The 72089-nt window shown below is 33.8% G+C and overlaps 5 protein-coding genes across 8 annotated transcripts in view; 2 read left to right on the plus strand and 3 right to left on the minus strand.

Moving 5' to 3' along the window:
- The window catches only part of LOC110638612 (14-3-3 protein 7), a 3704-nt gene extending 1199 nt beyond the window's left edge, over positions 1-2505 (plus strand). The window contains exons 2-7 of the mRNA XM_021789222.2: positions 141-447; positions 939-1026; positions 1150-1259; positions 1453-1601; positions 1784-1818; positions 2223-2505. Coding sequence (XP_021644914.2) covers positions 141-447; positions 939-1026; positions 1150-1259; positions 1453-1601; positions 1784-1818; positions 2223-2228 — 695 coding nt within the window. The 3' untranslated portion in view covers positions 2229-2505. The remainder of the gene's footprint in view (positions 1-140; positions 448-938; positions 1027-1149; positions 1260-1452; positions 1602-1783; positions 1819-2222) is intronic.
- Positions 2506-3044: 539 nt separating this feature from the next.
- LOC110638611 (uncharacterized) lies at positions 3045-4989 on the minus strand. 2 transcript variants are annotated; one of them, XM_021789221.2, is made up of 4 exons: positions 4050-4972; positions 3780-3872; positions 3626-3693; positions 3045-3530 (listed from the first exon to the last, which is right to left on the minus strand). In XM_021789221.2, exons 1-4 carry the CDS (start codon positions 4683-4685, stop codon positions 3380-3382), a joined length of 948 nt encoding a protein of 315 aa, XP_021644913.2. In that variant the 5' UTR covers positions 4686-4972; the 3' UTR covers positions 3045-3379. The 2 variants fall into 2 exon arrangements, with proteins under 2 accessions (XP_021644913.2, XP_057987006.1); XM_058131023.1 differs by lacking the exon at positions 3780-3872 and having other exon boundaries at positions 4050-4989.
- Positions 4990-20623: 15634 nt separating this feature from the next.
- Positions 20624-24298, plus strand: LOC110638600 (probable protein phosphatase 2C 10). 2 transcript variants are annotated; one of them, XM_021789199.2, is made up of 6 exons: positions 20624-20854; positions 20999-21136; positions 21796-22035; positions 22203-22479; positions 23475-23629; positions 23822-24298. In XM_021789199.2, exons 2-6 carry the CDS (start codon positions 21101-21103, stop codon positions 23960-23962), a joined length of 849 nt encoding a protein of 282 aa, XP_021644891.2. In that variant the 5' UTR covers positions 20624-20854; positions 20999-21100; the 3' UTR covers positions 23963-24298. The 2 variants fall into 2 exon arrangements, with proteins under 2 accessions (XP_021644891.2, XP_021644893.2); XM_021789201.2 differs by lacking the exon at positions 20624-20854 and having other exon boundaries at positions 20998-21136; positions 21803-22035.
- Positions 24299-24844: 546 nt separating this feature from the next.
- On the minus strand, positions 24845-28946 carry LOC110638599 (probable protein phosphatase 2C 10). 2 transcript variants are annotated; one of them, XM_021789196.2, is made up of 6 exons: positions 28536-28946; positions 28258-28397; positions 27323-27562; positions 26933-27209; positions 25454-25608; positions 24845-25310 (listed from the first exon to the last, which is right to left on the minus strand). In XM_021789196.2, the coding sequence occupies exons 2-6, from the start codon at positions 28294-28296 to the stop codon at positions 25170-25172; spliced, it is 852 nt and encodes a 283-aa protein (XP_021644888.1). In that variant the 5' UTR covers positions 28297-28397; positions 28536-28946; the 3' UTR covers positions 24845-25169. The 2 variants fall into 2 exon arrangements, with proteins under 2 accessions (XP_021644888.1, XP_021644889.1); XM_021789197.2 differs by lacking the exon at positions 28536-28946 and having other exon boundaries at positions 27323-27555.
- A 2636-nt stretch (positions 28947-31582) lies between these two features.
- On the minus strand, positions 31583-36813 carry LOC110638598 (cryptochrome-1). Its single transcript, XM_058131024.1, has 5 exons — positions 36230-36813; positions 35266-35484; positions 34302-35008; positions 32259-33068; positions 31583-31944 (listed from the first exon to the last, which is right to left on the minus strand). The coding sequence occupies exons 1-4, from the start codon at positions 36537-36539 to the stop codon at positions 32262-32264; spliced, it is 2043 nt and encodes a 680-aa protein (XP_057987007.1). The 5' UTR covers positions 36540-36813; the 3' UTR covers positions 31583-31944; positions 32259-32261.
- Positions 36814-72089: the final 35276 nt, after the last annotated feature.

Genomic DNA, 72089 nt, shown 5'->3' on the forward strand with positions numbered 1-72089 from the left:
ATCTTGTGTTAGTACTTAGTTGAAAATTACTTTCTTTTTGTACGTGCTTCCCGTATTTATTTTCTTATGTAATATTATAAATATGAAAACATATAGCCATTGAGCTTGATGTTGTTCTTTTTCTTGCTTACTTATTGTAGAGATGGTTGAAGCAATGAAGAAAGTTGCTAGGTTGGATGTAGAATTGACAGTGGAGGAGAGGAATCTGGTTTCTGTTGGGTACAAAAATGTCATTGGAGCAAGAAGGGCATCTTGGCGGATATTGTCTTCCATTGAACAAAAGGAGGAGGCGAAGGGGAATGAACAAAATGTGAAGAGGATAAAGGAGTATCGGCAAAGGGTTGAAGATGAGCTTGCAAAGATCTGCAATGACATATTATCTGTGATTGATCAACATCTTCTTCCCTCCTCCACCTCAGGGGAATCAACTGTTTTTTACTATAAGATGTGAGATTTACGCTTTGTTGGTTGGACACTCAAGTTATTGTGAAATGATGAGAAATGCATCTTAAGATGGTGAAATGACTTTATAGGCTTATAAATTTTACAAGGATAAACTATAGAAGGTCAGAAAATGTAGCTTTAACTTAGATTGCTTGGTCTTTGCAATGTATCAATGGTGCCAAAGTCCAAAAATGTAGAATAAGCATCTGAAAGCAGTGGGAATTTTGTAATATAGATATTCATATGGATGTAAAAATCATGGACATGAAGGGGATTTTGGTCTAAAAATTATATTTGGGATCTTTTAATTCACACTGCTTTTTATTTGAGTTTGTTGTCATACATTTGGTTATGGACTGCATTTTATTCTTTCTAGTCTGTCTACTGGAACAGAATCTGCATGTAGATGTATATTTCTAATTTTGTAATTTTCAATATTACACTATTCCCTTCTGATGCATTTGTGAAATCCTTTTGTTTTCTTTTTGGGACAGGAAAGGAGACTATTATCGTTATTTGGCTGAGTTTAAAGCTGGTGACGATCGTAAAGACGCTGCGGATCAGTCCCTTAAGGCTTATGAGGTGTTTGCGATTCTTCTTCTGTTGATTTTCTCTTCCTCTATATCTTGCTGTCATTTTAAAACATCAAATATGAAGGTAATTGATCATTTAATAAGGTTACTGTGTCTATTCTTTATGCTGCAGGCTGCCACCTCTACTGCATCCTCGGACCTACCCCCTACACATCCAATCAGACTTGGCCTGGCTCTGAACTTTTCTGTTTTCTATTATGAGATTTTGAACTCCTCTGAAAGGTTAATATGGATCCCCTCTGGTCTTTCTCTCTCTCTCTCTCTCTCTCTCTCTCTCTCACACACACACACACACAACACGCACCAACTATTCTTTACATGTTTAGGCCTGTCCAGACATGGAACTCTCAATACAGTTATTGCTGTAGCAGATGTAATATTTGTAGCGCATTTTGAACTACCATGTGTTGTGCAGGGCCTGCCACCTGGCCAAACAAGCATTTGATGAAGCAATAGCGGAACTTGATAGCCTCAATGAAGAATCCTACAAGGACAGCACCCTTATCATGCAGCTTCTGAGGGATAATCTCACTTTGTGGACCTCAGATCTGCCAGAGGAGGGAGGTAAGCACTGTTCCTTTGTGTCTTTGAACTAAGGATTTGAAAATTATCTTTTTTGAAATTTGAAGCTTATAAATAAGGAAAATTGTACTTGCTGATCATACCTAAACTTTGCTATGCTTAGTTCGCAGTTTTCTTAAAAAAAGGCTAACTGATGCTTCTTTTTATGTAACATAATTTGGCAGGCGAGCAAGCTAAAGGTGATGAACCTCAAGCTGAGGTAAGCTAAAATTGAGCTTTGTGAATATTATATGCATTCAGACTATTGGAGAGACTAAGATGGGTGAGAGTTAAGAATCTGTTTGAATATACATGCCCTTTTCTGGCGTTGTTTAAACACAAGTTCACTACTTACCTTGCGATGTAATAATAATAATAATAATAATAATAATAATAATAATAACATGTATCTAGAATTTGAATATTGAATTACAAAATCCTAGGTTTTGATACAAAATGAAACCTAAACGTTTAGTCAAGTTAAAAGTTTTTATTGGTTGGTTGACTTGACTTTAGCATGTTGGGAGTTTTTCCAAGTGTCATTTAGTTTACTTTTGTGGGGGGTTGGGTAATATATTTCTTATTTTCTCCTTTATTGACAACTTATGAACATTGATCTTGCAGAAGTAGTTGGGATAGAAGATATTGATTTTTTCAGACTGGGTTCATTGGAGAGGAAAAGACGAGCTAGAGTGACCATTTGTCTCGTGTGTATTTGCTCTGAGCAGATGCTTCCAGACTATGGTTGTCTTCTTTGCTTTTAGAACATAATTGAACTTGCTACTTGCATATTTGTGGTATACTTTTTAAATCCATAGCTTTAACGACTTGTTAGGTCGGTCCCTTCCTGTATGCCTATCTACTTTCTGTTTTAAGTATGCCATTTTCACTTAAATTTTTTCTTTCATGTCTCTTGTTCCTTTCACTAAAAAAAGTTTTGGTCTCATACCTCCTGTTTGGAAACTAGAATTTTCTAATAATTCAATTCAATTGATTTTTTTTTTTTGGTTAATTCTCATGTTTAAAAATTTAATGGGTGAAAGAACTTAATTTTTTTCAACTTAAAAAAATAGAAATCGTATCAAAAATAATATGATTGTATGATAATCAGATCAAATCTTTTCTTGCAATTTTTTTTTTTAAAACGAAGCCTTGGGAGAGTTAAGAGCATTCGGTGTGTTGCTCTTTCCCTAATCTTGTGGTTGGGAATTCAGTTTGGCTAATATAATCGTGAACTTTCCCTGATCCTGTGGTTGGGAATTCATTTTGGCTAATACATTCATGGACGCTGATATAAGGGAAAGACGGTTGTGAGGGGGGCATTTTCCCGGAACCTTATGACGAGGCCAGGGTTCTCACCTATGCGCGGTATGGCCTCAGGTTTTCTGTTAATCGTCATTTGCTGTCGGCTTGGATCAATGATGAAACTATGAATGGCATGCTGGATTAGTAATGTCTGTATCATAGAAAACGACGGCACATGCGTGTATATCATGTTTTACATGGTACAGTGCTGCAGATTAATTGGAAATCAAGTACATAAACGATGCACTGTGAAAACGTGTCAACGTGTCATGGTAGGACCACGATAAGCTTGTAATCCGATTTACCAAGTCATTGGGAAATGCCTTTCTGGCGAAAGATGAACAATAATGGGGGCGCCAAATAAAAATGTGAAGTCCTTCTTTTTGGTTCTGACCCCTATTGGTCTACCATAGAAGTTAGACCGCTTTCAGGAAGCTCCACTTAACTTGTCTATCACCTGTAGAATAGTTGCCGTTTTAAAAAATTTGAAGCTGGGCTGTCTCTAGGGGAAGTTGCAAATCAATTAGGAATGATTTCAAGAGCTTGATATAATCCTTTGGCTTCTCTACATTGAAGGCGTGCCCTGCATTCTTGATAACTGCCAGATGGGCATTGTCCCCCAAATGCCTAATGTCGAGCAGTTAACACCCACCCAATTCAGAACTAATTCTGCAGGAAACAAAACGCATTTGTATGTTCATGTGTTCGAGACTAATACTAACCTTTTTAATCTGTGACCCAATTCCAGTGGAAAAATTCGATCATTTTCGCCCCAGACTATCAACGTTGGCTGCAGGACAAACGAAAGCAGTTGGTTAATTCATCTTAGCTATGCCCCCAGGTTCGGTAGAAAGAATTGAACAAAAAGGGTTGAACCTGGGTGATCTTGGGAATGTTCGAAAGCTTTCTGTCTTTAGGAATAGCTCGGATCAATTCTTTTTTCTCTTCCACATAATCTCTGCACATTGCCTGCCCATAATTTAGTTAAATTGAACGATTAGCTTGTTTGAACTTTGAAGAACCAAATACAAGAACCCTATCTTCATGTTTTGTAATTTTTTAAAGAGTAATAATCTTAAGATCCTCTTTAATCGAAAGAACTAAACGACGCGATTATAGAAGAATTTATTTACTTAAAGCACTTACGTCAATGAAATCGATGAAGAAGCAATCGGGGATCAATCCCACAGGAGGAGGCCTTAAAAACGTATAACCCACCAACTCTCTCAGCTTATCTGGTTTCAATGGCACCAAAATACTTGCAGCCTCCTCCAAATCCGAAACTCTAAAAACCCCTTCCCTCAAATCCTTCTCTTCCATACAAATACCAGAACAACACACCACCACCCTCTCCACAGCCTCCTTGTACTGCGCCGCTATACTGTATCCAATAAATCCACCATAGCTAAGCCCAACCAAGCTCAGCTTATGTACCGAATTGGCCTCCATAACCCGCATCACGCATTGTGCTTGGAACGACTCGGTCCGCTCCGGCCGAGTAGTGAACGACTCGCCGAAGAAAACTAAGTCGGGGACGTAGACGTTGAAATAAGGGGTGAAGTGACGGATAACGTCACCCCACTGCCACAATGCACTGGCGCCTAAGCCATGGATGAGTAGGAGATTGGGTTTGGTGTGAGATGGGGAGTTGGGAACCCAGAAGTGCATTACGGTGCCATCTTCGAGGTCCGTGATGGTGGATCGGAGACCCAGTTTGGTGAAAGTGGACCTATGGAACCAGTTAATCGCTTCTGTGAAGCTAAAAGTGAAACACCTTGACATTTTTCCAGAACAAACTAACCAGAAACTATTTAAAAAAAAAAAAATTTGGACAAGTATGTGTTGATGAACAATTGGTTAAGCATCGTTTCACTTCAGAAACTAAAATAGTAAATAAAAAAAAAGAATTTGTTAAGATAAATGACATCAGCTCTTTCCTCTATAGTTCATGCACGCGTCCAAATTAATAATTGGTAGCTGCTGCCTCCATCAAATAAAATACGGGAACAGTTGCAGGCTGAAGCTACTGAGCATGTAATTAGAGTAAATTGTATTTTAGATAAGGAAAAGGTAAATGGATACATAATAAATGGAGATAAACACAGAGCAGAAAATTTAAATGAAAAAGGTTTTTGGTAAAGCCAAAAAGGGAGCAGATAAAGAGCAGGAATTTGAATGATGATTGAGTGGACTTGGAAGTCAATCCGTCTGGGTCCATTATTCTTCACCAAAGTTAGGCTTTACTGGCCACGAGGCCTGGCAGCCATTATCGACATGTATGTCTTAAGCTGTATGGTCTCGTCGGCTTTTGTCCCATTACCCAAAAGAATCACCATGGGCCACTGCCAGCCATACACTAATTCTCCTTTTGGATTATGCTATATTACTTTACAATCCTTGTTCTTGATTTTGTTTGATTGAATTCTTAAGCTAATCAATGGGATTTGCAATTCTGTCAATCTTGCACTTTCTCCTAGCAATAACTTTGAAAACCCATCAGACAGGACTTCATGTACATTGGCTGTATGCTGCTTCAGCTACTTTTTCATGTTTTATTTTCAGTGTGAAAATTCTTTGTATGGATTACAAGAATCCAAAACCAACAAATTAACAAAGAAAATACAATAGATCAAGATCTACAAACATGGACAAGTTGCTGAACCAAGAAAGAGGCCTCACCTCAACTAATATATATATATATATATATATAACAGACAGATTTTCTCTTAGTGCTCACATAAAATTTCAAAATAATTATATTTATGTCACGTATCAATATTTAAAGTAGTCAAATTTTCTCATGTGCTAAGTGATAACATTAAATTGAATTTATTGCTAGCAATATTTTCTTCTTTCCACATATGTCAATTATATTAAATTAAATTTATTACTAGTAATTTTTTTCCTTACCTCATTTGTCAATTTTATTGATAGACATATATATATATATATATATATATATATATATATATATATATATATATATATATAAACAGACAGATTTTATCTTTGTGATCACATAAAATTCTAAAATAATTATATTTAAATAACATTAAATTGAATTTTAGCAATATTTTTTTTTCTTTCAACATATGTCAATTATATTAAATTGAATTTATTACTAATAATTTTTTTCCTTACCTCATTTGTCAATTTTATTGATAGTAATTTTTTTCCTTTTGTAACACCCCAAAATTTTAAATTTTATTATTTTATGAGCATTTTTGGTATTTTAATTTTATTTAAATTTTAGGATTTTTTTAGATTTCAAAAATATAAACTTTGATGATTTTTAAAAATTAATTTAATTTTGTATCTCAGCAGGCCAATCAAATCGAGGACGGGATGATCCGGTCGGGTCGGCCCTCCTCGACTTCCAACAAAAATCCGTGATCCGCCACCAAATTGATCGGGTCTTGTGTCTAAAATCATCTACTCGCGGAAATTCGAGATTGTGAAGGGTACATGAATAAATTATGATTCTTTTGCAATAGACTAGTAATATTCAAAGTTTTAGAATTTTTAGAGCTTGTTTGGGTAGTTTTTGCAAAAATGATCAATTATAAGGACTAAATTAAAATTTTACATATTGTGATGGATGATTGATTTGATGGGCCCGGAGGGCTGTGTGATGAGATTGAGTTGTGGATATATGGGTTGTGAATATGGTATTTTTGAATTGTATTGAGTCATTTGTATTAAATAATTGTAATGTAATTGAGTAAAATATTAATTTTAATTGTAATTTCACTATTATTATATGTTCGAGATATATATTATGATTGATAAATTACCTTTTGATGTTATGATGTGAAATTATATGTTGCATTTCACTCCACGGGTGCATTAGTTTTAGATAGTTATAGAGATTATGGTTAAAATCGATATTTTACTCTGTCGAGCGCTCCAATATTTTCCGGCCACAGGAGGATATTTTATTATTAATGTTTGTATAAACTTGTTAAATCTTAGAATTGAAATATTTATTTGATTTGGGTCTATTAACTAAATTATTAGCATGTTTGATCGATAGTATTTCTTGTGTTTCTGGTCGGGTGAGTCATAAGTCCATTTTGGCCTGACTGCCTAGTTGATTTCTGCGGCGCCAGATTCGAGATCGGTCTTTCATGCACGAGGTCCCCGCATGGACAAGCGAGAATGAGCAGTTTGACTGATAGAAGCATGGAGGGTTATGGGGAATGATGTTCCTGCGTCCCGGTGTTATCCCGGTGCTTCGGCATGGCGGCGATCGATTCACGAGGATCGAGCTTTCCAATGCGTTGTGTGGCGGTTAGTGACAACATAGATGTAGATATGGTTTTTCGTAGCCCAAAGAGTAGTGGATGGAAAGATCCTCCGGCAGACTTGGTTCCTTTACCAAGAATGGATTTTGATGTAATTTTGGGGATGGATTGATATCAATGCCACTTGAGAATCAAGAATGAGAGATATGGTCATTATGAGTTCTTGGTGATGTCTTTGTCATTGTATTCATAGATGACATTTACCCATGATTTGAAGATCATAAAAAGACAAGAAGGTGAAGGTGGTGAGTTACACTATACAACATGTTGTCCACCTGTGTTCCACCAAAATGTACCATGATGTGAAGAATAGCTATTGGTGGAATGGCTTCAAGACGAATTTTTACGTAAGGGGAAGAATGTAACACCCCAAAATTTTAAATTTTATTATTTTATGAGCATTTTTGGTATTTTAATTTTATTTAAATTTTAGGATTTTTAAAACTAAAAATATATTTGGAATCAAGTTTTAGCTCATTTTGATTTTCGTATAGATTTCTAAAAACCGTGAATTTCCGAAAAAAGCCGAGTACGTGAGCGCCTTGCGGGGATATAAATTTCAAAATTTTTCGCACTTTTTTGATGGGTCCCATCGACTTCGCAGGTGTATTTTACCCCCCGCCGTCGACCGTTCGCGCCCCCCGAGAAATCGGCAAAGGTAAACCGAACGCAAAAATGATCAATTATAATCCGCCGCGCCCACACAAAGGATTTGTCAAGTTTGTGAGTAAAATATTAATTTTAATTGTAATTTCACTATTATTATATGTACCGTCCTTCGGGGTAGACACGGCTTGAGTTCTTCATTGGACCCCGATTTGGTTATTAAGTGGAAGTCCATTCAGTTCTCTTGTTGTACAGTTGGAATTAAGAGAGTCAGATAGAGATCCTCCCATATATATTATGATTGATTCAATATTTTCTGTGCCACGGGAGGATATTTTATGTGTTAGAAATGTTTATTTGATTATTTATTTTATCTTTGATGAGTATGTGGAGGTGGCGAGCTCCCCAATTGGGCTTACTACGGGCCGGGGGGGCTTTAGGTCCAGTCCTAGTAGAGAGTCCCCCCCATAGGTTGGGTCGTGACACCTTTATTTAATTTTTAAGTTATAATCTAAATTTAACTTTTTACTGTTTAAATACATATAAAAAGAATCTTCAATATGCCTAAATACACATATTTTCTTTTTTATCAATATTAAAATTTAATTTATTTAGTACAATAAATTAAGGGAATAATATTCTATTATTTGTGGTCCAAATTTTATCATTTGTGGTCCAAATTTTATCATTTGTGAATTGTAATGATTCTTCAGACTTTAAGTGAGGTAAAAAAGTCACTCTAGACCATGTGTCTTCATTTGGAGGTTGTACCACAAACATATTATTAGATCAGAACTACAATATCAAATTTATAAATCAAATACTAGGAATATCCATCATAAGATTCACCTCAACAAATAAAACATATCTCTCATAGTATTAAAAATAAATAAAAAAGTAAATAAATATAGTTTTTGTTTAACTGGTATTAGAATCAAATGATAATGTTCTTGCAAAAGAACAAGCCCCAAAAAACAATTTTCTTAATAAGAAAGGTTTCCAAAAATAAAGTTGAAATATTTTTTTTTAGAGAAATTAAGTAGAAAATCAATAATTCCAACAAGAAACAGAGCACAAAATCGAGTGTAACCAAGTCAAATGAAAAAAAAAAATAGTAAAATTGCCTCAAATGATAATGTTCTTGCAAAAGAACAAGCCCCAAAAAACAATTTTCTTAATAAGGAAGGTTTGCACAAATAAAGTTGAAATATTTTTTTTTAGAAAAATTAAGTAGAAAATTAACAATCCCAACAAGAAACAGAGCACAAAACCGAGTGTAACAAAGTCAAATGAAAAAAAAAAAACATAGTAAAATTTCCATAAAGAGTAGCAGAATAAGTGAAAATCCAGAAAAAATCACAAAGGGGATTATCATTTTAAAGTAAAACACTAATAAAATGAAAGATAATAAGAAAAGAATAGTAACTACAAAAAATACTATGCCTTAAAGACCTAATATTTTCAGTATTTTTCTAAAGAGTTAAAATATATAATTATTATATAACTTATAAATTTAAATATCTTAAATTTAAAAATAAATAAATAAAGGTCAACATTAAATTTTATTTATATTTCTTAAATAGTTTTAATTAAATTTAATTTTTTTTAAAATATCTGTTCTAAAATAGAACTAAGAATCAAAGATATTTGAATATTTGTGAGAAATTAATAATTGAATTTTTTTTAAAAGGTGTCTAATTATTAAAGGTTATTTTAAAAAAAGATCAAAATTAAATTTTATCTATATTTTCTAAATAGTGGTAATATATAATTATTATATAATTTAATTTTCTAAGTACAATTCGTAATTAATATGATATTTCAAATTTAAATAATGAAAATTTATTAATTACTATATTTATTCGTAATTAATATGATATTCCAAATTTAAATAATAAAAATTTATTAATTACTATATTTAGGTTTAATTTCTTTTAAAATATCTGTTTAAAATTAAAATTAGAAGATATTTAATTTTTTTTTTAAATTAATGATAAAAATTTTCATTAAGTTTAATTTTTTTTAAAATATATACTTTAAATTAAAATCAAGAATCAGGAAATATTTGAATTTTTGTGAGAAATTAATGATTGAAATTTTAAAGGTAATTAATCTTTAATTTAAAAAAAAATGAAAGGTCAATATTAAATTTTATTTATATTTTCTAAATATTTTTAATTAAATATTAAATGATATATTTTTAATTATATATTAAATGATATATATATATATATATATTATGAAAAAAATAAAATGAAATAAAAATTTATTTTAATAGTTATGGCAAATAGAAAATTTATATCAATATTCAATTTTCATTTATTTTATATTTTTTATATTATATTAATAAATAATTAATATTATTACTTTGGTTAATATTAATTATTTTATATTGTTTTATTATCATTTATAAAAATTAATTAATGATATAATTTTTTAAAATTATGATAAAGTTATTAATTTCCTAATTATGTGTATATAAGTTACAAACTATTTACTTAGTTATTATTTTAATATTATAATAAGTAGCTATTTTTATTATTATATAGAAACCCCAATTTAATTAAATATAGGGAAAACTCTTTATTTTATATATATATATATATATATATATATATATATATATAAAGGTTATATTTAATAATTATATTAATTAATGTAATTAATTATTACCATTATTATTACTATTAATTATTTTTACTATTACCATTATTATCACAATTTTTATGGTTAACTAATTAAAAATATTAGATATATTAAATTTTTAATTATTTCAATTAATTATAAAAATTTATGAATTATATATATTTTAAAATTAAAAAAAATATATAAAATTATGCTATGAAAGTAGTTACATGGAGTTAAATACTTTACTTTATTTCTCTCTCTCTTTTATATATTTAATAATTTTTAATTTATTTTAATGTTATTTTATTTTTATTTATCTTATTTTAGTATTCATTTAATAAAGACATATTTTTAATTATATATTGAATGCTATATAAAATGAATTGTGGAAAAACGAAATGAAATAAAAATTTATTTTCATAGTTATGGTAAACAATAAATTTATATTAATATTCAATTTCATTATTTTTTTGATATTTTTTTATTCTATATTAATAAATAATTAATATTATTAATTTAATTAATATTAATCATGTTATGTTATATTATTCTATTATTATTTAAAAAAAATTAATTAATGATAAAATTTTTATAAATTATGATTAAGTTATTAATTTCATAATTATGTATATATAAGTTATAAATTATATAATTATTATATTTTAATAATTATAATAAGTAGTTATTATTATTATTATTATTGTTATTATTATTATTATCATCATCATTATAAATGTCTAGAAAAATTTAATTTAATTAGAGACAAGAAAAATTAAGAGTTAATTATATTAATTTATTAATTATATTTAATGAATACACATATACTAATTTATGTATATTCCATACTCACTTTCTTATAAAGAAGTCGTTCAGATTTTATAAAACAAATTCAAAAAAAGATAGAATTTTAAATTTGTCACATTTATAGTAAATAGTAATTTTTAATTAAATTTATTAATAATAATTTTTCTATATTTCTTCAACAACAGTTATAATATATAATTATTATATAATTTTATTTTTAAATACAATTCTTAATTATTTTGATATTCCAAATTTAAATAATAGAAAAAATATTGATTACTAAATATAATTATCATTCATTACAAGTTTAATACTTTTTAATTTAAAAAGTCAATGGCAATTATTTTAAAGAAAATTGAAATATTTTTGAACACATTTACTGTAATTAAATTTATTATTTAATTACTAATGATTTGACAACTCAAGATATTTAAATTTAAAATTCAATTAATATTATAATAATTATTCAATTATTACTACAACTAAAAGTTTAATTTTCTTAAAAATATATGCTTTAAATTAGAATCAAGCATATTTGAATTTTTATGAGAAATTAATGATTAATTTTTTTTAAATATGTCAAATTATTAAAGATAATGCTTATCCATTAATTTTTAATTTTTTAAAAGAAAAAAAGTTAACATTAAATATTTTCTTTATTTTTTAAACAGATATAATATAATTACTAAACATAATTTTCACATGTTATTATTATTATATTTCTAATTTTTAATTTAAAAAATTAATTACAGTAAAATTAAAATTCATATTTATTTTAAAAAAAAATTAATATTTAAAATTTTTTTTCTTCTTTTTATGCATTTAATAAATTTTAATTTACTTTAATTTTATTTTATTTATTTTTATTATTTTCAAATAATTTTTTTGTTATTATTATATATGAGGAATAATTTATAACCTTTTAAAAAAAATTTATGTCTATTAAGTTTATTAATTTGAGAGTAATTATTAATTTATTTAATTAATATTTATTATTAACATTTTAAAATTTTAATATTTTAAATAATAATATTAAAATTTTTTTAATTAAAAATTATATATATATATATATATATATATATATATATATATATATATATATATATATTACCGTATATGACACGTGTATTTCGCCAGCCATGTAATAATTGAATGATGAGGGTCTGTTGTTATTAAACCATCACCAACCTCTAACAGACCATCTCCAAAAGCTTAGAAACTAAAACAACGAGAAAAAAAAAAAAAAGCCCATGACAAGTTAATATTAGTGAATACTCCTTTGCTCCTCTACCTCTTTAACGTAACCATTTTCACCACCATGACAAGCCTTCTAATTGCTTCCATCATCAACATTCCTATAGGTCTGAAGCGTCCCTGTACATATGATTTTGAATCTGTTGCAGACATTTGAGAAGAAATTAGAGGAACAAAAATGAAAATAGCCATCATTCTTGTTATAGGTTTCGGCTAGTAAATGCGGTGGCATTCCATCTTCATCATTGCTCTCCCACGCTACAGAATCAATGTTACAGTCTAGATAATTTGCATTAGACATCGTTAGAGCTTCCAAAGACACTGACATTTTGTTTGATTTGTTTCAATTGCAGGGTGGAACACAGCAAGTGATACAAAGGGGGATATTAATTAGTGCTGAAAAGGAGGAGTAGGCATCAAACTTGTGATAAGTTTGAGATCAAATTTTAAAATCCCATATCATCTTTAAAATCTATCACTATCTTTCAAACTAATTATCTTTATCATTATCTATTAATCAAAATCATTTTCTTTTTTAATTTTAAATTAGAAATATCCTCCCATTGGTCATGTTTATATATTTCTCTCTGGTGATGGTTAGATTGATAGATTTACAATCCATTGATGACCAAATTTTGTAGATTTAAAAAATTAATCAATTTTCAATTTATTTACTTTTATTATCAATTCACAGTTATCTCTATAATCCAATTGATATATTACGATTCTCGAGCTGCAGTTAAAAATTTTGGGACTTTCTTTTTAAATAAAAAAAAGAACAGCAGAGCGGAGTTAAGGTTAGTAGAAATTATGTACCAGAGGAAGGGAACCATAAAAAGCACTGAGAAATGCAAATATGAGCAGTAACCCCAAAACTCTGGATTTTGTTTTTTTATATGCCCCCAGAACAAAGCCGTCAAGAAATCGATCCATAGATCTCAGCACTTGCAGCTGAAAGGAGGGGCAATCTCATATATTAAAAACAAACCCAACAACTATACTACACTTACCAAACCATAACAAAAGAGAGCTTTCAGCTGCCGCTTCTGTATTCCCCAATGAATGTTGCTTGTGCGCGGTGCTGGAGTGATGGAAGTATATATAGAGGGAAGGAGCAGACAAAACCCTCCTCAAACCCTAATTAACAACCGGTACTCCTAGTTGGGCCTGGGCCAATATTTTTGGTTTATTAGTTCTTATATCTTCAGTTATCATCTCTCAGAAGTCAGAAATTTCTTTCCTCCATTTCTAGTCTCACTTCGTCGCAAGCAATAACCCTGTATGCCTATGGCTTCAGAAATCAACCCTAAAAGTACAGGTTTTTATTTTTTTTGTCGTGCTCAAATTCAAAATTTTAAAATATACAAAATTAAAAAAATTTAAAATTAAATAATACAAATGACTTTATCTAAAATTAGATTTCACTAATCATTAATTTTTTAATATATCAGATGTAACTTTAATTAATAAATTTTATTTAAAATTAAATTTAATATTTAATTATTAATGATTTGACAATTCAAGACATTTAAATTTAAAATTCAATTAATATTATAATAATTATTCAATTATTACTACAGCTAAAATTTTAATTTTCCTAAAAATATATGTTCTAAATTAGAATCAAGTATATTTGATTTTTTGTGAGAAATTAATAATTAATTTTTTTTAAATATGTCGAATTATTAAAAATAATGTTTATCCATTAATTTTTAATTTTTTAAAAGAGAAAAGTCAACATTAAGTATTTTCTCTATTTTTTAAATAAATATAATATAATTACTAAATATAATTATCACATGTTATTATGTTCATAATTTTTAATTTAAAAAGTTATTTACAGTAAAATCAAAATTATTTATTTTAAAAAAAAATTAATATTTAAAATTTTTTTTCTTCTTTTTATACATTTAATAAATTTTAATTTACTTTAATTTTATTTTTATTATTTTAAAATAGTTTTATTATTATATATGAGAAATAATTTATAATCATTAAAAATAAACTTATAGCTATTAAGTTTATTAACTTGAGAGCAATTATTAACTTATTTAATTAATATTTATTATTAATATTTTAAAATTTTAAATAATAATATTAAAAATTTTTAATTAAAAATAATATATATATTACGGTGTATGGCACCTGTATTTCGCTAGCCATGTAATAATTGAATGATGACGGTCTATTGTTATTAACCATCACCAACCTCTAACAGACCATCTCCAAAAGCTTAGAAACTAAAACAACGAAAAAAAAAAAAAGCCCATGACAAGTTAATATTAGTGAATACTTCTTTGCTCCTTGCCTCTTTAACGTAACCATTTTCACCACCATGACAAGCCTTCTAATTGCTTCCATCATCAACATTCCCATAGGTCTGAAGCGTCCCCGTACATATGATTTTGAATCTGTTGCAGACATTTGAGAAGAAATTAGAGGAACAAAAATGAAAATGGCCATCATTCTTGTTATAGGTTTCGGCTAGTAAATGCGGTGGCATTCCATCTTCATCATTGCTCTCCCACGCTACAGGATCAATGTCACAGTCTAGATAATTTGCATTAGACATCGTTAGAGCTTCCAAAGACACTGACATTTTGTTTGATTTGTTCCAATTGCAGGGTGGAACACAGCAAGTGATACAAAGGGGGATATTAATTAGTGCTGAAAAGGAGGAGTAGGCATCAAACTTGTGATAAGTTTGAGATCAAATTTTAAAATCCCATATCATCTTTAAAATCTATCACTATCTTTCAAACTAATTATCTTTATCATTATCTATTAATCAAAATCATTTTCTTTTTTAATTTTAAATTAGAAATATCCTCCCATTGGTCATGTTTATATATTTCTCTCTGGTGATGGTTAGATTGATAGATTTACAATCCATTGATGACCAAATTTTGTAGATTTAAAAAATTAATCAATTTTCAATTTATTTACTTTTATTATCAATTCACAGTTATCTCTATAATCCAATTGATATATTACGATTCTCGAGCTGCAGTTAAAAATTTTGGGACTTTCTTTTTAAATAAAAAAAAGAAAAGCAGAGCGGAGTTAAGGTTAGTAGAAATTATGTACCAGAGGAAGGGAACCATAAAAAGCACTGAGAAATGCAAATATGAGCAGTAACCCCAAAACTCTGGATTTTGTTTTTTTATATGCCCCCAGAACAAAGCCGTCAAGAAATCGATCCATAGATCTCAGCACTTGCAGCTGAAAGGAGGGGCAATCTCATATATTAAAAACAAACCCAACAACTATACTACACTTACCAAACCATAACAAAAGAGAGCTTTCAGCTGCCGCTTCTGTATTCCCCAATGAATGTTGCTTGTGCGCGGTGCTGGAGTGATGGAAGTATATATAGAGGGACGGAGCAGACAAAACCCTCCTCAAACCCTAATTAACAACCGGTACTCCTAGTTGGGCCTGGGCCAATATTTTTGGTTTATTAGTTCTTATATCTTCAGTTATCATCTCTCAGAAGTCAGAAATTTCTTTCCTCCATTTCTAGTCTCACTTCGTCGCAAGCAATAACCCTGTATGCCTATGGCTTCAGAAATCAACCCTAAAAGTACAGGTTTTTATTTTTTTTGTCGTGCTCAAATTCAAAATTTTAAAATATACAAAATTAAAAAAATTTAAAATTAAATAATACAAATGACTTTATCTAAAATTAGATTTCACTAATCATTAATTTTTTAATATATCAGATGTAACTTTAATTAATAAATTTTATTTAAAATTAATTAATAAAAGTTATAAATTAATAAAAAGTTAATTTAATCGTTTTTATATATATACATTCTTCTCTTTCTATCTCTCTCAATGTCTCTCTCTTCCATTCCATCGCTCCCCATTCTAATCTCTAACGTATGCTTCTTCCCTCTTTTTGTTTGTATCTCTTTATTTCTTTCTCCCATGCTTTTTTTTTCCAAGATTTTATTAAATATTTTAAAAATTTTTGTGTTAATATTCATATAAATAATTAATTAAATATATATTAATTAAATATAACACTTATCAATATAATTAAATAAATTTAATTAACTGAATTTTATTTTTAGAATTAATATTTTAATATTTATTAAGTTATATATATATATATATATCTTAACAATATTTTTTAAAATTTTATATAAAAATATTACAAATATTTACATTTAAATATTTTTATTCTCAAAATTTATAATTAATGTGTAAAATAAAAATATTTTCATAATGAAAAACCATCCTGTTAATTTTTATGAAATATTAATTATACATTGGAAAAAAAAATACATCATTTTACAAAATTCATTGTATTATTATTTTAACACACTTAATTTTTGAATTTATTATTTTGTGGGTAAATATTAATATTTTATTTTATTTTATTTAAATTTTAATAAATTATTTGAAATTTTTCGGATTTTAGAAATTGAGTTCGATTTTCCGAAAATATAAAACTTTGATAATTTTTAAAAATTAATTTAAAGACCATGTGGCAAAACTAAAAATATATTTGGACTCTACGAATTTTTCTGAATTTTCAATAATTTTTTCGAAATTTTTGGGCTTCATTTTCGATCCCAAGGTAGAGTAAAAATTCAAAATTTTGTATCATGAATCGGACATTCTGAATCGAATCGGACAGGATCGGACCGATAGAATCGGACTGGCCTTTTCTTTTCTTCTTCTTCCCTTCCCCGCGCGTTCTCGTCCCTCTTCCTCTCTCTCCTGTTTTCTCTCTCCTCCCTCTTTCCCACGTCGCGCCGCCACCTCTCAGCCCTCACCCGCAAGCACCACCCCAACCTTTCCACCATAGCGCAAGCGGTTTGGAAAACTTCGTGAAGTCCTCCCCTACACGTGCGCGATGCCTCACCTTTCCGACCAAAATCCGGCGAATCCGGCCACCAATCGGACCGGGTCTTGTGTCAAACCTTTTCTACACCTCGAGAGCTTTCTATGGACACCAAAAACACTAAAATCTATTGAGCGGTTAGCTCAATTTTTGTCCGGGAAGTTTTAGCCTATTTCGACTTTTGGGCTAGATTTCTCGCAAACCATTAACCCTAGGAAAAAACTGAGATTGCCAGAGCGCTTTACTCGTCGAGAGCTTCGCGGTAATATAAATTTCAAAATTTTCTGACATCATTTTTTGGTGGGTCCCATGAAACTTCGTAGTATTTTTTCGAGCATTAAATGAGTTTAGAAAATTCCGTAAAAATTATATACTAACCCCCGTATTGTAGGCTTCATGTAAGTACCTTCAATTCACGAAAATTCGACAGTTGCCCGGTCTGTAAATTTTCGGCTAGACAGACAGGCTATCGAAAAAGTCTCAGAATTAAATCAAGATTTTAGCTACCCCATCGTTGTTAGACGTCCTGAGCGCGTTTCAGAGGTCGGAATCGGCATAGGTAAGCCCGAACCTTACTTTTTCTTAATTGTCTAGTGCTTGAATTGGATTAGAAATCTATAAAATATTCATGATAGCTCAGAAAATTATGATTCCTTTTGCATTAGTTTAGTAATATTGCTAAAGACTGCGAGACAAAGTTTTAGAATTTTTAGAGCTCCTTTGGGTAGTTTTTTGCAAAATGGTCAATTATAAGGACTAAATTGTAATTTTACATATTGTAATTGATGACTGTTTGGATGGGCCCAGGAGGGGCTGTGTGATGTGATTGAGTTGTGAGTGTATGGTTTGTGGATACAGAAATGCGTTTTAAGCCCTTTTGCAGGTTGGATAGGTCCTAAGTTTAGGGGAGATTTTGTCAGATTTTCAGCATGACTTATGGCATATTTGATCTTTTTCTTAATTTGTATTGAGTCAAATGTATTAAATAATTATAATAAAATTATCAGGTGAGCCGAGACAGCCTTCCTCCTCCGCCCAGCCGCCACAGTAACTTCGGTTGAGTCTGTGAGTAAAATATTAATTTTAATTGTAATTTCAAAATTATTATATGTTCAAGCATGCCCATGCATCACTTATAAATATGTATCTATGTAGTTAAACTCTAGACACGTTTTGTGTTGCATTCACAACTGTTAAAGTGCCATGGATGTTGTTGTGATAATTTGGAGTAGTGTACAGGCGTTGGCGTGCGTGTGGTATGGTGTTGGATATGGACAGGACCGATAGACACGGCTTGAGATCTTCGCTAGGATCCGGTCCTTCGGGGTAGACACGGCTTGAGTTTTTCACTGGGACCCCGTATTTGGTTTATTAAGCGAAAGTCCGGCTTGAGATCTTCGCTGGTAGAAGTTGGATTAAGAGGGCTATATAGGCGATCAGGTCCCGTATATGTATTGTTTGACATTATCGGGTGTGTGATGCTCCAAATTATCTTTTTGATGTGATTTGTATGAAATTTATGACGGTGTTGCATTTCACTCCACATGGTGTATTAGCTTTAGATAGCTATACAGATTATGGTTAAAATTGATATTTTACTCTCTGAGTCAAACGCTCACTCCTGTTTATTATTTTTTTTCAGGCTACAGGAGAATTATTGTTGTGGTTAACCTGCTTTTCTTCTTCGCAGGTCGTTTATTAATGTTTGTATGATTCTGTTAACTCCTAAAATTTTCGCATGTATTAGAAATATTTATTTGATTGGGTCTGTAATATAATTATCATGTTGGACCTGTAAACTTATTAAAAACATTTATGGTTGGATTTGATAAGGGACCCGAGCTCCCATTTATTTTTTATGATATTTGATTATGTTGAGGGTGAGCTAAGCTCCACAGATGATTATTTATTGTGTTTACAGGTCGGGTGAGTCAAAAACTCTCCGTTAAATGGTCCATTTTATGGTCGGACTCTGTCCGGTTGAATTCTTGAAATTGGCCCCAAATGGGCCTTAGAGTTGGATTGAGGAATAGTTAGGCTTACTACGGGCCTCGGGGCTTTAAGCTGACCCAGGTCCTAGTGCCGATATGGCCTATAGGTTGGATCATGACAATTATAAATAAAAAAATATAATGACTAAATAACAATTTGATTAAATATAAATTTGAATTTTTAAATATTAAAATATCATTGTTAATTTTTAAAAATTTTAATTTAGAAAAATTTAAGTCGATTAGATCAATACCGATTCAATTATTGAGTCAATTTACTATCATGTTCAATAAGAGAATCGATCCGGGTCACTGATTGATATGGTCAATCTAAATTTTATAAAACAATTAAAAACGCTGCCCCTTGAACCAGGAGAGGCCTGATCAAACCTGGAACCTGCCTTGATCAATAGTTTTGAATGTTGAACCGGGGTTAGAGAGACCAGTTTAGAGTCATCTCCCTTAAAATGGGGCTTGAAACAGAACCATTCAAAAAGTCTATTTTTCTTTTAAAATTTATATTGAGCTTCTATTCGAGTTTTTTCAATTTTTTTATGCTAGAAACTAAATTTATTTAATTTATAATTAACAAATAAAATTTTGTTATAATTTGATTATATTTAGAATTAAATCAAAATCATTTCGAAATTGTTGTCAACTGAAATTGGGCCGAAATAAAATTGGACTAAACTATAAAGTCGGCTGAATTACTAATTTCAACTCGAAATCAGATCCAAACCAGCCGCTGACCAGGTCTACTAAGAGTGTACGTTCCGCTATTTATATCGGCAGCATGTGCAGGCGAAGAGTTGTACTATAAGGGGCAAAAGAAGGAAGGAAACAGATTAAAGTGGAAACAGCAAAGTCAACGGAAATCTGCTTCAGAGCCAGCCTTTTTTGTTTTTTTGCCTTTTATTTTCTCATTTTACAAAACTAGAGTTTCACCAGCCTTTTAGTTTGGGATTTATTTATAGCAAATTTTAAATAATAAATAATAATTCAATATATATTATTTATTTAAGATAAAATAAATATTTACTTCTAACTTTTGCACAGTTATCCTATATTCAATTGTTATTTTCTACATTCATCCGCTTCAATTTTTAAAATTATTTTGTTGACGGTTTACTGTTCTCCTGTCCTGATGGGAGGGCAAGACTGGAAAGCCAAGCAATTTTCACTTTTCAGGGAACTGAAACAATGAACAGTGAAAATTGCTTGACTTTTTAATGTATCGTTTAGATATAGATAGATTTTGTCCTTTTTATTTGTCTCCCTTGCTGCAGACTCTTCAAATTCCTTTCTGTCTCGCCTGAAAATCCTTTCTTTATATCAAAATTAACCAAAATAAATGTGATGTTCTCCGATTCTCTTCTTTTCATTTCTCTATTATCACTTCTTTATTCAATTGCTTGTGCAAACTAATAAGAAGACAGCAAAAACACCTCCATTCAACCCAAAAAACTACAACGGAGTTAACCCAATTTTAGCTCTTAATTGGATTACTAATAGGTAATTATTCAATACCCAGTTCTTGTTTTCATTTTTCTTTTTGGTTCTTTTGTTACTTTCTGAGGTTTTAGCAATTTTTTTTTTATAGGTTTTTCTGTACTTATGTTTTCTTGGTATCATCGAGTTTGAATTTTGATGGTGCAGATTGTAGATATAAGGAAGTTGGTATGGTCTGCAATTTGTATTGGAAGTGGATGATGGGCATTTAATTGAACAAGTTGGAGGTGATTCCGTAGTTTTGATCCCATGAATAGATTCTGTTTTGGTGCTTCCTACTCTCAGGTAAAGATTATTTTCCTCTTTGGTATGGAAATACGCTGTTTAAAATGTTACTGAAATAGGGGGTTCTGCAAAATTCTTCTTCTTCTTTTTTCAGGGTTTAATTGTGGGATTCTAGTGGATAGAGGTTAGTTTACCTACTTGGAGATTGACGTACTCATTCATATCGAGTATTGGGTTTGATTGGATGAGTAATCCCTGGGGATCTTATTAAGCTTCTTAGACTTGGGTTATTTGGAGTATTTGGTGTTTGGAGTGTTAATCTTTTTGGTTAGTTATTGTGTTGAAGAATGTGAAGCCCTATGTTTCAAAAATTAAAGTTGCCTTGCCTGCTAGAATTTGCAGGGTCTAGTTAATTTCATGCTGTAATACAAAAAAGTTCTCTTGAAGGTTATTTGACTTTATTAAGTTAATCTATGCAAGCGCTTCTCCAAAACTCAAAAGAAAAAGATGGTTGCTACTTATCATATATTCTTCCATTACTAATTCAATGACTTGTATTTTCATGGAAATTGGAACTATATGGAGCTATCCATTCTCTTTATAATGCCATTACTACTGCTTCCTCTTAGTATTTATGGACTTGGAACTCATTGGTTCTTTTTACATACTATGAGCTTCTGAGCCATGTCAAACATAAATTGAAATTGTTTTCTGCATAGCTTGTAGGAGGACGTTCGTCATCAAGCTCTGGTAAGGGAAAAGGCCATGAGGGCTCAATCAAGTACGGTTTCAGCCTAATAAAAGGGAAGGCTAATCATCCCATGGAGGATTATCATGTTGCTAAGTTTGTGCAGATTCAAGGACATGAATTAGGGCTTTTTGCTATCTATGATGGCCATATGGGAGAAGGTGTGCCTGCATACTTACAGAAGCATTTGTTTTCCAATATCCTGAAGGAGGTGTGACATCATTTCAAACTTCTTGCCAGTTAAACATTTTGATTTAAGTTGGTTATGTAATTACATCATTCCAAACTTCTAGCCAGTTAAACATTTTTATTTGAGTTGGTTATGTAATTAGTTGGGAGGGATGTACTCTTTAACACTTTATCATTTCATCATTCTAGGAGGAGTTCTGGGTAGACCCCAACAGATCTATCTCAAAAGCCTATGAGAGGACTGACCAGGCAATTCTCTCTCATGGTTCAGACTTGGGCCGAGGTGGGTCCACAGCTGTAACTGCAATTTTGATTAATGGTCGAAGATTATGGGTTGCTAACGTTGGGGATTCTAGAGCTGTAGTTTCAAGAGCGGGTCAGGCAATTCAAATGAGTACAGATCATGAACCTAACAATGAACGAGGAAGCATAGAGGACAGGGGTGGCTTTGTCTCAAACATGCCAGGTTTTTTCACATTAGCCATTACTAAACACAAATTTGTTTTGAATGTGGAAGCTGAAAGCCGCCAATTCTTGAATGTGTTTGTAGTTTATGATCCATTTGAGCACAAGCTGTAGATATGTCCATTTGCTACCTTGAAAGCTAGAAATTGAGCACCATTCAGATTATAATAAATGTGCCTTCTATTTCTTGATCTACATCAGAGTACTCTTAGATGAAAAAAAATAGAAAAAAAAGGCAAAAAAATAAAAATCACTTGCTTTGTTTCACGAATAGGACATTGTAGAATATTCCATGCTTATTGATCAAAATTTTAGTTTTTGGAGTAGTCAGCTGCCTGTCTTCCTTTTACGTTGAGTGTTTAGGCTACACATATCTTTTCATTTTTATCACTTATATTGAGGACACCGGATAAGTGCTTTAGGAGAAACCATAATTTTTCGTGTCACCTGTGCATATGTTTCCTTGGGGCTTCAGAGACTGAAAATTTTGAAGGCATTTTTATGTCACTGATGGTAGGTAGTACATAAAGCTTTCATTTCCATGTATAAAAATAGCAGATGACTTGAGAACTACTTCTCTTAAACTATTTGCCTTAAGTAGCTTTGTCAAATATTCTAACTTTTAATAATAATTTAATTATTGTGAAAAATTTCTGAGGGACTTTTCATCTGATTGGCTGATCCTTCATTTATAAATCTGTCAAACTGTGTAAATAATTTCGGCTTTTCCTTTTTGAGGTACCTTGTTACTTGTCCAAATTGAGTCATGACTTTACTTTGTAATAATTCAGGGTTAGTTGGATTTTGGAAGGGTGTTATTTCTTTTTTATGGTTAGTTTCCATCTCCATTGGAATCTGGAAGTGCATTATTTTGTATTTCATAAGGACTATTCGTAAACTTTCTATAGCCAATGTTTAATTGCGGCTTTAATCAGATAAGATTTGCAGTTGGGCTAATATTTAAATTCTGGACTTTCTTTCACAACTTGTTTTCAGGAGATGTTCCTAGAGTTAATGGGCAGCTGGCAGTGTCTCGTGCTTTTGGAGACAGGAACCTTAAATCACATCTGCGATCAGATCCTGACATACAAGACACTATCATAGATAATAGTGTAGATATCTTAATCCTTGCAAGCGACGGCCTTTGGAAGGTGAATTATTTCAGATTAATTTTCTTCTCTTGGTTTATGTTAGTATTCAACTAGCCATTCTTTACTTATAGAGAATTTGCTAGATTATGCTATCATGTTTGTATTAGAAAAATGTCCATAAAGTCATCTCTCTCTCTCTCTCTCTCTCTCTCTCTCTCTCTCCCTTCCCCTTCTGGTTTGCAAATAATCCAGGTGGTGTCTAATCAAGAGGCTGTTGATATGGCAAGAAGGATTAAAGACCCACTGAGAGCAGCTAAGCAATTAACAGCTGAGGCATTGAAAAGAGACTGTAAAGATGATATATCTTGTGTTGTTGTTAGGTTCAGGGTGTAAAGCTCATTGAACGCTATCGTTCTCCTGGTGCTGCATGTATACCTATTATGAAAGTTCCTTTACATGGGTTGCTGATTTGTAGATTAAACGACAAATACATATACTTGGTTGGGGTAACCATGAGGATTTGCAGTAGTTTTTGATTTGCCAAAGGGAAGGACAAAAGGGTCCCCAGCCTCTGTAAATTTATTTTATTGATTAGGTGCCGTTGTTTGAAATTGTTTGATTTCTTTATGAAATTGAATTAGAAATCTGATTTACATTGTCTTGTAATTGGCACAGAAGATCTTGTGTCTTTTGTATATTTTTAAGAAGACTCATGGCTTTGATTGTGCTTGGAGGGACTTCCCAGATTAATGCAGTTAGGGGTGTGTTTTTTGGGTTTAAACGGATTTTCGGGTTTGATTCGGAACCGATCCAACCGTTTGCACACCCCTAAATGCAGTAGGGTTCAGTGAAGGGCATCCCAGATTAGTGCAGTAAGGTATTCGGTATTTCTGCTAAGCACAGATGATTCAAGGCGAAATGGGGACCAGGGATTTCTTGGGGACCTTGGCCTACTAATTGCAAGTAATTCACTATTTGTAAAAGTTTTTTTTTTCATAAAAAAATTACCTATTTTTTCCATCAAATATCATCCTTGGCGAATTACAAAAATGAGAAAAAAAAAAAATCTCTAAGAGAATAGAAACATCAGAACTTAGTAAAGTGTAGGGTTACGATATTACCCTGCTGGCCAGAGAAAACAAAAAGAAAAGAGCAGAAAAATCATACTGCCAAGCATAAATGTTGTCTATCAATAAGCCAAGTGAATTATAGAACAAAATAAATAAATAAATAAAAATGTGATTCAATATTTGTAAAATAAATTATGGACAGGGCAATCAAAACCACACTCTTCATTAGAAAATGAAAAAAAAAAGATACATGATCCTGTACAGATCATAAGACAATGTACATCAGATTTCTAATTCAATTTCCCAAAGAAATCAAACAATTTCAAACACCAGAACCTAATCAATAAAATACATTTACAAAGGCTGGGGAGCCCTACGCTTCCTCTCCCAAATTAGATACTACTGCAGAACATCTCCATAAGCCTAACCAAGTATGTGTTTATCGTTTGTCTAATCCACAAATCAGTATCCTAGTAAAGGAGCTCTCGTATAAGGACGCAGCATCAGGAGAAGATACTGTTCAGTAGGCTTTACGCCCTAAATCTAACAACCACACAAGATATATCATCTTTACTGTCTCTTTTCAATGCCTCAGTTTTTAACTGCTTAGCTGCTTTTAATGGGTCTTTAATCCTTCTTGCGATATCAACAGCTTCTTGATTTGACACCACCTGGATTATTTGCAAACCAAATGGACAAAAAAAAGGAGAATTTATGGACATTTTTGTAATGCAAGCAAGATAGCACAATCTAGCAATTACTATAGAGTTCAGCAACTCAAGCAAGAGAAGAAAGTTAATCCGAAATGATTCACCTTCCAAAGGCCATCACTTGCAAGGACTAAGAAATCTGTATTACTATCTATGATGGTGTCTTGTATGTCAGGGTCAGATCGCAAATGTGATTTGAGGCTCTTGTCTCCAAAAGCACGAGAAACTGCCAGCTGCCCATTAACTCTAGGGACATCTCCTGAAAATAAGTTGTGAAAATACAAATTAAATCTTAGCCCAACTGCCAACCTCATTTGATAAAGCCACAAGTCAACATTTGAGAAGTAAATGAAAAGAACTGTCAAGAGCTTATGCCTGTATGTATAAGCTTCTATGAGGTGATTTCATGTTGCAATCAGTGACAAGGAAATTACAGAAGCGAAAAACAGATTTTATCTTAGGATCAGATCATTTTCATATGCTGGCAAATAGATAGCACAGTTCCTATCAATTACCAGTACAGATGTCCTTCAGTTTTGCACAAATAAGGCATTTTTTTTTCTGTAAAAAGAAACAGCTGGCGATAGGAAATTTAGGAGTAGTCCTTATAAATAATGCACTCCAAATTCCAATTGATATCGAAACTAGCCATAAAACAAACAAATGACACCCTTCCAAGTTCCAATTGGCCCTGAATTAATTCAAAGCAAAGTCATGACTAGATTTGAACAAGTAAGAAGGTTCCTCAAGAGGAAGAGCAGGAATTGTTTACAATGGTTATCAGTTAAAAATATCAAATTGCCTTCTAAGATTTATAAATGAAGGATCAACCAATCAGATGAGATATCCCTCAGAAATTTTCATAGTGATTAAGTTATTATTTGAAGTTAGAATATTAGATAGAGCCATACTTAATGCCAACGGTTAAAAGTAAATGAAGTAGTTCCCACGTCATCTGTTATTCTCATTCATAGAGATGAAATCCTCATCCAATACCTTTAACCTCAGTGACATGAAAAGCCTTCAAAGATTTCAGTCACTGAGGCCCTAAGGAAACAAACGCACAAAAAAGAATTTTCATAAAAGAAAAACTATGCTTGCTCTTAATGTTCTTATCAAGCACCCTTAATGCAAGTCATAAAAGAAAAAATATGCATACCAAAAGGGAGGCAGGGAGCTGACAGCTCCAAAACAAAAATTTTGAACAATATGCATGGAAGTTTCTACACTGCCATACCTGTGGAACAATGCAAGTGACTATTTTTTAACTTTTTCTCTTTTCTTTTTCTTTTTTTTTTCTAAGTCTTCTCTGATGCAGATCATGGACAACTAGCTGAAATTCAAACTAAGCAAATAATTCGTTCTTTTAACATTTCAATTGCTTAAAAATTTCAAGATAGTAAATGGACATATCCACAGCCTGAATGGATCATAAACTACAAACCTATTCAAGCTTCTCCATGAAAAGGATGCTTGGCAGATAGCGACAAGTTAAATCTTTCTTAAGAAAACAATTCATGTAAACTTCACATTAGCAGATATCAAAACAAATTTGTCACTAGTAATGGCAAATGTGGAAAAACCTGGCATGTTTGAGACAAAGCCACCCCTGTGCTCTATGCTGCCTCGTTCAGTGTTAGGTTCATGGTCTGTACTCATTTGAATTGCCTTACCCCCTCTGGAAAGTACAGCTCTTGAATCCCCAACATTAGCTACCCACAATCTTTGACCATTTATCAAAATTGCAGTCACAGCTGTGGACCCACCTCGCCCCAGGTCAGAACCATGAGAAAGAATTGCCTGGTCAGTCTTCTCGTAGGCTTTTGAGATAGATCTGTAGGGGTCAATCCAGAACTCTTCCTAGAACGATGAAATGAGAAAAGTGTTAGAATATGCCCCTACCAACTTATTGTGTAACCAAACTTAAAGCAAAATATTTGGATGGCCATTAGAAGTTCAGAACAATGCCACACCTCCTTTAGGATATTGGAAAACAAATGCTTCTGTAGGTATGCAGGCACGCCATCTCCCAAATGGCCATCATAAATAGCAAAAAGCCCCAATTCATGTCCTTGATTCTGCACAAACTTAGCAACATGGTAATCCTCCATGGGATGATTGGCTTTCCCTTTTATCAGGATGAAACCATACTTGCTTAAACCCTTGTGGCTTTTTCCCTTACCAGAACTTGATGATGAATGTCCTCCTACAAGCTACATCGAAAATGATCTCAATTTACGTTTGACACAGCTTAGAGGTACATAGGGTCTAGGGATATGAAAATAAGCAACAAGGAATTCCAATTTCCAAGTCCATTAAGTACTAGAAGAAGCAGAAGCAATGGCAGTATAAAGAGAAATGATGGTTCCCTATACTTCCAATTTCCATGCAAATGAGGCATATAAGTTAGTGGATTAATAATAAAAGAATATGAGGAAATTAGCAACCGTATTTTCTTTTTGAGTTTTTGAAGCGGTTGCATAGAAGAACTTAATAGTTTAAACCTCTAAGTACAACAACATTCAAAACGAGTTTTTGCATGACAGCATGAAACTACATATGCCCTGCAAATTATAGCAGGTAGTTTTAATTTTTATAGCATAGGGCTTTACAGTCTTCCCCAAAATAACTAGCCCAGAACGTGAAAACAATCCAAAGCACAGAAATACACCAAATAAACCCAAGTCTAAGAAGCTTCATAAGATCACCAGAACTCATCCCTTCACAGGCAGCACTCAGATATGAATGGTTACTTCAATCCCCAAGTAGGTAATCTAAACTTCATCCACTAGAATCCCACAAATAAACCATGAAAAGAACAGAATTTTGCAGAATTCCTCTAGCCTCGTATTTCAGTAACATTTTTAACAGACTAATATCGTACCATAGAGGAAATTAATATCTTTACCTGAAAGCAAGAAGAACCAAAACAGCACAACCTATCCATAGGATCAAAACAACGTAAACTACCTCCAACTTGGTCAATTAAAGTCCCACCATGCACCTTCAATCCAAATTCCAGACCAAACCAACCCCTTAAATCACAGTCTGCAATATCAAAATCCAAAGTCGATGATATAAAGAAAACATAGGCACACACAAAAACCCTATAAATAAAAAATTCCTAAACCTCAGAGAATAACAAAGAGAAAAAAAAAAAAAAAGAACTGGTTATTAAAGAATTACCTGTTAAGAGCTAAAAATGTGTTAAATTCAATTGTAGTTGTTGTTTGGTGGAAGATTTTTTGCTGTCTCTTCCTTCTGCTTCTTATTAGTTTGCACAAGCAATTGAATAAGGAAATGATAACAGAGAATATAAGAAAAGGGCCTTGGGTAACAATTTTTTGGGTTAATTTTCGTATAAAGACAGGATTTTTGGCGAGATAGAAAGAATGGAAAAATAGTTACATGATCGATTTGTGTAACAGTTTTGGTTAGAGGGTCATCTGCAGCAAAGGAGAAAAGAAAACAATAATAATAATAATAATAATAATAATAATAATAATAAAGCAGACTTCTTTGCTGTTGACTTTGCAGCTTCCACTGTTTTAAGTTTGTTGTTTCCCCCTGTTTTGCCTCTTCTCCCTTCCCCTTTTGCAACAAAAGTGCACATCTTGCACATACTGCAAATTTATTGCATTTCAAATAAAATAAATATTTCAATAATTTTTTTCTATTTCATAGAAAATATTATAAGAATTTACTTTAAAGCAAAATTTACACATTTGTTAATCTGAATTCATTGCACAAATTTTATGTTAGTTCATTGTATTTAATGCGTATGCTTTTGTCGACCATGACCCAGTACAGCACACTATCATGGACTGAGTTTTTGTTGCTGCAGCTGCTCTTGTATTCTTTTTTCTATTTAATTTATAAAAGTGATACTCAACGCATAATTATAATAATATTTTAAATTTTTATCTGAAAAATTTTAATGGGTAAGAATTATCTCATGTGCAAGTGGCGCTTGTTCCTTTGCATTGACAAGAGAAATTTCCTAGCAGCCAAAACAGTGGTAACCTGCCATGTATTGAAACATAGTTCGGCTGTGAAAACATTTTGATTATTGTGATTCACATTGACCATTGCAGTCAGAAAAGCAGAAGCTTAAATGCCTTGTACTAATCAGGCAACTTCAGTACAAATTGATTTGGTCTTTATTTTTGACCCTGCTGTAACTGTGAACTCGTAACTTGAGTACCTAGCCATTATCAGAAATATCTAACACAAGAAACTAATTAAAGGCATGTGTATCCTTTGCCAGCATTAATTCAACCAAACCAAATCAAACAAAACCAAACATTGACCAAATCAGTTGGTCCTATCCTACATCCTATATCTATTGTGTTTGGCAATCTTGTCTAGATAATTTTGATCTGTTTTTTATTAGGGTAACTTGGTTAGAGAACTTCAAATTTAATAAAAAAAAAAAATAAATGAAAAATTAAAAGAAAAAATCAATTGGAATTTCAATTCAAAATTTTGGTAAGTTGGTTGTGTAGGTTCACATTAAGAAGACTATTTTTATTTAAGAAAACTATTTTCTTAATAATTAGGTATTATTATTATGGATAATATTTATAAATTAATTTTTATAAGTTAAATAAAAAACCTTAATAATATTATTAAGCATATATTTATATATATAATTCGGTTGGTTTATCATTTAAAAACCACTCTCCTCTCAATTAATTTTTTTTTTTTTAATAATTTCAAAAGAAGATCTTAGCAGTTGTTTGGTGAAGCATCCTGATAGTCCGAAGGTGCTTAAAAAGTGACACTGCTCCAGTCAAAAAGCGTAAAAGATATATATTCTCCATGATAATTTAGAGCATTGCCCGTTAAAATTTGCCAGGCAATCCTAATCACAACATTATTTAAGTTTAAACCACATTATTGTGATTGACCCTTTATGATTATTCTGTTGATTTAAAAAAAAAAAAAAACCTCTTCAGCCAACAGGGATTTCCCCTAACGAGTGAGATCTCCCCTAAGGTTCCCGCGGATGGTTGCTCCCGGATTATGCTTCTTCATCTGTTTTTCAGAAGGTGGCCTCAATTCATTATTGAAAATCTGAATTTTTGTGACAAAAATATATTTATTACAAAGATGTTTGTTTATTTGGTTTAGCAGGTTGCAGAGCTGATAGGTACATATATTCTTGTAATTGTGGGCTGCGGGGCTGCTCTGCTGACAAAGTTCAAAAACTAACAATTGTGGTATAGCAGTTGTGTGGATTGTGGAGTGTAGTTCTAATGGCAGCAATTTATGCACTTGGGCATGTCTCTGGTGCACATTTTAATCCAACAGTTAGCATTGCCTTGGCTGCTGCTTAGAAATTTTCTTGGAAAAATGTGAGACAATCTCACATGGATGTGTATCATGTACAAAAGAAACACAACAAAATTATCTGATTCAAATAATATTGTTTGTGTAGGTGCCGATGTATATACTTGCCCATGTAATAGAAGCCACACTTGTTAGTCTTACACTTAAAAAGCTGTTCATGACCAAAGGCGATTTTCAAGCAGCAATGACTAATTGCAAGGACTCAACCTCTGATCTTGAAGCTATCATATGGGAATTTGTAATCACATTTATTTTGATGTTCATTATTTATGGTATCGCTACATATCATAGAGAAATCATTTCTTTATGTTAGATTTATAATCTAAAATCATAGTTTTTGAAAAATCTTCTCCTAATTTGAGTAGGATAAAAATTATTATTTTAGTGTTATTTCTAAATTAAGTGAGATTGGAGTGAATAACACTAATAAGATTATTTGGTTTTATTCATGGAGAGTGACTTTACAGAGTGACTTTCAACTCATGGATTATAAAAAAGGAATTTGCCAATTGCTGAGAATTTAGCTCTGTGCATTGATACAGTCAACGGAGGGAAATATAAAATTCAAGAGAAATGAATGAAGTCAAACTATCCTATCATCAATCCAGTTACACCCTCATCTACATATCTTCGTCTTCTACCAAACAAAAAGTAAATTTCCATCATTTTTAGTCCAGCTTTTCTATTGGATATATTTACACCAACCACCAAACACAATTAATGAATTCAGTACAGAGTCATTTGCATCTAATTATACTCAACATTTCATATGAGCTATGTTTGTAATACAAAAGAAATGCAACAATTAATTCCAATTTAAGGCGTTAAGATGGTTAAAAGGGAAAAACTTGCAAGGGCCTGGAATCAGAATCAAGCACGAATAACAGTAAATCATCTGCCCAATCAATTAACTAGAAAAGCACAAACTTGGGTTTATTAGAGAACTACAAATCCCTATGATCACTCTCACCCCTCGCTTATAAATACCATACAGCAGAATTATGTATTATGGTACATCTTACAGGAAAGAGGATAGCAGATGGAGGACCGCCTGAATCTTTTTGGACTATGACACACAATGAAGGTCAAAGCACTGATCAGACCAGAAAGGTGATAATAACATAGGCGGGTAATGACACAAGAGGGACATTGTTATATCAAACCACTGATTCACAGGATTAACCACCATTGCGTTCTCCGGCCCTCCTAGCACCAAGTCTTGCCATAAATATATGTTCTTTACCTGTTAACAAGAGAAAGATTCGGAGTCAGGAATAATCATCCAGCAAATTATCATGACTCCACTCTCTATTCTTATTAATCCCTGTATTTGATTCACAGAATGTTAGCAATTCTCTATGAGACTGGCTGTAAGATCTAAGATTGTAAAATTCTTCAGTCAAATATAATTTCTCCAGGCCGTGAACCTTCAATCATCAGGCAAAAGAAACTCGCAGACAACTATAAAACCGATTGTAGGACAAAGTATGAAATGCAATCATGTGTAGGAGGAGGATGGACATTTTTTTATTCTTTACAGTCCTTCAGATTTCTTACTTCTTAGCCAGTCTGAGAGAGCTGCCTCCAATTCATTATCTGGTGAGATTGTGGATGCCTCTGCAAATAAGAACTTGTTCCAATTCCACTTTCATCGCCAGCAAACTGCTCCGAGTAACTAGCAGTTGGAGGGGACCAGACTGGAACCACACCTCCATCTCTCTCTCTCCTACTGCTACTACTTGAAGATTCTGCTGTTGAATCTTCGAAATTTCTCAGACCACTGACAACACTAAAATATGGCAAATTGTTGTTACTACGAGTAGTTTGAGCTGCCCCCTGGTTTAAAATGTCTCTTCTTTGTTCTTGATTGACATTTCCATTTCTTGGCACCTCTGCTCTGCTGTCTTCTGCTACATTTTGAAGATATGAAGAAGTTTCTTGTTCTTCAACTCTTAGCAAAGAAGAAGTCATGCTAGGGACCATCTGATCCTCATAACGCCTAATTGTAGTAGGAAGGTTATTTCTTACAGGTTCACGATTTTCTTCCATTTGTATGTCTTGAGGGAAAGCAATTGGAGCTGATTCAGATGAATCTCCAAGCCCTTCCTCAGTCCCATTCTCAATGGCAGCTCTTGAAGCTGCTTCTTGCTGCCACATTTCTGAAAGTGCTTCTAGCAACCTGCCTTTAGCTTCATCTATCCCTACAACTGGGAGAGGATAATTTGATCCAAGCTCAATTCCAGCTGCTTGGAGTACGGATTCAGGTGCATTCCATGGATGATGTATCCATTCAGTTGGTAGCCTGGCAAGTTCTGGAAGCCACCGTCTCACATATTCTCCATGCGGATCAAATTTGTAACCCTCAAACTGTAGAACAATAATATACAAATGAGACAATTCCCAACAGTTATACTCCAAGAAAGGTGGAATAGGTGACATATAAAAGTCAAAATATAATAAAAACCATGACTGCATTCTTAAAACTTGGAGAAGGAAAAGACAAAAGAAGAAAAGAAAAGAAAAAGGAAATTACTAACATAGAGTCTGCATATAGTCTTCAATTTTCAATTTTTTAGAAGGCTTTTAAGATAGTTCATGTGATTATACCCGAAAATTAAAACAATATTTGGAAACTGGAAAGTTCGAAGTGACTAGCTAAAGTTCAATGCCAAATCAATCAGAACCCTTGACATAGAAGTTTAAAATCTGCTAAATAGCTAGGCTGAACTCCACTTCCAAAAATACCATTCCAGACGTTCAATCTTGGGCTCCACCAATAGTGATAACCTTCACCTATAGTATGAGGGAGACAACTATCCAACAATTGGTGACTGGTGTCACCCTTTGGCTTTTATCACAATTACTAGGCGTTGTGAGATAGCACATAATTCTCATCTAGGGCTGAGCATTTGGTTCAAATCGAATCGAATTATTAAAATCGAATTAATTAAATTATTATATTTTAGAAACTGAATTGAACTAAAATAAATAAAAAATCAAACCGAACCGAATCGCTTTATTTCTATTTAATTCGGTTTGAATGAATTTTTTAATTTAAACTTGATTTTTAAGTTATTTGATATAATTTTGACTTTAGTTTGAACATAATAACCATTAATCAATGAAATTAAACAATTTATATATATATAATTACATATAATTCATCAGTTCGGTTTAATTGATTTTTTTCTCTCTAAAACTGAATCGAACCAAAATAACTAAAATTCTTAAAATACAAAATCAAACCAAATCAAACTGAATTATTTTAAAAATCAAACTGAATTACTAAATTAAAACAAATCAATTCGATTTATTTAACTCAAACCGAATAGTACTCACCCCTATTTCTCATCACCTTCCATTTACTATATTCTTTCGGCAGAAAGGCAGAAAAAGGGGAGTGCCAAGCCATGCACTAGTAATTTATCTCAAGATATTTTTAAGGTAGGATGTGCAAATCTTTACCGGAATGCATTTTAAAATCAGTTCCAGAAATAGAAGATAATTAAGACAAGTGTGTGAGTGCCAGCTGTATGCAATGCAAACGGCCAATGCAACAGAACCAAACCACACTTAAATGCTAAAATGTATTGTCTGCACCTGTGGATTGTCTATGCGATCAAACTCACGGCCATCAGGGAGAGTGCCGGATATGTACTGCCAACCAAGAGCATCACTCTCTAAATCAGCATCCAAGAGGGTATCCCAGAAATACTTCATTCCCCATCTCCATGGAAGCTGTAGAACTTTCACAAAGAAACTAGAAACTACTACTCGTATTCGATCATGCAGCCAACCAGTAGCCCACAACTCTCTCATTCCAGCATCAACTAATGGATAACCAGTTCTACCTTGTCTCCAAGCCTTAAATAATCCTTCATCTACAACCCAAGGGAAAAATTTGAGGTGCCCAAGAAGAGGCTGTTCGTGACAGTAAGGATGGTTAAAACTCATGTATCTTGAATATTCTCTCAGACCAATTGACTTAAGAAACAAGTTTACACTCTCTTCGCCGGCCTTGTTCCCTTCATTTGCCCAAAGTACCTGCTTGATGCGAACAAGGTGAAGAACTTTTCTTACACTAACCTCCCCAAAATGCAAATGGGGAGAAAGAAAAGAGGTTGTAGCACTGTCAGCCTTCCTACGATTCTTTGAGTACTCAATTAGTGGGCCATTGATGAATGCAGTCAAAGCCTTATCAGCATTACTCCACCCAGGTGACCATGCTCGAGCAAGCAGTGCATTGCTTCCCTTGTCTGATTCATCTTCAAATATCAATAAGTCTGAAGGGCATCTCGATATATCACCTGGAAAGTGCAAGCAATGTTCAAAAGCAGATTGTAGGTGAAATCAATTATTCAGGAAATCGCAAATAGAGCTATCTTGTAAGGCACCAATAACTGACATTATGTATGAATGAGATTTTTGCCCTCTCAATTTCTCATTGTTCCAATGCTTTTGTATTCTACAAGGTATTCTCATTGGATTCACACACACAAACAGGGAGGGAATCCTCTTAACAGGGTGAAAAAAAAATTCAAAACAGACTTGAACGAAGACAGACCTGAAATAATCCTCTTTGGTGGGAGAAGAGGAGCCTCTGGATCATAAGGCATGCTAAGGAATCTTTCCCAAAAGGCAGCAAAGGTAGTGAAAGGGCGTCCTTGGTCATCATTAACGTCCCACGGTTCATAAAGCAAATCTGCATTGAAGGATCTTACAGCTATTCCTTGAGCAGTCAAAATCTCCTTTGCCCGGTGATCCCTAACCAGTGACAAAGGGTCTGGAAAACAGTAACTTGCCGCTCAAAGATGAAATTCAAGATTTTCTCATTGTCTCCTAAACTATATATAATAGGAATTTCAAGAATTCACTGAAGCAAAACTTAATTTCAAGATTTCTCCATTGTTAACTAATTCAGGCTGCACTATAGTATGACAAGATCACAAATAGAAAACCACCAAGAATGGGGTTGCATTGCTGTTGAAAATAGTATGTCTCAAAATTATTAAATTTTTTAAAATTAAATTTAAATATAATATATTTAATAAAAATAATTTTAAATTAGTAAAATAAATTTATGAAATTATTTTTCAATAATATTTAAAAAATAAATTTTAACCTCAATCTCAATCTCAAATCAGAAATTTATCTGAGCCCAATTCTTAGACAATTTATGTCATAATTGAAGCAACTACCGAATCATCAATCAGCTAATAGGAAAAAAATGGAAGTCAAGTTTATCCAATCCATCAAAATAAACTTCTTGCGTAACTGATGCAATTATTTAAGTATTTCAAAGACACAACACTGCAAAAAAAAACAGGAAAAGATAAAATAAAATATCAAAATAAACAAAACCCAAAAAGAAGAGGATGGAAAGTCAGAGGAAATAAATATATTATATTATGAAGGTCAGTCCACATGAACATGATCCACAAATCCCATACTACAAATAGTAATTAAATAGATTCTGACACTAACACAACATACAAAGAAGGCCCTAAATAACAGATGGAGAGACTAACCATACAAGTGGTTGAAGAAGAGATTGGTAGCCCCAGTAGACTTGACAACCTCAAGAAGAGTAGAAACACTATCAGTTGATCTCTTGGTGACAAGAGTAGTTCCAAGGCTCCTCAAAGAAGAATCCAAATGAGCCAAACTCTGCTTGAGCCACCACCTTGAGACCCTACCGGGGTAATAATGGCCTTCCTCTTCGGGTGCCCAGATAAACACTGCAACAACGGCACCAGTTCTTACACCAGCTGCAAGTGCTGGGTTATCCTCTACCCTCAGATCTCTCCTGAACCAGACTATGCTACGCCCACCTGACATCTCCCGAAACTCTCTCTCTCTATATCAGCTCTATACCATATCTGTCTACCTTTCTCTTCTTTTCTTTTCTTTTTTCTGAGGCTCCCAGAGAATTTTAATTAGCAATATTACCTTTTCTACTTCTGCTCACACCATTCAATTTAAGAGAGAGAATTTAGACCATAAGCAATAAAACACAATTGATTTTGGAGGGTAGGTATGGATTTTGCAATTATCTTTTACTTGATTACTATTATATCTCACTCATAATTATTTTGCTCCATGCATGGGGTGATAATTCTGATTAATTATTAGGTATATTTAGTGTATTAAAAAATAATTTTTTTTCTTTTATATCATATTGTGAGAATGAGTATTTTTTATTATATAATAAATAAATTTTACATAATTATAAAAAAAAATATATAATGCACCTAATAATTTCACAACAATTCTTTCCAATAAAATGAATATGAGTTTGGTCTTCTTTTTTTTGGTTCTATTGTGCAACCAAAAAGGCCCTTGGGTAGGGGACTGAGAAAGAGACAAGAAAGAGATGGGTTAGGAGAGTGAGTGAATAAGATTGGCTAATGGGAGTGGGGACAACAATATTGATAGGCAATTTGCATCCACAACTTTTTTTTGTTTAATAAATTTTTATTTTTCTCTTATCCTGTGCAAGGAAGGAAATCCCATTCCCACCCACCTCTCTCTAGTTCCTTCCCTAATCCTCTCTCTTTGACAGGATGGAAAATTTCTTAAATGAGAAATGCCATTATTTCCTAAAATGAATTATTGTGTAATTATTTTCAATTTCAGGCTCATTTAGAGTCCCATGACTGTATGAGTGGAGTAATTAAGGGTGGTAATAGGTAGAATATTTATGAAACAGATTTGTAAGGTATATATATATAAATTTAGAATAATTTAAATTTAAAAAATAATATCTATATTGAAATTAAATTTTATATATTGAGTATTTATTATTTTAATTTATTTATATAATTAATTAATTAATTATGAAATATATATTTTTTATAATAATATTTATAAATTTATATATATATATAATATTTTTAATAAATAAAATTTAAATATCAAATAAATTATTAAATTTTTTAAAATATAAATTATTAATAAAAAATAATTTTTATGTAGATTATCAATTGAAATATATAAAATGTTCGAATGTTTTTCTAATAATAATAATAATTAAATTTAGAAAATGTTCAGATAATTAGATTTAGAAAAGATTCAGATAATTAAAAATAAATTGTAATTGAATTAAGAATAAATTTAAATATTAAAAATATTATTCAAATTTGAATTTAAATATTATAATTTTTCATGAGTATCTTATCTATTACTAATTCTAGTACTCGCATGAAAAAATGCATGAAAATCATTGACAAACTTTGTTCTTATTTTATTTAATAGAGAAATGATTGGGCTTCAATATTTATATCTTGTAATTTTACTTGTTCTTGATTCTATTAATTTTTTAAAATATTTTTTAATGATTTGGGGGTTAATATTGAAGATATTATTATCTCAACTCGGCAATGCATTGGAAGCAAGCATAAGAATTGGAGGAGACATCAAGTATGGGCAAAGATAGGCATTGCTGAGTAGTTGGCATCGGCCTTTAATTTCTCTTGAAAGTGGGCCTTTACACCTTTTCATTGGGGGCTCTCCATAAAGCTCAGATTCCATTTATATTTCACTGTTAAATGTGATTTATGATGTGACCCCTCTGTTCCTCTGTGGTTTGATGGTACCAAGCATATTTAATCAGTAAATGTTATATAAATGCAACAAAATGACCAATTCTGTTTTTCTTAGTGTAACAATTAACCCAAATACACCAGTTTCTTATGAGTTAGGCTCATAGTACAACATTAATTTTTCACTTTCTTTGAGTATATTGTGGTTATAAATTGTAACAACCCATATAAAAAAAAAAAAAAAAAAAAAACTGCAGAAACTTAAAAATGAAAAAATGCAGCACTCCCATTTCTCTCACTCTCACTCTCTCCCTCCTTTTTCTTTTCTTTAGCAGCAGAAAGAGAGAGAAGGAGAGAGAAAAGGAGAGAGAGGAGGGCGTCGCCGGCCGACTGGCCATGGTGATTCCAAGTGTCACGGACTCCCAAGATGATGAACTTTCAGATGAGACCAGTGGCACCCCGTTTGGTGGCCGGAGGAAAGAGATCCGGTGAGGGAAAGTTGGAAGAAAAACATATGGGTTTCGAGCTTTCCGGCCACTTTTCCGGCGATCCGACCGTCGGATTGGAAATCCGAGGCCACCGATGGACTCAAGACGACGAGATCTTCGGGATAGGACTGGTCCCGCTCCGATCGGACACCGTTTGAAAAAGGCGATAATCGAACGGTCCAGATCGCTTGGTGAGATTTTCGAACTTTTTCGATTTCTAAAATTTAAAAATAATTTTATGATAATTATTAACAAAATTTGGACTTAATTTAGGTGCGATTGGATCGAGGATAGCTCATCGGCGTCGGGACTGCATTTTCAGCCAGATCTGGCTGCCCGACGGCCAATCTCAGAACGTGGTCAATATTACAGTCAATCCTAGCATTTTCAAACGTTCTGGACGCGTTCCAGGTGTCAGAATTGGCATAGGTAAACCCGAACTCCAAGTTGCTCATTTTCGGCTAATATCGATTTAGAATAAAATTCATAAAATATTCGTGGATTATCAAAAAATTATAATTCCTTTTGCAATAGTCATATAATATTATTAGGGACATGCGGGCAAAATTTTAGAATTTTGGAGCTTGTTTGAGTGGATTTTTGCAAAATATCAATTATAGGGACTAAAACGTAATTTTTAAGATTTTGAGTATTGTCGATTTGGAGGGCGGGAGGGGCCATGTGATATTGATGAGATGTGATTGTGAAAATTGAGAATTTAGAAGTGTTATTTGAGCCTTTTTGCAGGTTGGGTAGGTCCCAGGTGTAGGGAAAACTCTGCCGGATTTCCGGCATGAATTAGGCTGTCTATTGCCTCTTTAGAGTTTTATTTTGAGTTAGTAATAAAAAATTTATAAATTAATTATTATGTGATCGAGATCAAATATTTTCCCGCATCCAAAGACCACAATAGTCGACGATTATCTTGTGAGTAAAATATTAATTTTAATTGTAATTTTGATATTATTATATGTTCAGCATGCCCATGCATCACTTATATGCATATATTTATGTAGTTAAACTCTAGGCACGATTTATGTTGCATTCATAACTGTTGATGTGCCATGGATGTGGTTGTGGTAATTTGGAGCAGTGTGCGTGCGTTGGCGTGCGTGTGATGTGGTGTGGACTATGGATAGGACGGGGTAGTCACGGCTTGAGTAATGGGACCCGATCCTTCGAGGGTAGTCACGGCTTGAGTAATTGGGACCTCGATTTGGTTATTAAGTGGAAGTCCGAGCTTGAGTAATTCCTGGCACTGAGTTGGATTAAAGAGAGTATGCAGGATCGGCTCCCATATGTTATGATTGATACTACGGTGTGTGAGTGCTCCAAATTACCTTTTGATGTTATGATGTGAAAATGTTGTTGATGTTGCATTTCACTCTACAGTGCATTAGTTTAGATAGTTATAGAGATTATGGTTAAAATTGATATTTTACTCTCGAGTCGAACGCTCACTCTGTTCAATATTTTTCCAGCCACGGGAGGAGTTATTTCTGAGCAACCTGTTTTCTTCCTCGCAGGTTTAACGTCGATTATTTAGTTGTTTTACTATCTTTTCTAAATTAAAAATCTAGAACTCCGCATGTGTTAGAAATAGTGTGGACCTTGGTAGAGGTTGTGTGAACTTAAATTTTTAAGATTAATAAATGAAGATTTGTATGGTATCTAACAGTTTGTAAATAAGGTAACAGGGTTGAGCTGGGCTCCCCTGATTTTAGTTTCTGAAAATTTCTGGGCTAAGTTGGCCCGAAATGAAATTATAACAGTTTGATTTAAATTATTTTATATGCATATTGGGCCTAAATTGTGGGCCTGGTTATGGATTTGAGGAATAGTTAGGCTTACTACGGGCCTCGGAGGCTTTAAGCTGGCCCAGGTCCTAGTGCCGGTCCGGCCCATAGGTTGGGTCGTGACAAAGTTGGTATCAGAGCTTAGGCTCTAGATTCATGGGAAAGAATATACTTGGGAGTGTAAAAGGAGTCTTGTTAGGATGTTACATGCGGAGTATAGGATTCTGTTTCGTCTTTTTCTGTAATTCTTTGTTTCTAGATTCTGCGTTATACCTCGGGAAATATAAAAGTTCCTCATTTAGTGTCTTGATTTTCGTGGAGTACATAGAAATGTGAAATAGAGTTAGTAGACATGTGAGGTCTATCATGAGGATACGTACTCCAAGAAATGCTATGTTTCTGTTTGTATGGGTTTAAATGGTGTGCACATTTCGTGCAAGGCACGAGTACACAAAAAGTGAGTCTTGAAAGTACAGTTGCCCTAGATAAGGATAAGAATACCACTGCTAGCAGTCATCAGTGGATGACCCAGTCAGAATAAGTTTATGATAATAGAATATTCAAGAGAGATAAGAGATTAAGAGACCTAGTCTTCCAGGACGTATCGTAGTAACTATACAATGTTCTCGATGTCCATTACGTAAGCTGCAGTCTGATATCGACATGAGATTATTGCGTAGAGCTGCGTACTTCCCTGTAGTGCTTATAATGAGGATATTGCAGGCAGTCTCTATTTTGGTACAGTAATACCAGAACAGAGTTCTATATCTGCAGAGGAGTTGGGAACTCCTGGTTAAGAGTCTAGAGCTAGAATATCGAAAGGTCACAGTTGGGTGGTAACTAGAGTCAGTGACTCATTTACCCTAGCATGAGCTAGAGTTACAGCAAGAGTTGCCATCAGACCAGAGGTTTCGGACTAGTTGCAAAGTAAAGGTGACACCTATAGAGTGAGATCATCTAGTCATCAGTATGGAATTTTGGATCATTTTTGCAGTATGACAAACATTTTGCTTAGAGCTTAGTGAGAATAGTATACCTTGCGTGTATCAGTATGAAATAAAGTACAACCCTACTACTTAGAGAAGGTCGAAACTATGAATTGATGATTTACAGAGCTATGATATGATAAAGGAGGCATTAATTTGACGTGGTTTTGGGCAAGGTAGTAAATGTAATACTTTTGTTGCAACAAGTTAGGGTATAGTACTATCTTTTCAGAAGGGATCGAAAGTTATTACTAATAATGGTGACCAACAAAATAGTGCCCCAGATAGGACTGTAGAGTGTGGTAGAGAGTAGTTGGCTCGGGTATCCTGCAGAGGATACAAGTTTCATTATAGGAATCATATATAATCAGATCACGATGGATGTAAATCCTTTGAATTGGATGACGGGTTTGGGTGCCCGGAATCTTAAGTTTTGGCTAATTGAGTAAATATGAAAAATAATAATAATAATAATAATAATAATAATAATAATAATAATAATAATAATAATAATAATAACAAATAAATAAAATTACTGCAGAATCAGTTCTCGAGGTAGTAAGGGTATTATATAAGCTAAAGGATAAGAATAGAGATCATACGATAAAGGTATTACTGTAATTTCCTGAGTTTTTTTTCTAACTTTATATTGTTCAAAACAATAGTATAATCTAATTATAATAGTATTAAGAGTAATAAATTAGCGAAGATAAATCATAGAAGGCCAATGGATAGAGAAAGTGTAGAATGAAAATTTGGATAATTGATTACAGATGCAATATAATCTAAGTGCCAGTGGGAGTACTAGCTAGAGTAGTCAAAGGACCAAATCTGAGTAGCACAGATATGTGATAACGTGGTAGAGACTCTGAAAGATATAGTTAGCAAGTACAGTTGTCATATCAGGAAGAAGAATGGAACCAGGGATAGAATAGTCGAGTTCTATTTTGGGTAAGACAAAGGAAATAAATGAAAGGACAACCTGAAGGGCGCGTAACAAAAGGAACAAAGTTAAGATGTAGGGTAGACTAAGTGTTATTCTTGACAAGGAGAATGACAAGGATGGAAAACCCAAAATGGGACCACATTAGTGAGAACAGTGATGGAGGTATGGAATATAATAATAATGAGTAAATGCTAGAAGGTGTGCGATGATATTGCGGACTATTTAATTAGGTAGAGAAAAAGAAGTTAGTAAGTTTACGTTGAATAAAGGTCAATCTAAGGGATCAAATAGATATGATGATAGGAAAAGAATGATAGATAATGACACATATACTTAGTTTAGACTTTTGAGATAGTGAGAAGGTAGTTAGAGGTTCGTTATGACAGGCAAACATTGTTAGTGTGATCAACAGAATCACTTTGCAGTGAAACAATAACGACAGAACAACAGTAGGGGTAGAACGAAAAGTGACAAGTCTGGGTGGTTATAAATCACTAGAAAGTTCAAGCATTAAATTAATGACCATAGATAAGGATGGAATTAGTGTTGGAAGAATCTATTAGTAAGAGAAATCTTTCAGGAATCAACAAAAGTTAAAGAGCACAATATAAACGATGATAGATATGAATCATAGGTCGAGTAGAAGTAAAGTTAATAAATTATAAAATATTATATCAGGAAGGACAATGGTACGGTAAAGGGTTCATGCAGATGTTGCATTATGGGTAGAGCACAATTGTGCTAAGAGATGATGAAATTTGAAGAGAAAGACCAAGAAACATAGGTTAAGCGTTATTATATGGACAATTGGCGTAGTTGAATATAAGAGGATATTTTTCTTTCTTTTCAAGTTTAGCTTGTGCTTTTGGTTTTAGAAGGTTATATAACAGAGACTGAGTCAAGGAGACCTAGTTATTTGAGAGTTTGGTAAGCACCAATTCATATACAATTTCCTGATATGAGAATGACAGTAAGTGCATACCTAGTGTTAAGTATGAAAGGACGATCAGAGTAATAACAGGAGTCAAATTGAGTTAGCTACTAAGGCTTGCGACTGTTTTAAACCATGAGCTAGATGAAGTACTATTTATGAATGAGTTTCAATAGATGAAATTGTTGCTGATGGATAATTTGAGGTTGAAGTTTAGAAAGCTATAGGCAGTATATGTGATTATATTAAGGAGAATGAACACATGAAGTATTTTGTTTAGAATTAAGGTATGGCACACATTTACCACAGCCGTGTTAGTTCAGATGGAACTTATAGTTTTTGGGGCTCCTATCCATCCAGGATGAGCAATTTCCTACTAAGGCTGGTAGGGAATGATAACGTTCTGATAGTTAAGTGTGGAAAAGGGGGATACAAGGAAAATTTTCTATGGTTAATTATAAGTGTTACAAAAGGTGAAGAATGTGCTGGTAGGAGTAAATCGTAAGGTTAGAATTCCCGAAGTAATAAAACTAGTAATTAAGATCAGACTAAGAAATAAAATAAAAGTTAAAGTTGATGATGGGATGGACATTCTTGAAGGAAAAGGTGTAAGGGTGAAATAGAATTAAGATTTAAGAATAAGTGCAGTAGGTTGAAAAGATATCAACAATACAAAAAAAAAAAAATAGGAAAAGGGAAGTGGATAAGATGCAAAGGACAGAAAAAGAGCTCGATAGAGCCAGTTATAATGATGAGGATAAGGAGGAATAGGTATGCTAGGAACACACTAAGGGATGTTTAAAATAAGTTGTTATGAGATGATAGATTAAAGGAGTAATAGAGCCTCGATCTAAGTGCCAATGTGTCAGAAGTAGGCCACATACTAAGAAGTTTTAGGAAGAAGTCCAGATATTCTCATTCCAAAGGAGGAGTGGGAATTGATAAAGTCGCATGGATTGAGTTGTCAGAGAATATAAACACTTTTGTTACCTAGAAGGAGAGACCCAGTCCACTTTCTAATATTGATAAATGATACACTTGGCCCTTGGAGGGGACTCTACCTGAATAGTTACATAAGATGAATAGAGGTTGGTCTAAGTACCTTAGTAATGACACAAAAGAGATTAAAAATTTGAAGTATCATAGGAGTGAGAAGATTTATAGGTATTGACCACTGAGGTCATAAGAAGAGTGAAGATCTCGAACAAGATGCCTAGATTAAGTGCTACAGGAAAGCTACTCATAGGATACCATGGAATAAGGAACATAAGTTATGTCATTGGAGAAACAGAGATTATTAAAACAAAGGAATGATGACTGAAGTCACCAAGAGACATGTTGGGGCGTAATAAAAGTGAGGTAAGCACCAAAGTTGATTAAAGTTATGAGACGTCAAGTCAAGAACAGTGAGGTATAGCGAATACTTAAAATGTCAGAAAATGGTCAATGAATAGTTACAAGAGTTTGAAGAATAAATGTTTTACCAATCTCTGCATAGCTGGAGGAGTAATGATTTCACTTGTTCCGATAATCTTCTTTTCCATATCTCTTGTTTCTTCGAAAATTCGAGGACGAATTTTTCTTAAGGGGGGAAGAATGTAACAACCCATATAAAAAAAAAAAAAAAAAAAAAAAAAAAAAAAACTGCAGAAACTTAAAAACGAAAAAATGCAGCACTCCCCCACCCCATTTCTCTCTCCCCGACTCCACTCTCCCCCTCACTTTCTCCCTCCCTTTTTTCGTTCACGGCCAAAGATCGTCTGAGGTACCGTCGGCCTCCCCCCGTGTCGGAGCAACCACCAGACGGCGGCAGCACCGAGCAGGAAGCAGCAGAAAGAGAGAGAAGGAGAGAGGAAAGAGAGGAGAGAGGGAGAGCGCGCAGCAGGGGCCCGACTTCGCGGCGTCGCCCCGGCCAACTCCGGCGGCCATTTCCGGTGATTCCAAGTGTCACGGACTCCCAAGATGATAAACTTTCAGATGAGACCAGTGGCACCCCGTTTGGTGGCCGGAGGAAAGAGATCCGGTGAGGGAAAGTTGGAAGAAAAACATATGGGTTTCGAGCTTTCCGGCCACTTTTCCGGCGATCCGACCGTCGGATTGGAAATCCGAGGCCACCGATGGACTCAAGACGACGAGATCTTCGGGATAGGACTGGTCCCGCTCCGATCGGACACCGTTTGAAAAAGGCGATAATCGGACGGTCCAGATCGCTTGGTGAGATTTTCGAACTTTTTCGATTTCTAAAATTTAAAAATAATTTTATGATAATTATTAACAAAATTTGGACTTAATTTAGGTGCGATTGGATCGAGGATAGCTCATCGGCGTCGGGACTGCATTTTCAGCCAGATCTGGCTGCCCGACGGCCAATCTCAGAACGTGGTCAATATTACAGTCAATCCTAGCATTTTCAGACGTTCTGGACGCGTTCCAGGTGTCAGAATTGGCATAGGTAAACCCGAACTCCAAGTTGCTCATTTTCGGCTAATATCGATTTAGAATAAAATTCATAAAATATTCGTGGATTATCGAAAAATTATAATTCCTTTTGCAATAGTCATATAATATTATTAGGGACCGCGGGGCGAAATTTTAGAATTTTTGGAGCTTGTTTGAGTGGATTTTTGCAAAATATCAATTATAGGGACTAAAACGTAATTTTTAAGATTTTGAGTATTGTCTGATTTGGAGGGCCCAGGAGGGGCCATGTGATATTGATGAGATGTGATTGTGAAAATTGAGAATTTAGAAGTGTTATTTGAGCCTTTTTGCAGGTTGGGTAGGTCCCAGGTGTAGGGAAAACTCTGCCGGATTTCCGGCATGAATTAGGCTGTCTATTGCCTCTTTAGAGTTTTATTTTGAGTTAGTACTAATAAATTTATAATTTAATTATTAGGTGATCGAGATCAACTATTTTCCTGCATCCAGCAGCCACAATAGTCGACGGTGTACTGTGAGTAAAATATTAATTTTAATTGTAATTTCGATATTATTATATGTTCAGCATGCCCATGCATCACTTATATGCATATATTTATGTAGTTAAACTCTAGGCACGATTTATGTTGCATTCATAACTGTTGATGTGCCATGGATGTGGTTGTGGTAATTTGGAGCAGTGTGCGTGCGTTGGCGTGCGTGTGATGTGGTGTGGACTATGGATAGGACGGGGTAGTCACGGCTTGAGTAATTCGCTGGGACCCGATCCTTCGAGGGGTAGTCACGGCTTGAGTAATTCGCTGGGACCCTCGATTTGGTTATTAAGTGGAAGTCCGAGCTTGAGTAATTCGGCACGGAGTTGGATTAAAGAGAGTCAGATAGGGGATCGGCCCATATGTTATGATTGATACTACAGGGTGTGTGAGTGCTCCAAATTACCTTTTTGATGTTATGATGTGAAAATGTTGTTGATGTTGCATTTCACTCTACAGGGTGCATTAGTTTAGATAGTTATAGAGATTATGGTTAAAATTGATATTTTACTCTCTGAGTCGAATGCTCACTCCTGTTCAATATGTTTCCAGGCCACAGGAGGAGTTATTTTACAGAGCAACCTGTTTTCTTCCTCGCAGGTTTAACGTCGATTATTTAGTTGTTTTACTATCTTTTCTAAATTAAAAATCTAGAACTCCGCATGTGTTAGAAATAGTGTGGACCTTGGTAGAGGTTGTGTGAACTTAAATTTTTAAGATTAATAAATGAAGATTTGTATGGTATCTAACAGTTTGTAAATAAGGTAACAGGGTTGAGCTGGGCTCCCCTGATTTTAGTTTCTGAAAATTTCTGGGCTAAGTTGGCCCGAAATGAAATTATAACAGTTTGATTTAAATTATTTTATATGCATATTGGGCCTAAATTGTGGGCCTGGTTATGGATTTGAGGAATAGTTAGGCTTACTACGGGCCTTGGGGGCTTTAAGCTGGCCCAGGTCCTAGTGCCGGTCCGGCCCATAGGTTGGGTCGTGACATTTTCTCATAAATTATTCGAGTAAAAAAAAAAGGAAATATCATGTGTAATTATTTAAGACAGATATTTATTAATCTTGTTTTTTTCAATTTTCAAGTTTATGATTTTTCTTAATTTCTCTATTGAGTCTCTATTTTTCAATTATATATTATCAAACTCGCAATTTTTTTAGTTTAAATATGTTGATAATTTATTTAGCACTAAAAATAAAAAAAATTGAGATATTTAGTAATGGCAATATATATATATATTCCTTTGGATTTTTATGATTTTCTTCTTAAATAATTATTTCTTAATACTCTTAAATTGAAAATTTTATGGGTTGGATATATAATACATAATTGGCCCTGATTTTTTTTTTGGCAAAAAGAAATATATTTAAAAAAAAATCAAAAAGATTGTCAACATAAGAGTTTTTGGGTGATTTTTATCATTGTCCCTTAATTTAGAAATTATTTCAATTTTGTCATTCAACTTCAAATTATATATAAAAAAATTTCTTAATTTTAATTTGAATTCTCATGGTGTGTGGCTTATAAGCACAATGTGCTTACAAGTTAATTTGAACTTATAATTTAAAAATTTAAGTAATTACGTATTTGGTTTAAAGTGTTTATAAGTAGCTCATAAGTAGTTAGCATTTTTAGTAAAAAGAAACTTATAAGTATATTTATTATTAAAATGACTAAAAAGAGTATTAAATTATTTTTTAAAAAAAATAAATTACACTAACTCAATATTTTATTATAATATTATCAAAATATGTTCCAATCATACTAAAATATAATTTAATTTTAAATTAATCGACAAATATTTTATTAGAATTAATAAGAATAAAATTTAATTTTATTGAAATTAATGTTTATAATTTATTTAAATTATTGTAGGAAAATAATTTTTTTTTTAACATGAATAGAATTACTTTAAATGAGTTTAATCCAGTAAAATATTTAGTGAAACTAACTTATCTTATAAGCACAAAAATGAAAAGCACCTCTCCCATTTTTTTATTTTTTTATTATTTTTTTTTTTTTACACATACAAGCATAACTTATAAGCTCTAAAACATCTCAACTTAGAATTAAACCAATTTATAAGTTAGCCAAACATCATCTTACATGAGAGTCCTCCTTACTTATTTTTGTTGGTTTTCCAGCTATCAAAAACTAAAATTACCTAAATATCCTTGCAATAAAACTCTAACTCTCTTCATCCTTTTTCTTTTCTTTCATTTTTTTTTCTATCTCTTTCGTGCAATATGTGTGTGTGAGAGATGGAGAGAGAGGGGAGGGGGGAGAGAGAAAGAGAAATGAGAGATATGCAAGATGTGTGTGTGTGTGAGAGAGAGAGAGAGAGAGAGAGAGAGAGATTTGTGTATATGTGTGTGAGGGAGAGTGAAGGGAGGGAGGGAGGGAGAGAGAGGCAAAATGTGTGTGCGCACTCGTGCACACTCATGTGCGTGTGTGAGAGAGAAAGAGAAACAAGGAGAAAGAAAAGGGAGAGAGAGGAGGGGCAAAAGATCTTAAAGAGAGATAGAGTGGGAGGAAGAGGGGGAAGAGATAGACAAATGTATATGGAGAGAGAGAGGATGAGAGATATAGAAAAAGAGAATGGGAGAATAGATGAACAATAAGATAGTGTTTAATTTGACTTATAAGTCAATTAAAATTATATATATAAGTAAAAAATTGTAAGTAAATTAGTGTTTTGTTTGACTTATTAATTAAAAAAATAAACTTGCAACTTCTCTTAAAAGTACTCTTAATAATTTTTAAAAATATCAACAATAATCTTATTTTAACTAATACAACACTCAATTATATATTCTTTTTAGTGAATTCAATAAATCAACTTACTTTTGAGTATATTTTAATTAAAATTTTAAATTATTATAAAAATTAATTTTAAATAATTTATTAAATAAAAAATTATTTATTTTTAAATTAACTTATAAATTAAAAAATACATTTTAAAATTAAAATTCATAAATAAGTGAAGAAGGCAATCGGCTATATGGGAGTATTTAAGTTATTTTCTGTTTTATATTTATTTACAAACTGATTAAAATAGTTAAGAAAGATTTTTATGTAACTCAAATTAAAATTAATTCTTTTTATATAATTAAATTGAAGTCGAACGATAAAATTGAAATAATCTTACATTGACAAATGATGAAACGATGGATAAAAATTTCAATAATTTTTGCTAAATCTCACGATGATATGATTTGTGTAAATTTGAGAAAAGGGAGGAAATTTCTATAGATTAAAGTGGAATCATTAATGAATTACGGATTAGTTTAAATTATATTATATAAAAAAATTCAAGTCAATTTGAACTTAATTAATTTGCGGACTGTATGTCACACTCTATGTTAAAATTTTAAGTTTATTAATTTAATTTTTGAATGAAAATTTAAGTTGATTTGATGAATTCAAAATATCAATTTCAAATTTGGTCGATTGAATAGTTGGATTGATTATCAATTGAACTTTTAATTTATTTAAATTAAATTATATATATATTTGAGTGAGCGAAATTGAGTTAACAATTGGAGAATTATCATTTTTTCTGCTGTATTGTGTTAACATTTCACAATAGCTAGGTTCACAAACTCATTTAAATTGAATTCTTTGAATATAATTGAATTGAATTCTATGGCAAGAATTATTCTAAACAGCTGAAAGGATGTCAGGAAATAAGAAAAAGAAAAACGAAATTTGGACGTCAGATCTTCTATAACTAGTCATCGTCGGCATGCAAAATTTCAATATTTTCTTTTCCAAACATAAAATCTGAAAAGATTAGATTATACAGTCCTGAAGATAAGGAAAATGACCCCAGTGAGATATTTCAGTGTCAAACGCGCACAAGCAAGTTCTAACACTGCAGGATTACAATGGGTGGCTGGCATTCTCATAATTTTAGATAGAAATCTAAGAATAATGCCCAACAGTTGAAGTCTTGAAAGTTGAAACAGCACAAGCTCAAGTATGCAGGAATAGAGGTTATGAGAAAAATCATCAGTTGCCCATGCCCTATATATGATCCAAGATTGCACAGCACAAAATCTAACTTGTTCTCAAAGAAGGAAACCAAAATGCAATCCTTATAATTTATTGTCTGATGATTACAGCCATGTCATGTTCAGATGGAAATCTCTGGCTTTCAATCATATTGACTTAAATGCTCATTATAATCAAAGAAGGGAACTTACTTGCTTTGTGCATGATTAGCAAATTTAATTAATGACGGTTATTGGATGAGATGGGCCCATTGGGAAATCTTATCGATTTCTTTTTCTGTCTTTCTAAATCAATATCATGTTTAGTGCAAGCTATATCATGTCATGATTTGAGAAAGTAACATTAGTTTCCTGTTTTATCATGGAAGCAAATACTGGTGGTTAGGCCTGATATGATTTGTCAACCTCAAGCAATCAATGGGAAAATTTATTTTCTTAGGCTCGCTGGGTGGAAAATTATATACTAAATCGATGATTATAAACAGACAATTTTATGTAAAATGGCAAATCAAAACACATATTATATGTAGATAAAAATGACTCTTACAATAGATTTAAAAGAATAAAAATTAATAATTTCTCTTTTTAACTAGGCTTATTAACTTGGAATTGATGCTAAATTTTTCCTGTCTTAAAATTTTCTATTAATAATAGTTTACTTAAAAAAAAAAATCAAAAGGAAATTGTAAAATAAATAATAGGTAAAAAATAATAATTATAAATTTATTTTTAACATTTTAATTATAATTTTAAATTACTTTTTTTAAAAAGGCTTCAATGTTAAACATACCCAACACTCCAAATCAATTATTTAAACCTAAATATTAAAAATCAAATCAAATATGCAGAAAGAAGAAAATAACCTGGGAGTATGGAGAGAGTATATGGGCAAAGAGAATAGTACATTACGTGGAGATGAGTAAATGCGATATGGCGAGTGGTCGATGTCATGCGTCTGCAACTTAGCGGCCACTGCCCATGGCCATGATGATGTATTGGTCCCCTGCTCGTATATTTCAAGCAACCCTCCAAAATGCACTCTGGATCTTCACATTCTCCTACCTCGCCCTCCTCATTCGTCGCCCAAATGTACAATACCTGCTTGTATACTTTGTATTGTACAGATATATTTTAGTTTAATGTTATTAATATTTTTTTAAAATTATTAAATCTTTGAGTTTAAATTTCAATAAAAATCATATAAAGAAAAATCTTTGCTAATTATTATACACTCGGTATGTACATATATTATCTTTTTTAAATATATGCATTCTACTTCATATTCCCTCAAAATGCTTTTTTGCTTTAAGCTAGATTTTTAAAAAAATTTAGGTTAAATGTTTGGAATAATATTTTTATTGATTATCACTTTGATATTTTTTTTGTTCTTGATATATGAGGAATTTTTCACATCCTACATTATAAAATAGGATAAATTATTATTTAATTTTTATATTTTAATGAAATTAATATTTATATATTTTAAAAAATATATTATTTAATTTATATTTTATCTTCATTAAATAGTTAAGTATTTCTGTTAATTTTTTTATTAATCAATACTGATCAAATTACTATTTAGTATCTTTATTTTAATTAAATTAATTAGTTAGTTCTTATATTTTTAAAAATTACATTATTTAGTCTCTTTAATTTGATTTCATTAATTATTTAATTTCATAATTATTTTTTATACTTAAATTATTTTAATTCTCTCCCTTTATCTCTCTCTCTCTCTCAATATTTTTTCTACTCTACACTCACACTCTTCTTCCCTTACTCTCTCTTTGATTTTATTTTTTGATAAAATGGTACAAGCTATCTACACCAAAAAAGTGATTAATTTTTTTTAAATTTATAAGTAATTAAAGAAAATTATTTTTCAGTAGAAATATAAAAATATGTCCAAGAAATTAGAATTTAAAAAAATATAAATTCATATTTAATCTCCACATATCAAAATTTTTATTTTTATCTAAGAAATTATTTTTAAAAATAATGTGTTTTTAAAATATAAGAATCAACTAATTAGTTTTATTAGAATAGAGAGATAAATTAGTAATGTAATCTAAAATATATAGATCAACTGATTAATTTTTTAAAAATAAAAAGATTAAATAATAATTTGACTAATATTTTTTAAAAATACAAAAATCAAGTAATTAATTTTGTTAAAATACAAAATTAAATAGTAATTTACCCTATAAAATAAACAATCCAGAAAATTTTCCATTTATAAAATAAAATATGCATTGTGAATTGAATATCTTGCTCAGATTGAGAAATATACACATTATCAATTTAAATTTATGAATTTATTTTGATTGAATTGAATTTAGATAACTCGATCTGAAATTTCAATCAAAATTAAAAATCGGAACACTGGCTATAATTAGTTATATAATTTTAATATAATTAATTATATATTTATATGTAATTAAATATATAATATATATATATAATTTGTTTATAATAATGGACGATACACACCCTAAAATTATCTCTCATTTTTCTATTTTTTCTAATAATTTATAATTATATATATTAAATTAATTAAAATAAAATTTTCTTTTACTAAATTTTATTCATATTTAAAAGATTTTAATTAGTATATCATAATAGGAAATTTAATATTATGAAACATTGATTGCAAAACTTTAGAAAGTGTTAAATTATATAATTGATTAAAATTAATTGAATTATATGATTAGATAAATTTCATAATTTTATTTTATGTTAATTAAGCAAAATGCTTAATGAATTAATTATATGATTTTATTAAAATTAATCAAGTTATGAAAATTATTTTGGAGATATTCCATACGAAAAATTAAGAAAATTATATATAATTTCTATTATAATTTAATGAAAAAATGATATAAATTATGTTTATTTAAAAAATATTTGTACTTAAAAAAGAAAGTTCTTATTTAATTAAATTTAATTTTATAAAAATTTAATTTAATTTTAAACATTAAAATAAATCATTTTAATTTAATTTTGACGTTAAGAACGAAAACTTTAATCGAAACTCGAGGACTTCAGTTTCGAATTCTGCCTTCCAAAAAAAGAAACTGAAAAAATCAAAACTTTAGTTCTAATTATAATTTCTAAAAAAATGAAAATTCGATTTTAAGAAAATTTTTCAAACATGAAATCCGACCGAGACCCTTCCCTTCCCCCCCAAAAAAAAAAAAAAAAAAAAATTTATTCAATAGAAACAGAGTATTACAATCAGAAGCTCAAGGCCTAAACACATTGGACCTCCAATCAATGAGAACCACCCAAAGGCCCATAGCCCTAACCATATATTCATGGGCGTGGACTCCCCCCATTGCTTTTTACCGAAAGGTAACTAACTTTTACAGCTCCTAAAGAATAGTGAAATGACTTGTTTATCCTTTTACCTTTTTTTTTTTTTTTACATACATCTGATGCATTGGAGCAATCAACCCTGATTTCACATAAAATATTTTATACGAAATAACAAACTAATAAATGATAAGTATGTGTATAAAAATTATGGCTATTAAACAATCATGCAACTTTTATCCTTTTAAAATTTAATAATTAAATTTGTATATGTGATAAACTCTTATTGACTTAGTATCCTTTATGAAATAACAGGTTTATAATATATTTCCTTAACGCGTTGAAGGTATCTATTGCCACACATGTTCCAAATTTACTTGCATATGGGCCTTTTTGCACAAGGGCGTGTGTGTATATATATATATATATATATATTATCTTTTATAATTATACATTATCTCTTACAATAATGTGAAATTTATTTTTTATATTATATAAAGTCTATTTTTCTATAATAGGGAGAGCACTATTTTTTTATACTCTCAATATATCTAATAATTAGTCTATATATATATAAAACTGCATATATAGGTTTTGTTTTTTTTTTTAATAATATCTTCATTTTTATATTTTTAAAAATACTAAAATTACATTTTCATCCTTTTTTTTAATTTCTATTTTTAAAGTATATATATATATATATATATATATATATATATATATATATATATAAAATAAATTCTAAAGAAGTGTTATGATTATTTTATCTTGTTGCATATTTTTCATTTTTGACATCTTTATTTTTTAAAAATTTTATTTTATTCAAAAAAAAGGGTCATTCTTTTATTTTTACGTTATATTTCTTTGAATTTCTTAAGATGCTACTCCACTTTTCTTCTTTTCAGTTACGTAAATCTTTTGAACTGGATGAAAGGCTTAAGTCTCTTTTTAATTTTTATTTAAGTTTTTTATTTTAATAATTAAAATTATACATTTTTATTTATTTTAATTTTTGAACCACTTATTTATGAACTTAAATGATCTTTTTATTAATTTATTTTTTTGTTATTGTTATTTTATCATTTTTTTAATTATTTGACTATTAATTATAAAATTTGCATTAATTATTGTAATATTTATTAAGCTAATTTTAAGATGACTCAATTTTAAAATAAAATGTAACAACCCAATTTTTCTAATTATTATTATTATTATTATTATTATTATTATTATTATTATTATTTTTCTTTTATTGAGCTAATAATTTATTTATATATTATTCATGAATTTAAATTAATATTTTTACAATAGTAATTTTTGTTAAATGGGTATTAGTTTTATATGTATTATTATTTTCATCATTATCATTATTATTATATTTATTTTTATCATTATTGTTTATTTATATGACTAGTTTTAAACATCCATATTAAACATTTAATAAAATATTATTTTATATTATTAACAATTGATTTAGTGGTCATTAATTTCATTATTATTACTATTATTATTATTATTACTAACATTGTTATTATTATCTATTTAAATGTATTAAATGAAGATTAGGGACCTATGTGACAAACAAGAAAAGTTTAGGGATTTCAATAAAATTAAAAGTTAAAAAAAAGCAGAGTTTAAAAAAAAAAATTTTTGCAAACAGCCCCCCCTCCTGTCTATCTCTCTCTTCCTCCCGTCTCTCTCCCTCTCCCTCTCCGTTCACTGTGTCTCTGCCCGACCCAGTGGCGGGCGACGGTCGGCAAAGGTCCGGTGAGCTTCTAGCGGCACCGGCAACCCCCAAGGACAGCGAACGGAGTGAAAGGAGGCCTCAACGCGCGCAACAGTCGCGTCCATTCAGGCGAGATTCGGTGATTTTCGGTGGCATTCCGGCCAGTGGAGGGTGGAGCTCTACTCCTAGGACCACGGGCTTCCCATCCCGACCGGCGCTGCTCCGTTCCATGGAGGTTTTCGGCGAGTTTCGAAGAGAGAGAAAGAGGAGAGAGAAAATTGGGCAATAGGCTTTCCGGAAAGTGTTCGGTCGATCTGACTGTCGGATTGGAAATCCGAGGCCACCGATTGACTCAGGACGGTGAAATCTTCGAGATAGGATTGGTCCCGCTCTGATCGAACATCGTTTGAAAAAGGCGATAATTGGACGGTCCAGATCACTTTATGAGATTTTCAAAATTTTTTGATTTTCAAAATTTAAAAATAATTTTATGATAATTATTAATGAAATTTGGACTTAATTTAGGTGCAATCGGATCAAGGATAGGTCATCGACGCCGGACTGTATTTTTAGCCAGATCCGACTGTCTTACGGCCCGTCTCAGAACGTAGTCAATATTATAATTAATCCTAGCATTCTCAGACATTCCAAACGTATTTCAGGTGTCAGATTTAGCATAGGTAAACCCGAACTCCAAGTTGCTCATTTTCAGCTAATACTAATTTAGAATAAAAATTCATAAAATATTTGTGGCTGATTATAAAATTATAATTCTTTTTGCAATAGTCTTATAACCCTATTAAGGACAGCGGGCAGCATTTTAGAATTTTTAGAGCTCATTTGGGTAGTTTTTGCAAAAGGGTTAGTTGTAGGGACTAAATTATAATTTTTCAAATTGTGATTGTTGACTGTTTGGATGGGCCCAGGAGGGGCCATGTGATATGATTGAGTTGTGATTGTGTGATTTGTGGATATAGAAGTGTATTTTGAACCATTTTACAGGTTGGATAGGTCTTAGGTATAGGGGGGACTTTGCCGAATTTTCGGCATGACTTAGGGTATCTTTGGTTCTTTTAAACTTGTATTGAGTCAACTATATTAAATAATTGTAATGAAATTGTGAGGTGAGCCGGGAAAACCTTCCTCCTCTGCCACAGTGACCTCGGTTCAAGTTTATGAGTAAAATATTAATTTTAATTATAATTTTAATATTATTATACGTTCAGACATGCCCATGCATCACTTATAAATATGTATCTATGTAGTTAAATACTAGGCACGTTTTATATTGCATTCTTAATTGATGAAGTACCATGGATGTTATTTATGGTAATTTGGAGCAGTGTGCATGCGTGTGGTGTGTGGTATTGGATTTGGATAGGATGGGTAGACGTGGCTTGAGAGACACTCGCTGGGACCTGGTCCTTTATGGATAAGTCAGTGTAGGCATGGCTCGAGATGATTTTGCTAGCCTCCGCATTTGGTTTATCAAGTGAAAGTCAGGCTTGAGAGACACTCGCTGGCAGAGGTTGGATTAAGAGAGCGGTATAGGGGATCAGCTCCCATATATATACTGTTTGAACATTATTGGGTGTGTGAGTGCTTCAAATTGCCTTTTTGTTGTTATGATATTGTTTATATGAAAATTTTGATAGTGTTGCATTCCACTCCTTAGGATGCATTAGCTCTAGGTAGCTACAGAAATTGTAGTTAAAATTAGTATTTTACTCTCTGAGTCGAACGCTTACTCTATTCACCTATTTTTTCAAACTACAGGAGGAGTTCTTTTACAGAGCAACCTGCTTTCTTCCTTGCAGGTTTAATGTCGGCTATTTAATTGTTTTATTATTTTTTTTCTAAATTTGAAATCTAAAACTCCGCATGTGTTAGTAGTAGTATAGACCTTATTAGAAATCGTGTTTATTTAAATTCTTGAGATTAATAAATGAAGATTAGTATGATATTTAAACAATTTATAAGTGATGGTATCAGGGTTGAGCAGGGCTCCCCTGACTTCAGTTTTTTATGGTTATCAGGTTGGGTTGACCCGAATAAAAATATTTTATTTTATTTTATTTTATTTACAAGTTGGGTCTAAGTTTTTGGACCTTGGTTATGGATTTGGGAACAGGAAGGCTTACTACGGGCCTCGAGGGCTTTATACTGGCCTAGGTCCTAGTGCCAGTTCTACCCATAGGATCGGGTCGTGACAAAGTTGGTATCAGAGCTTAGGCTTCAGATTCATGGGAAATAATGTAATCGGGAGTGTAAAAAGAAGTCTTGTTAGGAGGTCACATGCGGAGCATAGGATCCTGTTTCGTATTCTTTTGTAAATCCTTGTTTCTAGATTTTGCGTTATACCACAGGTAATATAAGAGTGCCTCAGTTAGTATCTTGGTTTTCGTGGAGTACATAGAAATGTGAAATAGAGTTAGCAGACATGTTGAGGTCTACCATGAGGATACGTACTCCAAGAAATGCTATGTTTCTGTCAGTATGGGTTTAAGTATTGTGCCTACATGGTGCAAGGCATGAGAACATAAAGGTGATTTTTGGCAATATAATTGCTTTAGATGAGAGCGAGGGTACCACTACTAGTAGTCATCAGTGGATACCCCATCAAAGTAAATTTATAGTATTAGTGAATTCAAGAAAGATAAGAGATTCAGGAAATCTAGTATGTGGGACGTACCGTAGTAACTATACAATGTTCTCAATGTCTACTCTGTAAGCTGTAGATTATAGTACAAACATGGAATTATTGTGTAGAGCTACGTGCATCCATGTGGTGCTTCATAATGAGGGTGTTTGCGGATGGCCTCTGTTTTGATACATGTAACAAGGGTTTTGCGGTCGCCTGGACGAAGCTCTTCATCGAAGTAGGTAAAGTGAGGAGTTGCCACTTTAATTTTGAGAGAGATTAAAGAAAACCATTTGTGAAAATAGATTAAAAAGAAACCACTTCGAAAACAGAGATTCTAGGTTCAGGATTCGTATATGGGCGGAAGGTGTTAGGCACCCCGCCTCATCCCTCAACGAGGGTAAACAGATTTAATGTTATGCTCTTCATAAATAAAAAGATAATTAGAGGGTTGGGATAGTGATGATGTTAATCCTTTGTGCGAAATAAAGGAATATTTGATATTTTACTTATTTTGGGTTGCTCAAGAACACGAGTTCATGAGATGGCCCTTTAGTGAATAGGTGTCGAGTAAATTTATCTTGTGTATTGGAGTTGTGTTCTTTCAATTTGGATTTTGTTAAGAGAGCTCGGATAAGAAGTTTCTACCAATCTCTAGATATGTTTTTTAGAGTTTTAAGTGGGAGATTTCGGATAAGAACTCTCCTCCGAACTCTGCGTACATGATTAAGATTTTGGCGAAAATCAGGTAAGAACTCTCTCCCGATCTCTTAAAATATTTGGTTTAAAATTTTAAGTGAAGGGTCTCAGAAAAGAACTCTCCTCCGATCTCCGTGTTTTATTTAAATTTTGAATGAGAATCGGGTTTAAAGTTTTGAGTGAAGGATCTCGGATAAGAACTCTCCTCCGATCTCTGTGTTTTATTTAAATTTGAATGAGAATCAGGTAAGAACTCTCCTCCGATCTCTTAAAGTATTTGGTTTAAAGTTTTAAGTAAAGGGTCTCGAATAAGAACTCTCCTCCAATCTCCGTGTTTTATTTAAATTTTGAATGAGAATCAGGTAAGAACTCTCCCCTGATCTCTTAAAGTATTCGTTAGGATCGTATATCGTAAGGACTTTGAACTAAGGATTCTGGCACCAGAGAGCGCTAGAAACCCATGCAAAGCTTTTCTTAACCCACTGAGCCTTATAACTAGAGGGTGGATACAAGACCGAACTTCTCGCCGATCACTCATGTGATCGCCTTATCAGAGCTCTTTGGCTGGAGATATCCGATCTCTTTTGGTTACTGGTTCGGGACCCAATCTTATCTCGATTCCCGCTCTATTATGTCATCTTTTGGGCTTATTTCGTAGCCTGATCTCATAACTTATTCATCTGACCTACTATTCGACCTTTTGTTATGACTATCCTTTTGTTATTTTTATTTGTTCAAAAACTTCCACGTTAAGATACTTCTACCAATATCTTTTAAATTGCCTATAAGTTGTCCACAACCAGAACATCTATTTTCGAAAGAAATGAAAAATAAGAAGAGATAGATAGAGTTTATGAATGAATAGAAGAAGACTCGGGAAATAACTATAGGCCTGAATAATCTATGTTGGGATTTTAGTGCGACTGCACATAATAGAAATTTCAAGAATAAAAACAGATAAAATAAAGCATGAGTATTCGATAAGATGACAGTCTGGACACTTACCTGTGGGAGGTTGAGGCAACGGATGGAATGACTCCAGAACCACAAATATTGTGGAGTTGAAAGCTGATGGCCTAAGGATTAGTGCTTACTTCGAAATAACGAGAACCAGGTCGGAATGCAGTTAAGCTTGGAGAATAATATACTGATGTTAGGGTGGTGAAGACGAGACTGAACAAAAAAATGGTCTCACAGAGTAATGAACAGATACTGAAAATGAAGAATTTCAGGGTCCAAAAACTCCTTCAATGGAGATACTTAAGAAAACTAGTTTCTAAAGTTTCTCAATTCTATGAAAGCTCAAAATGACAAAGTAGCAAGACTGAATCAGATTTCAGAGTCTTTCCACAATAATCACCACCACCTTTTTTTTGTCCGTCCCTTCTACAGTATTGCATGCAGGTATTTATAGGGAACGGGTGCTCCTTATGAAGGGTCAGGATCTCATCAGGGGAGACGGAGGGTTTAGATTCAAAAGGACACAATCCGATATCTGAGAATTAGAGAGAATCAAAATGGAGGGTTGAGATTTCATTCAGAACATCCGTCCTTTCTTCTTTTAATCTAACGGCTTAGGGTCTTGCCTTATAAGACGGATCCGAGGGCTGGGAATAAAAAGCGCCGATCCCGTCGTCTACTTTTTGATCCAAGGGTGTCGGGTTCATCTTTACAAGTATGATCAATGGTGGAGATCGAGGTGTACAGAACTGCCATAACTATTTTGGCGTCTGTCAACTAGGTAGATGTTTCTGCAATTGAGGCGTGCGGTGAAGATTTGATCTGCCTGTAACGCTTTAACTAACTCGGCTTTGATTATGAAGAGAGTTGATTGAAAGTTATTTTAATCCCTTCGTGCTTTCCGATATCTATTTCTTCCGATCTCCCTATTATGACCCTCTCCTTTTCTGATCTCTCTAGTATCAGGTCCCTTCTCATTCCCGATCTCTCCCATTCTAGATCTTTCTTCCTTATCTAACTTGCCTTGGTCAACGCCATTAATTCTTCTATTACCGATGCATCCGCTTCAGTTTCTGCATGCAATAAATGCCTAGCCCTTATATATATGCACCAACAGGGAAATCCCCTCCACACTTCACTTCTCCTCCTTCAGTTTCTCCATTTCTCCAATTCTAGTTTTTTTGTAATATTTCTGATTATGGTGACTGCTTTTGATCTTTTTCCATTTGTTTTCTTTGCCCTTCGCTTGAAAATTTATGATCCCAGTGATTGAAAAACCATGAGGACAACATCTAATGACAGTGAGGGAACCAGACTAATTTACCGATCAAGATCAAAAGTGATGATTGTGCCGATCTCGAATCGGTCTACCGGTATAATCAGTGGATCGATCTCGGGCAAGAGGACTACTAATTTCAATCTTAATGTCGGTGACCACCTCTTAAAGTTCATTTGGCTCCTCACCACATCAAGCGTCCCAACTGCAGCTCGGTTCTGGTCGATGACATCGACGATGACTCCGCTCACCATTATGAGAGTCATAGTCACCCTATCTGAGCTGCATATCTATCCAATACTTGTGGCTGACTTTCTGATCAAACACATCTTTTGATTCAGCCACAAGACTAGGCTTTGACATAGGCCCTTACTGGGTAAGATGTAGTACTAATCTTTAGAGATCGCCCAAATGATGTAATATGATCTTTAAAGATTCCCTTAATGATGTAATCTGATCTCTTGAGATCGCCCAAATGATGTAATCTGACCTTTTGGAAATGAAATGAAATTTTATTTGAAGGTTATTATTTTATTATTGCATTAGTTATTTTTCCGATCTCTGATGTGCATATCCGATCTGATCTCAAACTGAATTGTCATTAGTCGATCTGTGGCTTTGAAAGTTTGCTTAATCCGATAACCCTAACTAACCGATCTCTTTAATTTGGTTTTATTATTGTGTTTCTGGAATCTTCCCCCGATGTGTCAGGAAAGCGAGCCAATTTCGCTAATCGATGCACTGCTTGGGACTTTGTGAGCATTAAATGTTCAGACGGGTATAAATAGGGAGAGGGTAAGTCAATTGCTCCCTTAAGTCATTTTCAGAACTTTGCTAGCAATCTCAGCATTCTCTCATTTCTTCAAGTTTTTTCGGCACTAATCACATTCCGGTAAGGATTTTGATTCTTCTCTTGGTTAAAATTTTTTGTTTTCTTGAAAATGAGCGGCGTCGAGGGTCAGAGAGCTACGAGCCCGCCTTTCGTCCATGTTTCGTGGACCTCAGAAGAGGGCGATGTAATTAGATCAGGCGGTCGAACTAGCACGGCCATCGTTCCGGTTATTGGTTCGGTCACCAGGTTGAAGCGAGGAGCATTTTCCAAAAGAGAAAACCTGCTAGTGGTTGAGTTGCCTTCGGTCCTGAGAGAAATCGATCTTCAATCTATAAGCCAAGAGTACAACCTGCGGATCGACTCCTTTGAACTGATCAAGTGCCATGGCGAGCATCGGGCCGATCACTTCTTTGATGAGGTCAATCTCATCATAGTATACGAAGAGCAGCTGAAGGCTGGGCTTTGTTTTCCTTTGGATGAATTTTACAAGGCCGTCCTAATGTTCCATCACGTTTCGGTAGCTCAAGTGCATCTGAACTCCTGGCAGACTCTAATAGCTTTCCGGGGCCTCTGCCGAGCTAAGGGACTAGAACCCACGGCTAAAGTCTTTGCCGAGCTACATAGGCTTGCCCGAAGGAAGGATGATGAGTTCTGGTTCTTTCAGGCTATGCCGAACTGCTCCCTCTTTACCGATCTCCCTTCTTCATTGAAGAATTGGAAGGACTGCTATTTCATATTGAGGAGCAAGATTCCAAACGGCTTTGAGGGTATCCCACGGAGTTGGCAACACTTGGTAGCTCCAATCCTGAAGAAGATCGCCTTAAATAAGGATGAAGACGCCATGGTGAAAGAGTTAAAATCATCTACCCAGAAATTCTCGTGCTTAGATGTGGTTATGGTCGAACTAAAGTATTGGATGATGCGGCTGATCACTGATGAAGAATACGAGCTTCAGCTATCTGACCTTGGCTTTGGTACTACCTATATCTCTGGTCTTTGAATCTTAGCGAACTCACTGACTTCTTCTTTGTGCAGGTATGGCGGGCGGCGATGCTTCCAAGGAGAGCTGCAAGCGAAAGAGGGAGGTCTCTAGAAATGTGCAGGCGATGAAGGGGGCCACCATTATTGATGCTCAAACCCCTCGTCGTGAATTAGTAGAGGTGCCGAGCTCTCCTCCCCGATCTCAGGAGCCACCGATCCCTGAGGTAGAGGTCGTCACTTCTACTCCTCAGCAAATCGGGCTTCTGCCTCCCCCGTCTCCTCCGATCTCTTCTAATGTGGAAGGGGAATCCTCGGGTCCTACAGTTAGGACAATTTCCCGGGGTGCTCAACTCCTGATCCAATCGCTGGAAAGGAACCACTCTACTAGGGGGAATCCCAGCCTGGCCAAAGTCATGGGAGCTTCCATCTACTTCCAAGAAGATCAGAACCGATTGGCAGAGGAGAGCGTGGATGATATATTAGCTCAGACAATGCTTAGGCTTAGAGGCCATTGCAAACCAGCACGTACTCAGAGAAAAAGCCCACGCCTCAAGGAAGAAGATCCTTAAGGCGGTCCAAGACGCCTCAACTGTACAAGCTCAGCTCTTCTCTGCTAACGACTACATCGCCAGAATGGAAGATCGGATGAAGCATTATGAGGAGAGGATAGCAGAGGTGGAGCGAGAACTTGAAGACTCCTGAGCTGGTTGGTTTATCAATCTCGCTCGTTATGCTGAAGACCTTCGGGCGAAGGAGGAAGAGCTCTGAGCCAAGGATGAGGAGCTCCAAGCTAAGGAAGAAGAGAGCACCACAAAGGAGGCTGGGGCTTATGTGAATGCCCATAATGACCTTCTGGCCGAGCTGAGGAAGCTGTATCCTGAAGAGGACTTCTCCTAGATGAATGAGCTCGCCCCAGAGGCCAAAGATGAGAGCAACGAGGAGCCAGAGAGAGAGAGAGAATGAGAGAATTGATAATGTATCAGGGTAGCAGGCTGAGGGAGACCCTCCAGCCGAATGACTTGTAAATTTTTATTTTGAAATGAATTGAAGTCCTCTCTTTTTGTTCAATTTCTTGATGAGATTGGAAAGAGTCCCAATTGTATGAGTACTTGATTGTTTGAACGTATTAGAATATTAAACTTAAAAGCAACTATTAACTTAAGTATAATAGGTCGGAAAAACATTGTAAGTATGAGATCGGACTCAGCCATGACCAAACACTGGGTAAAACTTTAGAACATTAGAATTGGAAATACTTGATTTGAATTCTTAAGATCGGGATTGTCATTAGACCGGACAGAAAACTTAACTTTATTTTAAGGAATATTTGGGACATTAAAGTGAGAAGCCTGATTCTAACATTAGCTAAATGAATTTCCACAATATTTGTAAAGAGAGATCAGGGGCAAGACTGGATAGTACGGAGACCCGACATTGGTTCGAACCTATCTGATAAGAGATCGGAAAACAATTAACTAAGTGTGGGATCTGTTCATTCCGTGGTCGAGCAAACGATGAGTTCAGAAAAGTCATTTGTGATCCAAAGACATCTCCAGAGAGCGGCTTATAAAGTCGATTAAAAAGTCCCTTGACTTTGGAGGTCGGCTGAAATATGGTGTCGACAGTTGCCCCTCTTTACATAATTTCTATTAAAGGGAATGAAATTCTCTAGTGTAGGAGTTATGTAAAGATTCAGACCCATATTTTGGGTGGTTGAGGTATGAAAAATTAAAAGGTTGAGGATCAAATTCAACTTGGATCTAGGAACCAGAGGTTGAGGGCAGGAAATTAAAATGTTAGAAATTAAAATCAACTTGGGTCAAGGAACCAGAGATTGATAGCAAGAATTAAAATGCTAAAAATTAAAATCAACTTAGATCAAGGAACCAGAGGATGATGACTGGAAATTAAAATGCTAGAAATTAAAATCAACTTTGATCAAGGAACCAGAGGTTGATGACTGAAAATTAAAATGCTATAAATTAAAATCAACTTTGATCAAGAAACCAGAGGTTGATGACAGGAAATTAAAATACTAGAAATTAAAATCAACTTGGATCAAGGAACCAGAGGTTGATAGCAGGAAATTAAAATGCTATAAATTAAAATCAACTTGGATCAAGGAATCAGAGATTGATGACAGGAAATTAAAATGCTAGAAATTAAAATCTACTTGGATTAAGGAACCAGAGGTTGATGACAGGAAATTAAAATGCTGAAAATTAAAATCAACTTGGATCAAGGAACCAGAGGTTGATAGCAGGAAATTAAAATGTTAGAAATTAAAATCAACTTGGATCAAGGAACCAGAGGATGATGACAGGAAATTAAAATGCTGAAAATTAAAATCAACTTGGATCAAGGAACCAAAGGTTTATAGCAAGAAATTAAAATGCTAGAAATTAAAATCAAATTGGATCAAGGAATCAAAAGTTGATGACAGGAAATTAAAATGCTAGAAATTAAAATCAACTTGGATCAAGGAATTAGAGGTTGATAGCAGGAAATTAAAATGCTAGAAATTAAAATCAACTTGGATCAAGGAACCAGAGGTGGATGACAGGAAATTAAAATGCTAGAAATTAAAATCAACTTGGATCAAGGAACCGGATATTGATAGCAGGAAATTAAAATGCTAGAAATTGAAATTAACCTGGATCAAGGAACCAGAGGTTGATAGCTGGAAATTAAAATCAACTTGGATCAAGGAAACAGAGGTTGATAGCAGGAAATTAAAATCAACTTGGATCAAGGAACCAGAGGTTGATAGCTGGAAATTAAAATCAACTTGGATCAAGGAACCAGAGGTTGATAGCAAGAAATTAAAATCAACTTGGATCAAGGAACCAGAGGTTAATAGCTGGAAATTAAAATCAACTTGGATCAAGGAACCAGAGGTTGACAACAGGAAATTAAAACGCTAGAAAAATAATGCTGACAAAGCAAGGCCAACCTGTCACAAGAAGTTCTTCCGTGTCGAAATGTACTTAACAAGATTCCGAAAATAAATGATTAATGGAGGACGAGTCCCAAGACTTGACCTACAACTTTCCTTCTCTTACTCACTTCCCAGGATGCCCTTTCTGTTCTCGACTCTTTCCTTATTTTGCGAAAAGCACCCTTGCAGGTTCTCACTTTCTCATCTGCATATTTTACTAGGAGCGCCCTTTCGGGTTTTCACCCTTAGTTTTTGTTTTTTTTTTTTTGGCTATCGATCATTTCCTGCAAATCTCATAGCAAAGTACATAAGGTTATCAATATTCAAATCCTAATCTTATGACAAAGTTTTAACAGATTAATAGCGCATAAATAAAAGTGTAGAAGAAAGATAAAATTAGAGTGTGGGTATATGAGAAAGATAAATTAGAGTGTAAGTATATAAGAAAGATAAATTAGAGTGTAAGTATATAAGATAAATTAGAGTGAAAGAATGACTTTATTATAGTTTGAGAAAAAAAGATACAGTTTCAAAGAAAAAGGGTACAAGAAGGGATTTCACAAATTCCTTATAGTTAACTTTGAACTCCCTTAACTGCCATTATTTCAAGTAATCTTTTGATGAACATTCGTGCCGTGGTGACTTATTTCCTCTCCTAGTCCTGTGCTCCCTTCCTTATTTCTCTATTTTCTGGTTCTAAGGGCGCCCTTTTGGGTTTTCACTCCTAGATTCTTTTTTTCTTTTTTTGCTTTTTCGGGTTTTCACCCTTCACTCATTTTATAGAAAGCGCCCTTGCGGGTTTTCGCTTCTTTTCGCACATTTTGCTAGGAGCGCCCTTTCGAGTTTTCACTCCTTTGTTTTTTTTTTTTTAGGCATAATACCTTTTGACAGTGTCTGTATTCACGGGTCTTGAGAATTCTTCGCCATCCATCTGGGTCAATATCAGGGCACCACTAGAAAATGCCTTTTTAACTACATAGGGTCCCTCATAAGTTAGCGACCATTTGCCCCAGGCATCATTTTGATTTGGAAGAATCTTTTTCAAGACCACATCTCCTAGTTGGAATTCGCGTGGGTGAACGCCTTTGTTAAATGCCCTAGCCATTCTTTTTTGGTATAATTGCCCATGACACGCTGCTGCTAGCCTTTTCTCATCCGGTAAATTCAATTGGTCCAACCTTGATTGGATCCATTCTGACTCATCGATTCCTGATTCTTTCAGAATTCTCAGGGAGGGAATTTCTACCTCTATAGGCAAAACAACCTCCATTCCGTAAACCAATGAGTATGGAGTTGCCCTAGTCGATGTTCTTACAGAGGTCCGATAAGCATGAAGGGCGAAGGGAAGCATATCATGCAAATCTTTATAAGTAATGGTCATTTTCCTGATTATTCTCTTGAGGTTCTTATTAGCAGCCTCGACTGCTCTGTTCATTTAGGGACGGTATAGCGAAGAATTGAGATGCCGAATTTTATACTGGTCACATAAACTGTGGATCTTTAGACCATTCAAATTTTTGGCATTATCGGTGACAATTTCGCTGGGGAGGCTGTGTCGACAGATGACATTATTCTTGAGAAATTTGAGGAACGTATTCTGCGTGATATGGGCATATGATGTCACTTCAACCCACTTGGAAAAGTAATCAATAGCTACTAAGATGAACCTGTGCCCGTTGGATGCCTTAGGGTTAATGGGACCGATTACGTCGATGCCCCACATTGAGAAAGGCCAAGGTGAGACAAGATTAAACAATTGATGAGGCAGAACGTTTATCGGATCTGCATAGATTTGACATTTATGACACTTTTGAAAGTACTCAATGCAGTCTTTCTCCATAGTAGTCCAGAAGTATCCCCGTCTCATGATTTGCTTGGCCATCATATGCCCATTAACATGGGTTGCGCAGTTCCCCTCATGAGTCTCAAAAAGGATCCTCCTCGCTTCTTTTGCATCTACGCATCTCAACAATTCACCATTGGAGCTCCTTTTGTACAGAATTTCACCGCTGGGGAAGTATCCCAAAACTAATCTCCTAATCTCCTTTCATTTCTGCTTGCCCTTGGAGGGTATTCCCTAGTTTTGATGTAAACCTGGATATATGATTCCAGGGTTTACCATCGGTTTCTCCTTCGACCATGAAATAATAAGCTGGCTCACCCCTTGCTTCGATCCGCAATATCTGAGTCATTTGTCCCTTTTCCATCTGAGCCATGACAGCCAGAGTGGCTAATGCATCCGCGAATTGATTCTTGTCCCGACTGAGGTGAGTGAAAGAAATTTCTTCAAATTTCTTGATCAATTCCAGTAGGTACTTCTGATATGGGATCAGCTTCGGGTCCTTGGTTTGCCATTCTCCCTTTACTTGATAAATGATCAAGGCCGAATCTCCATACACCTTTAACTTTCTGGCCTTCATTTCAATGGCGGCCTGTAAACCCATCACACGGGCTTCGTATTCCGCAACGTTGTTGGTGCAGTCAAATCTTAGCTTGATAGCTATCGGGAAGTGTTTTCCGTCAGGGGATACCAATACAGCTCTGATCTCATTACCGGACAAATTGACAGCTCCATCAAAATACATTTCCCATACATCAGCTAATTCCTTATCTTCACCGCCGACCTCACTAACATGCTCATCAGGGAATTCAAAATCCAGGGCTTCATAATCTTGGATAGGATTTTCTGCTAGGAGATCAGCAATTACGCTCCCTTTTACCGCTTTTCTGGTCATATAGACAATGACATATTGGGAGAGTATGACTTGCCATTTTGCTATCCTCCCTGGCATGAACGGGCTTTCAAATACATACTTGATGGGATCCATTCGAGAGATGAGCCATGTCTTATGATTCAACATGTAGTGTTTGTACCGATTTGCCGTCCAGGACAACGCACAATAAGTTTCTCTAGGAATGAGTACCTTGACTCGCAATCATTGAATTTCTTACTCAAATAATAAATGGCCCTCTCTTTTCACCCCGTGTCATCGTGCTGTCCCAGAACACATCCCATTGAACTCTGTTGGACTGCCATGTACAGAATTAACGGCTTTCCTGCCACTGGAGGGACCAATATCGGTGGGTTTGACAGGTACTGTTTAATTTTCTCAAAAGCCTCTTAACAAACTGAATCCTATTGAGTGGGGTTGTTCTTTCTGAGTAGCTTAAAGACGGGCTCAGCTTTAGTAGTGAGGCTGGAAATGAATCTCGAGATGTAGTTTAGTTTTCCCAAGAAACTGTGCACCTCCCTTTCTGTCTTTGGGGATGGCATTTCTTGAATGGCTCGAACTTTATCCGGTCCACTTCTATTCCCTTCTCACTCACTATAAATCCCAATAGCTTTCCAGATCTAGCCCCAAACACACACTTGGCTGGGTTCAATTTCAGCTTATACTTCCTAAGCCTTTCGAATACTTTTCTCAACACTTGTACATGACTTTCTCCCTCTCTGGACTTGATGATCAAATCATCCACATACACCTCCACTTCTTTGTGCATCAGGTCATGGAATAATGTGACTATGGAGCATTGATAAGTAGCCCCAGCATTCTTTAACCCAAATGGCATGACCCGATAACAGAATACCCCCCACTGAGTGATAAAAGCAGTCTTATCTTTGTCTTCTTCATCCATGGGGATTTGGTTGTACCCGGATGCCCCGTCAATGCATGAACATCTACCCAATCCCGCAGTGTTGTCTACCTGCACGTCTATGTGTGGGAGAGGGAAATCATCCTTCAAACTCGCCTTGTTGAGATCTCTATAATTAATACACACCCTGACTCTTTCGTCCTTCTTCATTACCAGGACAACTTTGGCTATACATTGAGGGTATTTGACCACTTCCAGGAATCCAGCATCTTATTGCCTTTTGACTTCATCCCTAACTTTGAGTAGTGTGTCAGGGTTCATTCTTCTCAACTTTTGTTTTACTGGAATTGTCCCAGGAATTAGGGAGATCTTGTGTGTCACTATTTGAGGATATAATCCAGGCATACCGTCATAGCTCCATAAAAATATATCCAGGAATTCTTTGAGCAAACTGACCATACCCTCTAACTCTCCACTTTCCACAACCTTAAGTTCCTTCCTTATTTCCCCAATGCCTAGATTTAATGTGTGCGTTTCATCCCCATAAGGCACTAGGGAAGGTTCATCTTTTCCACCCCTCTCTTCTACAAGTTCTTCTTCGAAATCACTTAAAGTATTGGCAGTCACGGGAATTTCGAAATTAACATGAGAAATTTCTGAGTCTATTGAATTATTAGGCGTGAATTGGTGAATGGTCCTGAAGAAACAAAAGTGGAGTATATTATAAGAATGGATTTTAAGAAAAAAAGAGAATTGGATGCAAAATGCGCTATTAATTCATTAATTCATTTATCATAAAAAAAGGGTCCATTTACAATATTACACTTGTCATCATGGACAAAATGATCAAGTATAGATAACAAAATGTACTTTACTCGAGATTGAGCACACGAATGTCTTCTGCTACCCAATTATCCAGCTCTTGCCCCTGAGCAATTGGTGAGATCGGAGCTTTATATAGGGAGTCTAGTTGTATGACATCAATGGATGGCTCTTCGGGAAATTCTTCACCTTCCTCCAGATTCTCAATAGCCGATTTGGTGAAAACATCTGTGATTTTCGGGGCAACTTTCATTTTTTCGACTCTCTAGTTAAACCTTTGATCCTGGAGCGTATTCCTCATCCAGAATCGCCCATCCATAAGAGCATTTTCTTCATATCCCAGGCCGAAACGGCTGATCTTCTGAATAGCTGGTATGAGTTCAACAATTCCCTGCAACGCGGTGTCCAATCCCTTGCCTTTTTCATATCCGCTCTTAAGCATCACCTTTGCAACCATAGTCGTAGCCCCTTTTTCCCTCAGGGTAGTTTCTTGTAACTCTAGTGCCTGGAAAGAACTTTCCAAGGACTTTTTAGTTGTTTCTACCTAAGAAACTGATTGTAGCTTGGTGACCAGCATGGCTTCCTCCCCCCTTACTGTGATGATCCTACCGCCCATGTGTATTTAATTCTCTGGTGTAGGGTCGAGGGTACGGCATTTTCTGAATGGATCCAAGGTCTCCCTAGCAGCATGGTGTATGCAGGTTCAATGTCCATTACTTGGAATGTGACGTTGAAAGTGCATGCCCCGATTTGGAGTGGCAAATCTATGTCTCTAAGTACCTCCCTCCTTGTGCCGTCAAAGGCTCTTACCACCATGGCACTTTGGAGTATGTTTGATCGTTCAACAGGTAGCCTTGCCAAGGTGGCATTGGGCAAGACGGTAAGGGCAGATCCATTGTCGATCAGAACCTTGGCGACTATGCACCCTTTGCATTTGACTGTTACGTGTAGGGCTTTAGTATGCTTCAAGCCAGCAGGGTCTATCTCCTCTTCCGAGAAAGTGATGAAACTGGATGCTTGAATTTGCCCAACTATTTTCTCGAATTGCCCCGGTGTGATATCGGGGTTCACAAAGGCCTAATCCAGAATCTTCTCCAAGGCTTGGCGATGCACTTCCTCTTCCTTTGGTTCAGTATGTTCTTCCTTCTCAACTTTCTCGGCCCATCCTCCGTGTTCCCTTGTGGCTCTCCCATTTTTACTTTCCCCTTTTTCTTTTCCCTCTCTTCATTTCTGTAACATCTCCCACTTCGGGTAATAAATTCTACCTCTTGGTCTGGTGGGGGGGAGTTACTGGTTGTTTTTAGGTTTGATTGGGGAGTAGCGTCGTTGGAGGGTCCGGCACAAGTCATTTTAAAGTGCTCGAGAGAAGCAAAGCACAGTTTGGGAGGAGTGATTGGTTGAACTTGGACATGGTTGAGGGTAGGAGTTGGAGTGCTGCTGGATGCACCTTGAGTAAATACCTGGAGATTGTAATTCCAAGGTATTGTGTGGGTGTTGGTGACTGGGAGTTGAGGGGGGGTTCGGATGACTGTTATTGGTGATGTGGGTGCTAGCATGCTAGGAACATAAAAGGTTAATCTGAGATTGGGGGTGGAGGCATTCTGGCCAAATCTGGCTGTGTTCACTTCGCCCTCTACCTTTGAACTCTTTTGATATCTCAAAACTTTAAGGAACAACATCCTTCGGACTTCCTGCTTGAACTCCTCACAGTTTTGCAGCTCATGGTTAGCCGCTCCTCCATGATAGGGGCATCCTGTATCACCTTTCGAACCCGGTGTCTGAGGGCAGAGGTAACCTTCCCTTACTGCCATTGTAAAAATTTCCTCGAAGTGAAAAATCAGTTGATCTACCTCTAAGGTTGACCTTTCTTCTTCATAATCTATCATATTCACGCCATTGCTCGTACCATAATTGGGCAATGGGTTTGA

The sequence above is a fragment of the Hevea brasiliensis genome, chromosome 12, assembly GCF_030052815.1.
Source record: "Hevea brasiliensis isolate MT/VB/25A 57/8 chromosome 12, ASM3005281v1, whole genome shotgun sequence".
Lineage (NCBI taxonomy): Eukaryota > Viridiplantae > Streptophyta > Magnoliopsida > Malpighiales > Euphorbiaceae > Hevea > Hevea brasiliensis.

Excerpts from the sequence above, each read along its gene's own strand:
- LOC110638611 (XM_021789221.2), bottom strand. The coding sequence starts at position 4,685 with ATGTCAAGGTGTTTCACTTTTAGCTTCACAGAAGCGATTAACTGGTTC. Across the intron at positions 3,694-3,779 it reads ACATTCCCAAGATCACCCAG|CCAACGTTGATAGTCTGGGG; the intron begins GTTCAACCCTTT and ends TTTGTCCTGCAG. Across the intron at positions 3,531-3,625 it reads TTGGGTCACAGATTAAAAAG|GCATTTGGGGGACAATGCCC; the intron begins GTTAGTATTAGT and ends GCTCGACATTAG.
- LOC110638600 (XM_021789199.2), top strand. The coding sequence starts at position 21,101 with ATGAATAGATTCTGTTTTGGTGCTTCCTACTCTCAG. Across the intron at positions 22,036-22,202 it reads TTTCCAATATCCTGAAGGAG|GAGGAGTTCTGGGTAGACCC; the intron begins GTGTGACATCAT and ends TCATCATTCTAG. Across the intron at positions 22,480-23,474 it reads CTTTGTCTCAAACATGCCAG|GAGATGTTCCTAGAGTTAAT; the intron begins GTTTTTTCACAT and ends ACTTGTTTTCAG.
- LOC110638599 (XM_021789196.2), bottom strand. The coding sequence starts at position 28,296 with ATGGATAGGTTGTGCTGTTTTGGTTCTTCTTGCTTTCAG. Across the intron at positions 25,609-26,932 it reads CTTTGTCTCAAACATGCCAG|GAGATGTCCCTAGAGTTAAT; the intron begins GTTTTTCCACAT and ends ACTTATTTTCAG. Across the intron at positions 25,311-25,453 it reads CAAGTGATGGCCTTTGGAAG|GTGGTGTCAAATCAAGAAGC; the intron begins GTGAATCATTTC and ends CAAATAATCCAG.
- LOC110638598 (XM_058131024.1), bottom strand. The coding sequence starts at position 36,539 with ATGTCAGGTGGGCGTAGCATAGTCTGGTTCAGGAGAGATCTGAGGGTA. Across the intron at positions 35,485-36,229 it reads CTTCTTCAACCACTTGTATG|ACCCTTTGTCACTGGTTAGG; the intron begins GTTAGTCTCTCC and ends ACTGTTTTCCAG. Across the intron at positions 35,009-35,265 it reads ACCAAAGAGGATTATTTCAG|GTGATATATCGAGATGCCCT; the intron begins GTCTGTCTTCGT and ends TGCACTTTCCAG.